The following is a 72,089-nucleotide window of genomic DNA, read 5'->3' as shown; positions in this document are numbered from 1 at the left end:
CTGTCTCAAATAATACACCAACGATTGAAAACTTGTTTCTATGTTGTACAAAAAATTATGTTTGCATTGATTGCACTCGCCATATACGTCAAAATAGTAGAACATGATTTAGAAAATCGTTCATATCATAGGGTAAATACCTTTGCTCACCTAGTTTTTGTAGCCTATCTTACGCAATTTTTCCTCAGCTTTCTGATGGTGATCTCAGAATTCAAAACTAGCGGTGCGCTAATGGTGAAAAATCGATTTTCCTAACAAAATTCAAGATGGCGGCCAAATTCAAAATGGCCGCCAAATTTTTTTCAAGTTTAAATGAAAGCTATATCCTTTCTCTATACGATGCCACTAAGTTTGCTATGTGTTCCAAGCGAAATATGAGACATATCCCGTGAAGAAATACTCAAGATTTATCATAAAATGGGCTTTTTCGCAAACTGTTCAGCTGGCTGGCGTACGAGGGGTCCACCAATTTGAGAAAACAGAAAGGACCACCCTTAAGTTTTATCGAAAACTAGCGATCAGTGACATAAAATTGGAATTCTAACGATGGGTGCCGATGGCGGCCTGGTTTCAGCGAGAATTGCTCCAACGATTCTTTCCAATAATTTTTCAACAGATTCCACCGGAGATTCATTCAAAAACTCCTCGAAGTATTTCTTCAGTATTTTTTTTTTCCAATACTTCCTTCAAGAATTACACAAAAAAAAACCTCCAGAGATTTATTTATGAATTCCTCCAGCGAAACTTCAGGAATTCCTAACCAGACTCTTTCAGGATTCTTTTCCTGCAATTCTATCAGGAATACGTCTAGACTTTTTAAGGAGATTGCTCAAGGAATCTCTCTCAAGGAATTACTACAGAAATTCAATCAAAAATCTTCCAGTCATTCTTCTAGTGATTTTCTTAAAAATTCCTCCCCAGATTCCTCCAGAAAATCCTTCAGCGATTTATCCAAACATTCTTCCAGGGCTTCAAGGGTTCTTACGTGGCTTGCTTGGGCACGTCAGGAGTTAATCATCAATATTAACCTCCTTTTCCCGAGCAGCCTAGATAGCCGCGTAGTGTCGGTAGCGGTTGTTTCAACTGGCTAAGAATTAACACTACGGACTGCCTGTTCCGGTGGTAAAAGTCCACCTCACAGGTGACCCCTAATTTATGGTGTGATGCGTACCGTGCCTAAGAATGAATGGTTAGGGGGGTCTAATAAAACCTAACCGCAAACGGAGCCTGTGGGGTACCAGGGCGCCCTCCACAGTATTGAGTCCTTCCTGTGCTACCCGGAGCAATGGTGCAGGTGACCTTGTGTTTCTCCGAGATAATCGGCTGCCCTTCTTCAGTCTCTATCCTGAGGCTTAATAAGGGTGGGATTATGAATATGTTGACATTTAATTTAAATTATCACCTATATGGATTCGCATTATGCGTTTTACACAGTGTATTCTGTGCTCTTTCGCCTTTGGCGACTTTAAATAGATACCGATCTGGTTTTTTCGTTGCTGGTCTTTTTCGTGCTGAGATTGCAAAAAGCTTAATCCTGCCTAGTTTGGGTAGTGGCTACGGTTAGGTTAGCTCAGATCAATCTTCAGCATAAAAGAACAGCAACGATCAATCTTTGCAGACTCATGCAAAATGGTGCAGCCCAAGTGGCGCTAGTTCAAGAACCCTACTTTCGTAGAGGGAACTTCTATCTAGGTAACCTTGTGGACCCAGTTTTTGCTACTTTTAGCAAGCTTGAAATGGCAAACTCGCGCTCCATGCCCCGCGCATGCGTGCTCGTTAATAAAGCAATCGTTGCTACACTCATTTCTGAGTTAACTACCAGAGATGTATATGCTGTCACAATCGATGTTTCTGTTGGTGGCCTCAACAGGAAATACGTCTATTGTTCGGTATATTTACCACATGATGAACCATCCCCAACGAATGACTTCAAACGAGTTGTCGTACACTGCGTAACAAAAGGCCTTCCGCTGATTGTGGGCAGTGATGCCAATGCTCATCACATCATCTGGGGCAGCTCGGATATCAATTTGAGAGGCTCCAGTCTGATGGAATACTTAAGTAGTACAGACCTTGGATTACTTAACATAGGCAATCGCCCAACCTTCATGGTTTCTAATAGAGAAGAAGTGTTAGACATAACGCTCTGCTCGAATAGAATCAGTCACGAGTTGACGAATTGGCATGTATCAGATGAGGAATCATTATCTGATCATCGCTACATCTTCTTTGAACATTCAAATGTAACTGCGCAGACTTTGCGTTTTAGGAATCCCCGGTCAACAAACTGGGAACTCTACATTGAATTGGTTGCGACCAAATTTCATGGATATTCTCCGTCCATTGAAAATCCAAGTGATCTGGATGATGCCGTTGATACTACAACATCCTACATTATGGAAGCTTTTGAAGAAGCATGTCCTCTGCGGTCTGTAAAGACTACAAGAGGGACCCCATGGTGGAATTCCGATCTGACTAGACTCAGGAAACAATGTAGAAGGAGTTGGAACAGACGCCGTTCAGCTGGATCAGAGTCGTTCAAGTCAGCTCGCAAGGCTTACAAGAAGGCTCTTCGTTCTGCTGAACGATCCGGCTGGAAAAACCTTTGTACAAATGTTTCCAGTTTGAGTGAAGCCAGTCGGTTGAACAAAATTCTTGCAAAATCTAAGGATTTCCAAGTGAACGAAATTCACTTACCTAATGGTGACTTTACTTCTTCCGATGAAGAAGTTTTAGAATGTTTATTCAATACACACTTCCCCGGATGTGTGGACATAGCATCTACGGATGAACCAAATGTCTTTTCATGTAGTTACGAGTCTCTGGCCTCGGCTCGCAGTATCGTAACTACTGAATCGATTCAATGGGCACTTAATAGTTTTGCTCCTTTCAAATCTCCAGGAGCGGATGGGATTTATCCTGTTCTGCTCCAAAAGGGATTTGAGTCTATCAAACATGTTTTGAAAAAGCTACTTGTAAGCAGTTTTGCTACCGGGTACATTCCCAAATCCTGGCGTGATATTACTGTAAAGTTTATCCCAAAAGGAGGACGTGCGTCGTATGAGGAAGCGAAGAGTTTTAGACCAATCAGTCTGACCTCTTTTCTTCTGAAATGTCTGGAACGCATTATCGATCATCACATCCGTGATGTTTATTTGGCAAACATGCCTCTTCATGTGAATCAACATGCTTACCAATCTGGAAAGTCCACTGTGACTCTTTTACACAAAGTTGTATACGATATCGAGAAAACATTCGCTCAGAAGCAATCGTGCTTGGGTGTTTTCTTGGATATTGAGGGTGCCTTTGATAACGTGTCTTTCGATGCCATATTGGAAGCCGCACGAAACCATGGGCTACCTACAATGATCACCAATTGGATTCATCAAATGCTCAAAAACCGACATCTCTTCTCGACATTGCGTCAAGCAGCGATTCGAAAATTGAGTGTTTGCGGATGCCCCCAAGGGGGAGTCTTGTCACCACTTTTGTGGAATCTCGTAGCAGATATGCTATTGAGGCAACTCAATAATTGCGGTTTTCCAACTTATGGATTTGCCGACGACTATCTAGCTCTGATAGTTGGTATGTGCATAAGCACCCTATTCGACCTGATGCAAAGTGCTCTTCAGGTAGTCGAGAGTTGGTGTCGCCAATATGGCCTTTCGGTTAACCCGAATAAAACATCTATTGTTCTTTTTACGGAAAGACGAAACCGCGATGGAATTCGACCTTTACGTCTTTTTGGCACTGAGATTAATGTGACTGATCAAGTAAAGTATGTCGGAGTCATTCTAGATTCCAAACTTTTATGGACAGCTCACATTGATTTCAGAGTCAAAAAAGCTTGTATGGCCTTCGGTCAATGCCGGCGAACCTTTGGTAAAACTTGGGGCCTCAAACCCAAATATATCAAATGGATTTACACAACAGTTGTTCGACCAATATTGGCATATGGATGTCTTGTGTGGTGGCAAAAGGGCGAAGTGAGAACAATCCAATCAAAATTGGGCCATCTCCAAAGGATGTGCTTGATGGTGATGTCTGGTGCGTTCTCTACAACTCCCACAGCAGCGCTCGAGGCCCTTTTCGACGTTGCGCCACTACACATATATCTTAAACAAGAAGCACTTTCTTGCTCTTACCGTTTATGGGTACTGGATCTACTGGAGAAAAATCCAGTGAATCGTAGATCTACACACACTTCGTTGTTTCCACTTTTGGTGAATTGGGACAAAATTGTCCTTGCTCCAAGTGATCTCACAATTGCTTCTAACTTTCCTTACAGGACATTTACCACACAATTCCCTTCACGGGAAGAGTGGACGTCTGGCTATTTGGAAAGAAGTATATCAAACAATATAGTATGTTACACTGATGGCTCCCTTCTTGAAGGTAGAGCTGGTGCAGGAGTATATTCTCGTGAGCTAAGGCTGAATCAGTTTTACTCACTTGGTAGAAACTGCACCGTTTTTCAGGCGGAAATATTTGCCCTTATGTGTGAAGTGCAATCAGCACTTCAACAGCGCGTAATGGGTAAAGTCATATACTTCTGTTCAGATAGTCAGGCTGCTATAAAAGCTCTCGCTTCGGCCAACTCAAGGTCGAAGCTTGTTATCGCATGTCGAACTCAAATTGAGGAACTGAATTCAGTTAACTCTGTAAACCTTGTATGGGTACCAGGCCATTCTTCCATCGCTGGAAATGAATTGGCTGATGAGCTAGCTCGCGATGGAGCATCGCATGACTTCATTGGCCCTGAGCCGGCTATTCCAATTTCGAAGTGCTGGGTGAAGCTTCAGATAAACTCTTGGGCGGCAACTCAGCACAAACAATATTGGAATAGTTTGGAGTCGTGTCGTCAAACAAAATTGTACATTACTGAGCCATCTCCAAGGGTGGCAAAGTATTTAACAAATCTGTCAAAGCAGAATTGCAGTCTCTTGGTCAGAGCGTTGACAGGCCACTGCCGACTCAACTATCACATGGCAAATATTCAGCGTGCTGACTCATTTGTGTGTGATAGTTGTGACTTCGATTATGGAACTTTGTATCACCTGATATGTAACTGTCCAGTTTTTTCGCAAATGCGATTCCAATTACTTGGTAAACACTTATTAAGTGACACTGAATTCAGAAGCCTGAATCTTCAGGACATTCTGTTATTCTTAACCCGCTGTGGTAATGAGCTATAGGCTCTCTACGCTCATGCGTTTTGCAGTGCCCTTTTTAGGGCGCTGTTCGAACCCATTGTGGTATGGAGCTACATGCTCTCATTTCGCCCACTCCTATTTCCTCCCATCTTTCCCTTCCCTTTCCTCTCCCATCGGGTAGATGATGAAATAGGCTCAAATATGGCGATGGCACAAATCTCCCAACTGGTGGGGAACGTGCCTTTGGAGCCGGCCTTCTGATACCTGTCCCAATTTTAGTGCCAAACGCTTAAGTTTTGGCCAAAAACGCATGTTTACTCGATTTTTCAATGTTTTTCGTTTGTTTAAGTCCAAAAAACATATTTTTATGTTTCTTCAGATTTTGGCACACCCCTTGACTTAAACTCAAATTTTGGGTGTATTTTGTTTTCCGTGTCCCTTCTGAAATGTCAAATAAGAACAACCCCAGTGTTAAAACTAAAAGTCCTGTGGTGTTTTTGTCGATTAAGCGAACGTCAAACATGATCGAAAGTGTCAAGATTCATTTATGGACCAAATTTTTAAATTATAGTTTAAATATGATGTAGCCGATATTTGAGCGGGAAAAAATGCTAAAGCAGTTGCAGTAACTAATTTTCGCGGTATGAATTCGCTATTGGAAGCTCAGTGAATATGCGTGGGCATCAATAGTAATTTTTGGATGCACTCAAAATTTATTTTGCTGAAAATCTACGGAAATACATGATGACATGTAATTTTTCTTCATGATTTGATTGTGCTGCAACAGTGCGTATATATGCGTGAAACTTCTTTTACTTAAAAAAAAACACAAATTAGGTTTTAAACATGATTACCAGTAATACATCTTAAAAGCAACAACATATAAGGATTTAAGCGAAGTATGCACTTCAACAGAAAAGTAATCGCCTATCTCGATGCGTGGGAAATTTCTTGCAAGAAATGCTCAAGAAAAACATTTTTCTTTGATCGCAGTACGCAGTTGAAAAGAAATGTCAATTCAAATGGAGCTCACTGTACGAAATTTCTTGACCATTTTTTGTGCAGAAATTTTTACTTTTCTTGAGCGGAACAGCATACTTAGCTTTAAGTAGAAATAGTTCAGTGTACATGTTTGTAATAAAATAGAAAGTTTAGATTACACTCAAAGTTTCTTCACAGAAAAAAAAACTAAGCAAAACTGTATTTTCTACAACTATTTGCCTGTCAATCCAAATTATAAGAGACGATATGTAGTTATTTTAAACATAAATTTTATTGTAGAAAACCATTGACCATGTTTGAGTGGAAACATTATTTATAGTTAACACCCTAAATTTGTTTAATCTTAACCCAGTGAACACAGTGGAAATGTTAACACAGTAAAACACAGTGAAAATCTTCAAACAAAATCTTTAGGCCAGCCATGTTGTATGCTGTACCAATATGGACTAGGGTGCCGGTGCCATTAGTGGACTACCTAAGCTATAAAAAATCATAACAAAATAACGATAAGCCTTAACAGAGATCTTTTGGTGTCAACAGAAAGATTTCATCCTCTACTGTAAAGAGTGATAAAACTATTTTTTAACATGAAATCTCTTGAGCCACTATTGGTACACGTGTTCCAGTAGTTGCGCTAGTGCTCCAGTAGTAGACGTTCGGGAATGATACATGGAATTTTAAACAAAATGGTAAATTTTTGCATAGGTTTAACATTTTTCCCTCGGAACAGCCACTAATATCTTTCGAATGAAGCATAAAGATCATCTCTTGGACTTTTCTTCATTTTTATAAATCCATTTTAAAAACTGTTTTCATCCGTTGATCCACTACTGGAACACGACGGCAACTATTGGTGCAAGGGAGCAATTTTTTTTGCATCAACTTAATTATTTATATGACTTTTTGATAAAATATAAAGCTGAAATTTGGCAAATCGACTAAACTAGAGGCGATCAATCCAGCAAAAATAGCACATGTCGTTCTTATCGGAAAATGTACGTTTGTTTCCATAGTTCAATCTACTGGTACATTACAACCATTGGTATCGGCACTCTAGTTGTTGTAATATCAGAAAGAAATCTCTGCAGCGGATTCAAAAAGAAATTTTAAAAATGATTCTGAAGCAATAATGCAATGATCTTACCAGCCACACAAAACAGATCTACCGTAAACGTACCATATTTGACGCGGGTCCAAACTTGACGCATTTTCTAATTAATGTTAGCATAAATTAATTCTAGATCAGACTAGCACTCAAAAATGTATTGCTTAATCTTTATTTACATGTTATTGAAGGATTCCAATCGAAAAAAGTTTATATTTGATTGATAATAGTTAAAAAATAAAATTTATTTGAAAATGCATCCGACAAGTGCGTCAATTTTTTCATTCCTTAGTGAATGTGCTAACTATTGTTGATCAATTTTCGTGAAATTATTGTGCTGTTTGACAGCAATATAATCAACAACAGTCAGTAATATTATTTTATTCATGAATTGACGTCGAAAGTTTTCTACTTTTAAGCTTTAAGACATATTGTTGTATGAAAATCTTGTGCGTCAAGTTAGGCACACAATGTTCCTAATTATTTGCTATTTTGTTCAGCATGTTTTGTTGAATCGAAAATAGGAAAATAAATATTTATGGTGCTTGCATTCAAAAAATCCGTCCGCAGAACAATCCGAGGCTTTATGTAATCGGATGTAAAGGGTCATCCATAGATTACGTCACGTTTTTAGGAAGAGGAGGAGGTTCAAGGAAACGCAACGATTCATACAAAATATTCGCACTTTTCATAAAATAAATGTGGCCAAGGTTGAGAGGGGTTGAAAATTGTACAATTTATCGCGGTTTATGGACGTCCCCTAATGTTTCAAGGAAGCTTCAATAAATGCGTCAGGAGGTGAGGTGTAGCTTCAATGATTTGTTTCGTATAATTTATACAATAGGGGGTGTGTCCATGAGATACGTGTCACAAAAACATACCATTTTCTACAAAAACCCCGCCCATTCGCCCTACTTCACACTTTTTATATGAAGCCTTCAAAAAACTTGTATGATTCGTCACATCTTGCAGAACACCTCCTTCCCCCTAATAACATGACGTACTTAATGTATGACCCATATATGGTTCTCGATCTATTTCGAGGCCCATACTGCCGTTGGTTCTACGCATATTTGTCCCGCGGTCCATAAGGGTGACATAGAACATGGGACAAGTAGGCGTAGTTCACGTGTTATAAGTAACGAAGATTATCAAACGGCCATTTTTGGAACCGATTGTTTTCGTTCTAGTTTTTGACCAATTTGTCCTTATTTTAGCAACTACCTTCCCCGTTCCAGCGCAACATAGTTTTCAAATCTTTCCCTTGTTTAATATCACGACGAAGATACATTAAACTAAACAATAATGCTTAACTATGGATTGAACTCAATCGCCGGTTTTACTTTCTACACTAACTAAACACATAGCTAAAGTGACTACCGGATGACGTCATTCAAAACTTTTTCCAAAGGTTCTAACTTTTATGTCCTCTCTAAAACGCTTTTTTTCAATTAATTGAACTATTGAATACTGAAACTGTTGTATATTTTAAACTTTAGCAATTATTTGTAAGTGCGTCAAATAAGGAACATAATGCGTCAAATTAGGCACATTGAAGAATTGATGCGTCAATTAAGGAACCTAATGTGTTCCACAAAAAGTCAATCAAACATGAAGAAAAAATCGTTTAATATTTTTTTACTGATTTTTCCCTAATTCTATAATAGTTGAGCTAGCATAGATTCAAATTTCAACAAAATCGGATAGATTTAGACGATTTGACAAGTGTTTGAATTTAGAATTTTCTTAACCGCGTCAAATATGGTATGTCCACGGTATTAAAGAAACTGTTTAGCAATTCAACAAAATCCTGCTAAAAATCAAGGAGTTTTCAAAAAAAAGTAATGTCCTCAACAGGCACACTCAATGCTCACGCATTTATTTTACAACAAGCTGATTTGTGGGCGCCTTGGCGCTTAAGACAGTAATAATTTATATATCATCTGATCTTCATGATCCTCTGTAGAAATACACCGAGTATCTAGCAAGGAGTCTACCAAGTATCCAAAAGTATACAAAAATCTTGCTGGCAAAGTACTTGATTAACCGTCTAACAATTTTCAGACTTGCCAAGGAATTCATATGGAAGCTCTATAATATATGCAAATTTTGTAACACATGCTAATGGGCTTTATTATTTAACTGTCGGAGGATCTTGTCATATTAGCGTCAAGAATCTTTCCAAAAAACTACGAAAAATCCCTACTTACAGTTGTATTTAAAAAATCTCCAGAAATCCTATTGGTAATTGCTGGATGTGGAGATGACCGGTTAATATATGCTTTGATCACACTTAGATGGACCTTTTGGACGGTAACAAATTAAAAGCGATTATAATAAATCTTCGAGCTGTTTAGTAGAATACCTATAAGTAGATGAAAAAACCGAATTTAGTACTATACCATTTAATTCCACTAGAGTTTCTATCCTTTGACAGATACGCGTATTTCGACCTCAACTGTAAGGCCGTCTTCAGTGTCGTGTACTAGACTCGACTTATTTTATTAATATTTCCGACGTTCCGACGATTTTTTTTATATTTCCGACGTTTCGACCCTTGGTTTGGTCCTTCATTAGGGAGATTATAGGGGTACCAATTTTATATCGTCGTCGATTGCGACAATAAGAACATAACTCTTTCTATATCAGAAACGTAGCTATTTCTCTATCCTAGCGCACAACATAAACTCAGATTAAGGGATATTTCGCACGTAAAAATAAAAAAAACGTCAGCTTCAGTATGGAATGTTGTAAGTACATAACATTTATTGTTCTCTTGAGTAAAAATGCGCCCACGCCTTCGCACTTGGCCCATGGCACATCGTAAGTATATAGTAGGAATTAAACGTACATACATATCTCTAAAAATAAAGTACCTTACCTACTCAGATCCAATTCAATGTCGTAGTTTTTTTTTGAGTAAAATACTGTTCGTAAAACGGTAGTCCTGTTGTTCCCCCCAAGTTATCAGAGACTACACTCATCACACACACGTTAGCGAAAAAATAAACAGATTAGGAATTTAGTTTCTCACGTTTTTACGCTTTCATCAGCCTTTGTTCGTTTTGAGAGTTAGGGTGACAATGAATCGAAGCCATAAGCTGAAACCTTGATCGCTGGGTCACCAACTCTTGAAAATTTTGAGGTATGGCTTCGATTCATCTTCACCTCAATGCATCTTAATCGTATGATATGGAATTTCGCTTAGCACAGCTGATGCTGATGCTGCTGCTGTTGTTGCTTGAAGCGCTTGTTGGCGCCATTGGGAAGTCCACTACCCATCATGGGTACCGCTGGGGAAGTGACCACCGAGTTGGGTCGCTTAAGGCCCACGATCAGCATGGATCGACGGTCGATCAGATTCCTTGAGCACAACCGATCGATCAGCAGCACGGCGCGGTCTTTTGGCAAGTCGAGATCACTGATCAGCGCCAGCAGATCGGAATCCGTCAGCAGATGGGGAGCCCCGTCGTTGTTGGTCACTGGACTGGTGGTACTACTGGATACCACATTATTGGCGGACATGCCGCCGCTATGACTAAAAGTAGTTGGGAATGCCTTCGGTTTGGCGGCCATCGAATTTTGCACTGCTGAGCATGGCGACCCATTCCGGCGGATGGGAGCGCCACTTGTCCTGCTCGATGGCACCGGAGGCGGTGGAAGCATTGCGTTGATTGTTTTACTCCGTTCCTCGGGTTCGTCATCGTCAATTTCTATGGTGATCGGTTCGTCTTTGAGAGTCATTTGCACTGGAATGGAGGAAAGATGGTGGAGTTAAGTTATGTAATTTCAATAAATGATTGTGGGTACCTCTGCTGAACGTCGTTAGAATCTAATGTATATTTCGTTTGTAACGAATTACAAGGTAAATTGAATAAAAGTGTGTTTTTATACAGAAGCAAATTGTTGCTTCTAGCGCAATCTAAATAAATAGTATCCATTTAAATAAATTTTTCGCTGGACCGTTTGCGCCGTTGGTAAATGTATAGAAGTTCGAAGAAGACTAACAGACTCAATCGACAAATCGTACTGCTGAACAATAAGGAATCGAATATTCATTGTCCGTTGACAACGTATTGTTCCCATTCAATTACGAGGCGTACGAGGCAAAACGAGTTATACACCTCAGAAATAACCTTTTCAAACGTGAAAAAAATATATGATCCATCGAATGATAAAATTCAAATTTTATGACATTGAAACGTTTCGTTAACTTAGATTCAGTATGTTTTCATTTTTGAACAATATTTTTCCAGATTCATGATTCCAAATATGAATTGAATATTAGCAGTTCCAACAAGTGACCTGGACTAGCAACTGTTTGTTTCGCAATTACGGATTACTTTCAAACAAAGTACACCCGATTCTGTTTTTGCACGGATTTTTTTTTTACACGGCCGTGCAAAAAAAGTTTCCATACATTTTTTTCCGCCAAAACCTTATTTTTGCATGAAACGTCGAGAACAGGTGTTACTTTTTTTACACGGTTTTTGAAATTTTGAACTGAAAACTTTTTTTGCACGGTACGCATCCCCCGTGCAAAAACAGAATTGGGTGTAGACTTATTTCCATTTCAAAACTTGACTTATCATTTTTAGGCAATATAGTTAAGGATAAAATACTAAAGATGTCATGAGTTTCGTGTAGAATGAAAAAAAGGTTAAGTTTAGATTAATCCCTAAAATCCCGGGACGATTCTTGAATTTTCAAATGGTCACAACTTGGAGATCAGTAGATCAACTAAGTTGAAATACATTCTGAAGTATATGCGATTAGTTGATCTTACAATCTTCGTGCGAGACACCCCCCCCTCGTTCTCTCCTTCTTGTCTGGGAAACGCAAAAATTGTGTATACAAGGATATTTCTTTGAATTCCAATTGTTTATCGCATTTTGCAGTATGTCTACTACTTGGAATAATCAGGGAATTTTATTCAATCTCGAAAAATACCTGGAGTTGTAAGGAAACTTCGGTCACATTCAGGAAAAGTAAATATATATAAAATTTGACATCATTTTAACATATTTTCATCAACATATTTGCAACATTTTTCGACTATTTTTGAAAATAAAATGTCCAAATCTCCATGGATTCTTCACAACTTTATTCAAGGTTCCACACCAGTTAACACTACTGCACTTATTAGAGTTGTTGATCTGATCATCCATACATAAATTTCTTTAAGAATTTTATCCGAATTTCTTCAAGAAGTCTTGTAGGACATCGTTCAGAGATTCGAATGTTTTTCTTCAGTTATCTTAGCAATTTATTAAGGAAATGCTAGGAAGAATTTCATCAAGAATCCAAGAGTTCTTTCAGAGATCATCGGAGAAGTTCATCAAGGCAGAACTTACACAACTTTCATCAAAGATCACTCTAGGATTTTCTTTCCACTCGGATTTTTTTTGCCATTTTTTCTCCGAAACATCTGACAAATTTAATTGCTATTTCCCTGGAGTAGACGCCGATCAGCACTACGCCGCCGATTTTGTGTTTTCACGCCGTTGAATAATTCGGCTCTCAAAATTTGGTAGTTTTATAAAAATAAAACTAAAAGATAATCTGTAACCGTGGATTCCTTATTTTATAGTTTAAAGGCTCCTCCCAAAACATCCCACCACATTAAACCCGCTTGCCAGTGGGTTCCCAATTCCCATTCCAAATCATAGGTTCACTGCCTCACTGGTGGGACCTTTTGCTGTCATTGCAGAGCCAAAGGCGTTATTTTAGTAACATACATTACGTTTTCTCGAAACTAGCGTCATTTATTTGCAGCGGTTAATTTAAAATTTAAAACATAAACCTAATAGTACGGCAAGTGTTAAAAAGTACGATAAACAGTTAAAAGTACGGTTAGTTACAAAAATGTAAAATGTGATTAAAACTATGATGTGTCTTTGTTATACAGCTAAAACAATAGAACCACCGAACAAAAGGTTCAATCCCTATTGTTGAAAAGGATTTCAAAAGAAAAGATAATTCTTTTGTTACTATTGTAATGGTATGGTGAAGAGTGGGAGAGACAGGTTAAAGGTGTGCTAATTTCCCGGAATAGGTCCACTTCTGGGCTTTTTCTTTTTGACCTTCGGGGTCCCAATCCGGAGGACTTCTTTTTGCGCATCCACAGAAATTTCCAAGGCCTCTTGGACCGGTCTAAACCGGACTTACTCCAATACCCGGACTCAAGCCACCGTCATCTGGAGGATTCTGGAATTGCGGACGGAAGATTTCCATTGAAGACCATTCCCCACCATCTCCATTTTGGGAATCCTACTTACTTACTTATGGGTCCTGGGCACCCATTCTGGTGCATAGGGCCGACGTGAAAGATTTCCATCCTTGGCGATTACCAGCTATCGCCTTGACCTGCGGCCAGGTCAAATTGCCGTCGACTTCTTTTATTTCTTTGTTGAGGCTGCGCCGCCATGATCCTCTGGGTCTGCCTCTGCTGCGATGTCCTGCTGGATTCCATTCCTGCGCTTGTTTGCAGATTTCGTTTCCGCCCCGACGTAGAGTGTGGCCGACCCACCCCCACTTTCGTTGTCGAATTTCGGTTTGTATCGGTTGCTGGTGGCACCGACGATGGAGGTCAGCATTAGAAATCCAGTTGTGTAGCCACCATGCCCGAATTATATACCGCAGGCATCTGTTGATGAACACCTGCAGCCGTTGAGTGTTCTCCGCTGATACACACCACGTTTCACTGGCGTATAACAGCACAGATTTGACATTGGAATTGAATATTCGAGTTTTGGTGCGTTGACTAATCTGACTGTTCTTCCAAATATTTCTTAAGCTCGCAAAAGCAGCCCTCGCCTTCTTGATCCGTGCACCTATGTCGATCTTGGTACCGCCGTCAGACGCCAGTTGGCTACCAAGATATTAGAAGTTTTCGACGTTCTCCACTGTTTGCCCGGCTACTGTGAAGCTGGAAGGGCCGGCCGTGTTTACATCCAACGATTTGGTCTTGTTGACATTGATGTTGAGATCTGCCGCTGAGGAGCGTTCGGCAAGATCGTCTAGCTTACTCTACATAATCTGCCGTTGAGCTAGTATAGCAATATCATCAGCCAAATCGAGATCATTTAAGTGCTCCATAGTAATAGGCTGCCACAGCAGCCCACGGTTTTGTTCACGGTCAATGGCGCCTAGGGGTCATGCACAAATGACGTCACGCTCCAAGGGGGGGGGGAGGGGGTCGAGACAAGCGTGACAAGCCTTACAAAATTTTCGGGGGACTCATACAAAAAGTGTGACAAAGGGGGGTGGAGGGGGTCAAAAAAGTTGAAATTTAGCGTGACATAATTTGTGTACCACCCCCTATCAGGATCTCGTCAATTACGATGAGGAACAGTAGTGGTGATAGTATACATCCTTGCCTCACTCCAGCTACAACCCGGATGGGTTCAGACAAGACCCCGTTGTGCAATACTCTGCACGTAAAGGCCTCGTACTGCGCTTCGATGAGGCCGATGATTTTCTCAGGAACACCCTTGCGTCTCAGGGCACCCCACATATTTTCGTGATTGATTCGGTCGAAAGCTTTTTCGTAGTCAATGAATATGGACTCTTGGAATTCATTGACTTGCAATATGGTCCACACAGGATCGTCCGGCACGGAATCCCGCTTGCTGTCGACGGAGAGTCGCATCGATCTTCTCCTGGATCCGGTTTAGGATCACTTTGCATAGAACTTTGAGAACAATACATAGCAACATGATGCCCCGCCAATTATCGCATACAGTGAGGTCACCCTTTTTGGGTACCTTCACTAACACGCCTTGCATCCAGTCTGCCGGAAAAGTCGCGGTGTCCCAGATATTGCGGAATAGTTGATGCAACAGTTGAGCGGATATTGCGGGGTCTGCTTTGAGCATCTCGGCTGATATGCGATCGAACCCAGTGATGGAGCTTCGGTGTTAACGCGACTAATACGCCGAACCCTAGGCGGATCAAGTTGAGGTGTTGGTGGCCGGATTTACACTTGGAAAAGTTGTTCGAAGTGCTCAAACCAGCGTTTTAGCTGGTCAGTGGGGTAGGTTGACAGTTGTCCAGTCGTGTCTTTCACGGGCATCGTCGTATTCATCTTTGCCCCGCTAAGGCGTCGTGAGATATCGTAGAGAAGACGAATGTCGCCGGTTGCTGCGGCTTTCTCACCTTCGTCAGCAAGGGAGTCCGCCCACGCTCGTTTGTCCCGCCTACATGAGCGCTTAACTTCCCTTTCTAGAGCCGAGTATCGTTGACGGGAAAGTGCCTTGGCTCCTCTGGTTTTCGCCCGCTCTATCGCGGCTTTGGCTTCTCTACGCTCCTCTATCTTCCTCCAGGTTTCATCGGTAATCCACTGTTTTCTCCGAGTGCGTAACTCACCCAGATTATTTTCGCTGGTAGTAATGAAGGCATTCTTGATGGCGGTCCATTGCTCTTCTACGCTGCCACCTTCCGAAATATTAGCAGCACGAGTCTCCAGTTCTTCGACGAAGGACCTTTTCACTGTGGCATCTTCCAGTCGGCGTGTGTTAAATCGACGTCCGACTCTTTCCTCCTGCCGACGAATCCGCGCAATGCGCAGACGCACATCGCCGATGAGGAGGTGATGGTCGGATGCGATGTCAGCGCTATGTTTATTCCGCACATCAAGAAGGCTCCGTTTCCACTTTCGGCTGATACAGATGTGGTCAATTTGATTTTCGGTAAAGCCGTCACGGGAGACCCACGTGACCTTGTGAACCGGACGATGGGGGAAGAGCGATCCCCCGATCACCATGTCGTTATTGCCACAAAACTCTGCCAACAGTTCTCTGTTTTCGCTCATTTCTCCGAGACCATGGCGTCCCATGACAGGCTCATAGCTCGAGTTGTCGGATCCGATCTTCGCATTGAAGTCGCCCATGTAGATCTTGATATCACCCTTCGGAATCTTATCCACGACAGCATTGAGTTGACTGTAAAAGTTCTCTTTGTCCTGCAATTCGGCAGCATCGGTTGGCGCATAACATTGGACATGGTAAGGTTTCGGACCCGTGTTCTAAATCTGGCGACGATTATTCTCTCATTTATAGGCTCCCACTTCATAAGCGCGGCGTAAGCTTGGGCGCTGAGCAAAAAACCAACCCCACGGTGCCGAGGAGCGTGTTCACCTCGCAGGCCAGAATATAGCAGAATCTGTCCCGATGGTATTCTGTGTTCTCCAAAGTTTGGCCAACGGACTTCGCTCAGTCCTAGGATCTCCAGCTTCATGCGACACGCCTCGTTGGCGAGTTGTGCCAGTTTACCCTGCTGGGCTAGGGTTAGTACGTTCCATGTTCCAATTCGTGTCCGTTGTTTCGCGCTAAAAGTCGTTGCCGTTAAATCAGTTCGTAATCTTTCTCTATCGGTTTCTTGAACATTTTTTTATGTTTCGGGGACAGTCGGTTGTTAGCCTAAGGTTCCCCCTGGATGCCCGACAAACGCCGTTTGAGCCGCACCTCCTTGGTGAACAGACGCTCGGTGGACGTACCTCCTCAATCTAGCTGAAGTCAGAAGGACTACAGGACCCAGGCTTCACTACCAGCTAAGCACGCAACTCTTAGCTGGCGGTCATTTGTCATCCGTCGACCCGTGGAAGCATGAGGTAGGAACTTGTGAGGACTCCGTCGACTCACCATTATGCAGTAATTTAAGCCGGATTGTGGATAGAGTTGGCCATCGCAGAGGTTCCCAACGCCTTTTCTGCATCAGCGTTCAGCCTTCGCCAAAAAAACCACCCCAGTCAAGCCACCGCCGTGAAAGCCACTCCTCCGATGAATGCAGGCCACCGCCTACCACCAAGCTAGCCACCGTACAGCAACAACAACCATTACTAAAAGCGCACGTACACCTTATAAATGATGTGTCTCTCTCTCTTTAGGGCCCAAAGGGACAACATAATTGTAGGCATGTAAGATAGAAACTTTGGTGGTTATTTTCTACTTGCAAACCCCGCATTGGTTTATATACACCCTTTTTGATATTTTTCTCGCTTTCCCGTGTCCAAAAAAAAGGCATTCACGCCTCGATCTGGGTGGTCCGCTGAAGAAATACGATTTTCATCTTGAATTCTACTGACTTTGGTTCAGAAAATAGTTGATTTCCTTCCCCTCGTACGGAACTTACAACTGGCGGTTAGAATCCAGCTCCTGCTGAAGGTGAGTGACCGGTTTCGTCAACGTAACGGTGCTATTAATAAAAAGCTATCCTATGCTCAGCATTTCCCAACCCACAAATCCCCTATTGAGCTGCCTAGGAGCTACAAATCCAATGCCGCTTAAGAATTGCTATTGTTACAGAAATTCATCAAGGAATTTATCTAAAAATTCCTCTACGAATTTCTCTAGTGACTTCAGGAATTTCTCTATCAACTAAATCTTGGAACTTTCCAGAGATTCTTCGGGGTTTTATCCTGTAATCCTGAATTCTGATTACTCTTTGAACTCTTTCAGAATTTCCGGTATGAATTCCTTCAGATATTACTTCAGAATGCCTAATTACTGATCTTGATTACTTTAGAAATACGAACAGAGGTTCCTTCAGTAACCACTCTACGTATCTCAAAATATGCTTCGATAAAAATCAATTAAATTTCTTCAAGTATTCTTACAAGACACTTTCAAGAAATCTTCATAGGAGTTCTATCATATATTCCTCAAATAATTGTTGCCCAGGAATTATTGCCAAATAAGTTTTTTCAAAGTTTAATTTGCCACAGAATTCAAACTTCATGTGTATAACAATACTTATCAACAAAGTTCATAATATTTTTGATGCTCAAAAGTTGTTTTTTGATGGTTTAGAAAAGTATCGTATTTTGCCATATAAGAGAAACGATGAATTTTGTATGGAGACTGTTAGTATGTTGAAAAAATCGATTTGACCGAAATTTAATTGTGCAATTTCAACCGAATTGTATCTGAAACGAAAGTTAAAGGCCTATTTTGCATGCTTGATGGAATAGATCATGAAAAATTTTGATATTTCCCCCTTTAAATTTCATGTGAACATTAATGAAACCAGTGTTTTAAACAACTTTGGCGACCTGTAGCAAAAAATTGTGACGTGCTGGAACATTTCTGGGAACGGCATCAGATTTAGCAGCCACAAATTTACTAGAGAAACATTAGATCCTTGAGACACGCAAGATGTCATTTTTGTTGAGCTGTGTAATTTCACAGATATTACGAAGATTCCTCTGTAAAAAAAACACGATATACGAATGCGAAAATGGCAACTTTGGCAAAGAAAGCTCTCAGTTAATAACTGTGGAAGTGCTCATGAGAACAATAAGCTGAGAAGCAGGCTCTGTCCCAGTGAGGGCGTTAATGTCAAGAAGAAGAATAAGAAGTAACCATTGCTAAATAAGTACATTCACCAAACACACCGCATGTTTTTCTAGCAAAAAAAAATGGAATAATTTAAAAAGGGTTCCGCAAGTTGAAATTATCACATTTTATAACAAAAAATATGTTTTGCACATTTTTAACGCTCTTTCTCGGCGGATGGATGATAGATTTCTAATCTTGTTATTGACTTAACTACTTTCATTGAATTAATAATATTAACAGAAAATAATAACAACAATTTGCTTATGAAGCAACATGATAACCAAGTCATTAACGGGTTCAGTTTTTCATTCCACTTCGAGTATCGGTTATTTTTCATAGTATGAATACTGTAATCTATATTTATATGCGTTATTGCTCGCGTAACAACTCAAAAGGGCCAATCCTCAGATCGTTGACTCTGAGAAAATTCGATTTGAATATTATTCACCACATTTTCAATTCCTATTTTTCAGTATTCAAATCAATCAATGTGATTTCTTGCTAGTTGAGTGACGATTTACTATTACTACACGTTAATAATCTATTTTGTTCTGAAAACTGACAAAAATGTGGAAAAAAAATATGAGTTTAAATGCTTGGCCCATTTTCGATTTTCATCAAGGCTTGGGCCTTTTTTATTGGCCAAAATAGAATTTTATTATCGTGCTTGGCCCAAGGATAGGCCTTTTCGGTTTTCAATGAATGAGCAAGAGAGAGTCATTGGCCTCTCACCATACTAAGGCCAATGACAGTTTACGAAATTTTCCGATTGTAGGCCCTCTTGATGGAGCTAGAACCAATCATTAGCCTTTTCGAGCGGGGGCCAATGAATGATTTGGAAAAAAGCGGTTATTGGCCGTTTTGAAAACCGAGTTTATAACGGTAAGTTTTATGATTATGTTGACAATGCTTGCATAGTTTGTGGGTGTTGGGAGATGCTATCGAATGGTATCAAAACCCGATTTGTTTAGAATTTGATCATTGTTACGCGAGATTGTTAGTATTGATATTGCTGTTTCTTATAGTACTATTATCAAAACATAACATCGGCGAAAATGTATTATGTTTGTTGGAAAAAAATGGTATGCTAATAGGAGTTCCAATCACTATAGATATTCCTCTTAGTGGTCCTTTAGAATAGTTTCCAGGATGCCCGAAGCAAATTCACAGATCTTATCACCTTTCACATGCAGAAGAAAATATCGCCTTATGATACCGCATGTAAATTTGTTCAAAATTGATCATGATGCCCTAGTTCATGAATTTCTCCACATTAATTCTTCCAAAACAGTAAAAACTCTTCTACGTCTTTCTCTAAAAGTTTTTCCAAGCGACCTTCATTTTTTTTCAACGGGAAGTTTATTTAAAAATCGTGTTTATGTTTTTTTTTTGGAGCTAAACCAGAGATTTATCTAAGAGCCACTCTAAGAACCCCTCTAACAATTTTTTGGTGATACTTCTTTAGCTAATACCCAGGAGTTCTTCCAGAAAATGCTCAATGCGTTTCTTAGGGATTTGTCCAAAAACTTCTCTTGGGATTCCGCAAGGATTTCCTTTAAGATGTTCTTAAGGTTCATCCCAGCACTTCTTCTTTCTTATAAGTATAAATAATAAAGCTCACAAGATTTTTTCTTGTATTTCTGAAGGAGTTCTCCCGAAGTTTTTTTCCAGAACATCTTCCAAGCAAGTATTTATTAGCACATATATTGCTACTATTTAGAAAAGGTTGATTCAGGATTGCTTTTAGAACTTCTTCAAATATTCGTGCATGAATTCTTCAAGGTTTTCAAGGTTCTTCAAAGATTATTCCAGATAAGCGAATACGTGGCAACAATTTTAATCGCTGTTTTATTTGACTTATTGTGATGGCGCATCAACTGTTTCATCGTTTTTATTGTAGTTTATATTTATGCGTTTTTTTTTCGTAATTTTCTCGATGTTTCAGGGCATAGGATATGGTTATGTCCGCGGTTACAAAGAAAAGCCATACCGAAGGTGTCTGGGTTCAATTACCTACCAGTTCAGGACCTTTCCGTACAATAGAAAATTTCCATACTACTTTGCTTGGACATAAAGTATCATCGTACCAGCCACACGAGACACGAATGTGCAAATGGCAACTTTGGCAAAAAAGCTCTCAGTTAACAACTGTGAAAGTGCTTGAGGATGCTTCAAATATAACGTTCATCGTTTTTCGAGATTTCTAGACCCTCCTTCCCTCCTTTGTAACACTTTTTACAATATCTAATACATGCTCTTAATATGAGAATAAATTTATATCTTTTCAGAAATGTTATTTTAAACCAATTCAAACAGAGAGTGTGGTGTTTGTCATGCATGTTTGAACTAAAAACAATTTCGTAGGTGATTTTTTTCTAAAAATTCCGTTATTTTATTAACAAAACCTAATCCCAGTTCTCTAGTACCATTATCCAATCAAGTTCCAAGTACAATTAATTATTCGTTTAGTTCATGCGTAAATTTGTCAACTTTTCGAAACAATAAAAATTCTATCATTATGGATGACACTACCGAAGATTCATGTCTCACATGAGTTCTGCAAAATATACTACCCATACTCGCATAACAGTCCCATATTCTATGGGATTTCCTATATAAATGGGACTGTTATGCGAGTATGGGCAGTATATGAGCAAGTGAAATGCTATTTTTACTAAAAATGGCATTCCTTAAAACGATTCCGTTGTCAAAACTTTCATATTTTTTCAATTTAGTAACAGTGGAATCAAATGGTATAGTACTAAATTAAAGTTTTCATTCACTTAACGAATTTCTATTAAGAGGGTAGAATTTTCTTAGGAAATTGCCTACCTTCAAGCGTATTCCGCGGTTCAAGGTGGTTCAAATTTTAAAATAACTCAATAAGTGAATGACTTGTCAGTGTTTGAACTTCATATTCGGATTCAGGGGTCATGATCTAAGTATAAGTAACAACATTTCCTATATTGCCGAACGTTGCTTACATGGGTGAAAAATTTTAAACTTGTCACATTTGAATTTTTAAATAAAAAAATTAAGAAACATTAAAAAAAACTTATCAATGTTACCCAGGATTACGATAGTAACTTTTGTATATAAAAAAAACAAAAACTGTGTGGAAGTACTCACCAATCGGACTGAAAGGGTCACTAAACGTTCGTTTCTCCACGGCCGGCGTCCTCCTGTTGATTCCAACCTGTGCCGGTGGGGTGGTATTGTGCACGGGGAAATGCCGGTTCGGCAAACTGTGTCGATTGGGTCGCACCGGAGTCTGGAGTACCATTCCCCGGTCCTGTGGTGGTGCTGGCAAGGGCATATGTTGTTGTGGCTGCTGGTTGAGCATGGCTTCGGTGCGTACTCGCACGCGTTGCTGCTGAAGATGCGGCGAGCTGCTGTGCGGTTTAACCGACGGTGGCTGGAAGTTCACGGTGAATTTGGGGAGTAAGGGCGGTACTAGGGGGACTGTTGGGATTTGCTGCTGGGGCTGTTGTTGGGGGTCCAGCTTGACCTTCTTGACGCTCACTGACCAGTTCTGCGCGGGTGGGGGCTTCAGGGAGTCATTGATATGCGATACTTTCTTTACAACAATTGGTGGGGATGCAGGGGACGAGAGTAAGGATGGATCAAGTTCGCACGGTACAGGTCGGATAGCCGATGGGATGCTGCCTGGATAGAGAGCCGTCTTCTTCTTGCCTTCTCCGACGATCTGCGTTAGGCAGTAGTAGCAGTCATCGGTATGATTACTTGGGGCCTTCCAGATCATCGGTACCGAGAATAACAACGGAGGCTTTGCGTACTGGCCATTCTTCCACCGCAGCAGACCCTGGTTGCAATCGTTGCACACCGATGCCGGGCCATGGACGTAATCCTCCTTCAGGGTGCGGGTGGTGAAGTATGCCTCGTACGCCTCCATGATTGGTTTGGTCATTATGGAGCGTTTGTGATGCGACGCAGTGTAGCTCCCGCAAACAAAGCAGAACAGGTTTTTTGGATTCACACAGGAGGATTTGATTGCGACGAACATTTTGCGGCTGTTGATCCTAATATACTATCAAATTCACTTACACCAGGTGCACTCTTTTCGTTTCCAGAACAAAGATCTACGCTAAGTTTCACTGAACAATTTCATTCCACTAAAACATTTGCTTAGAATTAGAAACCACTCTTCTTCTTCACAAAATGGTTTAGTATAAACGATATGCTATGCGTATTTCGGTCCTCTTACAACTAGCCACTCCACTCTTTCTCGGCCTTATCCCATTCTGTTCTGTGCATCAGGATGGATGGATAGATAGAAGAACAGAAGGGATGAAGATGGAAACGCTTATGTTATTCCCCGCGTTCTTTCTCGTTTGCGTTTTCATTCTCGCTCGTGTCCAGTTGGCTCTGCGTAGAATAGTGTATCCGACCTTACCACGGAATGGAACGGGTCAGGCCATACATTAGTAGTTGTGTACTCTAGTCAGTCATAAGAACCCTCATCCAGAATTTGCTTCGCCGAGAATAGGGGGAGGAAGAGGAAAAGGTTCTTTTTACCTGCCTGCAGAGCAAGACCATGACATTCATTTCTCTCTTCATTGCTGGTTGAGACGATGCGAGGATAGTGTTCCTAAACAGAACACACACTTCGAGCTACGCAAGCCGACGGGGATTCTGTAAGTATTTTATGCTACATGCAGCATACGCGCGAGAGAGAACGACGAACCCGCGATGAAGACTGTGCTACATGGTAGTGAATGGGCGGCGCTCTCACTCCATGAATGCGAAGTTGCGCTCACTCGCTGGATGGTACTAATATAACAGTTACGTGTAAAAGGCGCGAAATTTTCAAATCGCAGGCACGTGGTCGTTTGAAACCATAGAGCAGAGCCAAAACTAATAAAAAACGACCCACGCTTTCCAAGTCCTGGTGCACCTGGTTAATTCACCTAGCTCGCTGCGCCCCACGCCTTTTTGTTTCGACCGGATTCGAAGCGAACACCATTTTTACAGCTTTGGGCACCTTCAGGATACTGGGTTCACCGTATTTTTTAGCGAGCTCGTGGTTCATCACTTCACTGCCACATACCATTCTCTTGTACGCCGCCAACGATCGTCCTAAGCTCCCGGCTTCCGAAAACCCCAAGAGCTTGCAAGTCTTCCACGAGCATAGTTACGGACATTTCATGTCCGTAGAGGACTACCGCTTCCTAAGCGTACCATGTCGCGCTCAATTCCACCCTTGTTTTCGACCACCACCACCAGTCCGAGTTTTGCTTCATCGTGTTTCTGACAGGTGAAAAAATCTGCCACCGTTTCATTTTTTTCTTTCAATACTATCCTTGTCATCTGCAAAGCAGACAAATTGTACGGATCTCGTAAAAATCGTACATTAATTATTAAGCTCTGCTCTCCGCATGACAGCTTCTAGCGCGATATTGAATAGTAGACACGAAAGTTCATCACCCTGTCGTAGTCCCTGGCGGGTTTCTAACGAACTGGAGTGTTCGCCCGAGATCTTCACGCAGTTTGCACATAGTTCATCGCCTTCGCTTTTTTTTTTACTTATTCATTTATTTCTCAGGCTCAAGCGACCTTCGCTGTCTTGACCGTCTTTGCCAGTGTCCTCTGCGCCATTCAGGTTTTCATCGTAGTATCGTGGTCGGACCGTACCATTCTCTTATTCGACGGACCGACCGACACACGTTGTAAACAGACCCGGCATTGAATTGAGGCTGGTTTTGTTGTTGCGGAATTAGTTGCAGTGGAATTAGATGTTGGGGAATGGTTTGTTGTGGAAGGTTTTGTTGTGGAATGTCCTGTGCAAAAACATTCCTTGATGCGAGTTAAAATGTCCCCTCGGAGGGAAAGATCCATCGGTGGTAGAACAATCCTCTCGCTTGATGAAATCTGTTACCCCTGTTGTTGTAATTTCCACGGAAATTATTAAAATTTCCGCGATATCTCTGCGAACTATGAACATTTCCTCTGTAGTTCTGGAAATGTCCACGTCCACTTGAACCGGTGTTCGGATTTCTATATTGATTTTGTGGGTTAGCACTAACTGAAAACATTTGTGCATACGAGCTGGTGGGTTTGTCGTTTTCCATAACCTTCTGTACCGCATCTGTAATTTTGGTGAAAGTCCCAGCTCGCAGAATAATTTTGGTTTCATTCGCCCTTGTGCCATCTACCAGAGCTTCAACTCCTTTCTTGGTAGCCATAGTGTTGGCTGTAGCTACCGGGATTTGTTCTCTGACGTAGGCTGCTTTGAGTTGGGTCGTTAGTTTTTCTACTTCGTTGCAAAAGGATTCGGCTGAATCTTTTTGCTTCAATGCCTTCATTTTGGCAATAATATTATCCGAGCTTACTTTTGATTCGCAGTGCTGTTTTACTGCATCTAAAATGCCTGGTAAGTCATTGGCTTCTGTAATCACCTGACGAGCAACGCCCTTCAGTCGAGACTTGACGAATCTTATTACAGTAACTTGAGCTGCTGCTTGCTGATCGGCGGTAGCTCCGGTAAATTCATTAACGACTGTGTCGTTGAAAAGGTTTACTGCATCGAGGAATGACTCGAGATTTTCTGGTGCACCGTCGTACACTTGTACGAGGGTGGTGCCCAGTTTAATATCGACTATGTATTAGGAGAATTATTTCATTATATTTTTGTCTTGTCCCTCGTATATAAAAGGCAAATTCTGTTTGACGGAATAATTCTTCGTTGTACGCTAGAATATTATTTATATCGTTATATATTATTTTCGCTCTGTTTTCTTTCGTCAATAAAAAATTCCTGGAGTAGTTCCTGTTTGGTGCCTTTGCAAAATTTGTGAAGATTGTATTCAATTCAGCTAATTTCAAGTCTAATTCAAGCTGAACGGATTCTAAATCCATTAAACTAATTCATTAAAGTATGAGCGTATTTTGGTAAGAACTTCTGAATATATGAACGGCTAATAAACTAACCTTGTAGGATACTATAACTTCATAACGACGGAGGCGCTCTCCTCAACGCCTGTTGTTTTCGCTGCTGAGTAGTCTCGTTCGGTTTTTAATAGATGATAGCCAGGACCCTTCCTCCTAGCCGTTGGTTATAGGCACCCAGGTGAGTTTGGATACCTTTTGGTGTAAAGATGATTATGTTTCCCGTGATGCTTGGGAGCACCATTGATGCCAATTTTAACAAGTCTTTGGCTTCACCGGTACACGTTCTACTGGAGCAATGTCTGTTATGAATTTGTTTACTTCGATTGTGAACGCGTGGGCTTCACTTCTCAACACTGCAATAATGTTTTCAATTTCCAATCTTCTTATGAACTGTTCTGTTGCTTTTGCACGAGCATGTATGACCACTACATTTTTGAACAGAATACCCTGCTGCAATATTTCTATCACTCTGTATAGTTCCTCTGTCGCGTTCATTGTGTTTCATATTTTATTTTTCATGTTTCACTTTTGGTTTTTAATCTGTCCGATGACTATTTGTTTACTTGAACGTGTCTCAGGTTGTCCTGAAATAGCATTCGCGCACGATCAAATGCTTTTCGTTGCCACTTTTTCTTAAGCACTTTATGCAGTAGATATAGGACTTGTTTAGTGTTAAGTCCTAGTATTAGCCACAATTTGATCTCGTGGGCGGTGTGATTTAGATAATTGTTCTCAAGGTGTTCAACTATGTTAATATTATTGCTTCCTTCTTGCACTGTTTTTGACTGGGGTTTTCCCATTTTAACTTTTTTTCAGCTAGCGATTTCTTGTCACTTTTCCACTTTTGTTTCGCTAGTCTGCTGGATTCAATCACTGTAAGCGGTCGCCATATCGTGGTTGGACCGTACCGTTCTCTTATTCGACGGACCGACCGACACACGTTGTAAACAGACCCAGCATAGACACGTAACAGCAACACAAGAACCAAGGAAAGCGAAGCATCGGTGGTGTCAACTAATGGTCACGAAGACCGGAGATCACCGTGCTTCCAAAGCGTTTTGGTATTATGGTGTTCTAGGCTGGATACAGCTTCGGATCATAATCAAAGCACATGGTTCTAGGTTCAATCAAGACTGTTCTTTATTCATAATTGTCACGACTTAAATAGGTAATAATTGCTGATATAAACAATTTCAGTTCGATGATTGATTTCTTCAATCGATACATGAGCAAGAGAGACAAAAGGTAGACACCCGGGAACGACGGTCTTTAATTTGGCTATTCTGCATATATTTAGGTGGCGTTGTAATTTGAGCTATTTAATTTCATTGCACCGCGGTTGAACTGTGGCGCACTGCATATGGCAGTAAGTGATGGTCAGCAAAACAAATGTATCACTCGGAATTTCTTGACCACAACTACTGCCGTTTGGAGTGCGCTTTTATCGTGACTCATGTTGTTATGATTTATGAGCTAATGAAACAAGGGAGGTCCACTACAGTAGTGCGATCTCATCAAGGCTGCTCGTCAAGATGGTCCCATCCTTACCCTGCACATTTCAGCTCGTAGCCATTTCAGGGTGCGTGAACTTCCGCGTTTCTTGAGAACGGTACATCTTTTATTTATTTATTTCATGTCGTCAATCAGAAGTAGGCCATTTTGTTACAATTTTACACTTAATATTAGGGTGCCGGTACCAATGGTTGTAATGTACCAGTAGATTGGACTATGGAATAAAACGTACATTTTTTGATAAAAACGACATGTGCTATTTTTGGTGGATAGATCGCCTCTAGTTTAGTCGATTTGCCAAATTTCAGCTTTTTATTTCATCAAAAAGTCATATACATAATTAAGTTTACGCAAAAAATTTGCTCTCTTGCATCAATAGTTGCCGTCGTGTTCCAGTAGTGGATCAACGGATGGAAGCAGTTTTCAAAATGGATGTATAAAAATGAAGAAAAGTCCCAGAGATGTTCTTAATGCTTCATTCGAAAGATATTAGTTGCTGTTCGAAGGGAAAAATGTTAAACCGGTGTGAAAATTTGCCTTTTTGTTTAAAATTCCTTGTATAATTCCCAAACGTCTACTACTGGAGCACTAGCGCAACTACTGGAACACGTGTACCAATAGTGGCTCAAGCGATTTTATGTTAAAAAATTAGTTTTATCACTCTTTTTATATTTTTCCCATATAGTAGAGGTTGAAATCTTTCTGTTGACGCCAAAAGGTCTCTGCTAAGGCTTTTCGTTATTTTGTTATGATTTTTTATAGCTTAGGTAGTCCACTAATGGCACCGGAACCCTATATAATTTGAAAACGTTATTTTCTTAATCTTGTTCGAATTTTGATATGACATAAATTTTTGTTTTAGTTCCGATTTCGTCATAGTAAAGTCAATGGTTTTGCAATGTTTATTGTAAACAGACATTATTTGATTTAAAGGCTCAAATTTGGCATAATTTGTGCGGTGATGGTTTGTATAAAAAATACTACGACTTCGCAGTTGTCTTGAAGGAGCATAAAAATTTAATTTTGATAAAAGTGCCATCGAGTCAATACGATGCGAAACTATATCGTTTACGAATGAGACCATTGCAAATTCACGACGTTTCTTCAATGTTTGAATATTAATGAGCATGCATCGTGCTTCATAAGATGGTAGAGGTAACCTTGTCCAACCTAATTTTCGAAGTGCGAACAACAGAAATTGTTTTTGAACTGATTCTATACGATTTTCATGGGTTGATGAAAATGGTGACCAAACTATGCTACAGTATTCTAAAATTGAACGCACATAGGTTATGTATAATGTTTTTATAGTGTATGGATCGTGAAAATTATAGCTAAATCGTTTTATAAAGGCTAACATCTTGTTTGCCTTGTTGATAATTGTATTATAGTGATCTATAAAAGTAACTTTGGAATCTAAAATCACTCCTAAATCTCTTATTCTAACGCATTTTTCTACTAGTTGATTCCCTAGGTAGACTTTTGTGTTAGGTATACTACGCTTTCTGCTAAAGGATATAGAATTACACTTTTTCACGATCAATTGAAGAAGGCTTTTATTGCACCATTTGTAAAACATATCAATTTCATTTTGAAAAGTATGTATATCTTCATCGTTTACTATTTCAAGAAACAGTTTCATGTCATCAGCATATATGAGAGCTTCCACTTTTTTCAGAATGAAGGAAATGTCGTTAACGTATAAAATAAAGAATAATGGCCCTAAATGAGACCCTTGAGGAACTCCCGATGTAACTTTAATTGGAATAGATTTTACCCCTTTGTATCTAACTATTTGTTGACGATTAGTAAGATAAGACTCTACCCATTTAAGAAGGTCCGGTTGAATTCCAATTTTTTCAAACTTAAAAAGCAACATTGGTAAGTCAATGCGATCGAAAGCTTTACTGAAATCTGTATAGAGAGCTTCCACGTGATTACCATTATCCATGGCTGTCAAAGAATAATGAATGAACTCCAGCAAGTTTGTGCATGTTGAGCGTCTCTTAAAAAAAACCATGCTGAGTATGAGTTATTCTGTTTTTAACCATATCTAATAAAATTTTATTTATTATTGCCTCAAAAATCTTTGGAATACAAGAGATAATGGCTATCCCACGATAATTACGTATGTCAGATTTTTTGCCACTTTTAAAGATCGGCACTAAAAATGAGCTTTTCCATGTTTCAGGGAAACTACCTGATTGCAGAGACATATTGTAGAGCCAAAATAGCGGAGATGCAAGTTCGATTGATAACATTTTCAAAAATACAGGTGGAATCCCGTCAGGTCCAGCACCTTTGGAGACATCTAGACTTTATAGTGCATCGTCTTGAAAAAATGTTGCAAACAGATTGCAGCTTTCTTCAGGGTTCACACCAATTTTATCATCAAGGTGCATTTCAGATGGAAAGTTGTTAGATTTGGTTTTCGTTTTAACGTAATCAAAGAAATTTTTAGGACATGATTTCAATTCACGCTCAGTTCGTTCATTATACTCTTCAAATGCGGTATCAATGGCAAGATTTAATTGATCGCAAATATTTAAATAGTTAATTAAATTTGCATCATTTTTACATTTTTTGTATATGTTATGTGCCTTTTGCTTACGATTCTTTAAATTTTTGATTTCTCTACTAAACCATATAGGATACTTTGAGTTATGATTCCTTCTTCTTTTTGTTAAGGGTATATCGTCGTGTATTATGTCGTTTAAAATTTTGTAAAACATTTTAACGGCAGATTCAACATTTTCTTCGTTTCTTAACACATTTTGCCAACTTACTTGATTGATTTTCTGTCTTATATTGTCATAATTTGCTGAACGATAACCATGAACTTCAGTTGTTTTTCTGCTCTCGTCGCATTCAGACGCAGTAGCTCCGGTATATGGAATTCTGATGAATACCACGCGGTAGCATTTTTTCTTGCCTTTTGTTAAGCGATAGTGCGCTTTGTATTGAGTTCGGTATCGTATACGCTCGTCATTTCTGTGCCGTTTCAAAACAGCAGAAACAGCAATCAGCCAGCGATATGATTGAAAACACAGTAAAATTTCGATTCCCTTTGTCGGCACCGCGACCAACGTGGATCGAAATTGCTGAGTTCCTGAAGCGTTTGGAACCCAATGTAATGGAGATGGAGACCGTTTATAAGATGGGGGAGGATAGAAGCCTGTGCATAAAATTCAGGACAGCAAGTGCAATGGAACAAGCACTGCGGCGCAATGCGGAAACCGTCAAATTCAGCTACACCAATGGAAGAACCGTTGACATTCATATGTCTCGCGCTGGAACCAATGTTCGATACGTGCGGGTTTTCGATATCCCACCGGAGGTATCCGACGAGGATCTTTTGATGGTTCTAGGAGCGTATGGAAAAATTGAGAAAGTTATCCGTGAAAAATTCCCACCGAACCTAGGCCTGGACCATATGTTCAATGGTGTTCGAGGCATGTATATGGACGTAGATAAGGATATTCCCCCAACGGTGGATGTTCTTCAGTGGAAAGGAAAGGTCTACTATGAAGAACTGAAAAACAAGTGTTTTCTGTGTCAACAGGAGGGCCACCGGAGGAACGCTTGTCCACAAAATGTAGCACGGATCCGAAATTTGAATGGAGAGCGAGCTGGAAAACCACCAAACAGCTATGCCGCAGCTGTTATCCAGGGTAGTGACGTGTTGGTGGAACAGGAGGTTATCGAAGTTGTGGATGAGGAAGTCATAGAAGAAGTGCAAATGGAAGCTGTTCCAACTGAAGTCGAAAGTAACGAAGGCCAGGAAAAATCAAAAGTGACGGAAAATGTTATTTATAAAAGTGAGCATGAAAGAACTTTGGCTGAAAATTGGGCGAAGTATGAAGCGGAAAAGCGAAAGCGGCAGGAAGAATATAGGAAGAACGAAAAATCAATGCAGCGGCGGTATCAAGAAAGTTTGAGGATGCGTGAAAGAGAACAAAAGGAACACTGGGAGAAATGTGAAGCGGAGAGGAAAAGCCGACAGGAGAAATATAAACAGGATCAAACACAAAATCTTCAAACACTTCCGGTGGAAAACCAGTTGCAATCTCCACCCAAGAAGAACCCGCGAAAACAGTAATATTTTAATTAGCAAATAATTTATTTTATTTGTATGATTATTCAGAATTCGGCTCCGTTATGCCTAAGGGCGCTTGAGCCTTCTAAATAAAGGAATAAGTAAAAAAAAACCATGAACTTCTTCAAAGTCGCAATCTTTAGGTCTGTTATTTCCATGCACGAATAAAGAAAACTCAATAGCTGTATGAAAAAGTTCGTTTTTCCATAAGGGACTCAATGATTCTACCACACAGAAATCTTCATCAGTATTCGTCATTAAGAGATCTAAATAACAGTTCTGCTGATTTTTAACGTGGTTAATATGGTTTAGACCTAGACTTGCCGATGTATCACATATAAATTGCAAAGCCTAATTTTCTCCAAATATTGGCAGCAGAATGCTCTCGTTGTCGACGTCTGGGAAGAAATCAATATCACGTTGATTGAAATCTCCATATATATATGCACTTTTGTTTCGGGAGGAAATCCGCCAATAACATGTTCAACAATATTGTAAAATTTCTCATAAACTATTTTACGAGCGTTTTTCGGCGGAAAATACACAGACACAAACACATGCGTTTCGCCTGCTATGTGTACTTTCACCTATACAGGCTCGAACTCTTTAAATTTAGTGGTTTCTATGATTTCTGCACTAAACAATGTAGAAACAGCAATTAGGACTCCTCCTCCTGACTTCTTCTCAGACGTTTGACAGTCACGATCATTCCTAAAAACATCATAATTATTTCCAAAAACTTCTTCACTATTCACAGTTTCATCCCAGCTAGTTTCTGTTGCCAAAATAACTGTGTAAGGACATGTTAAAATTCTACTATGGATTTCTTTCATCTTAGAAGCGCTTTTCATACGGTTAAAGTTTTGGCAATAAACCAAAACTTCTGTACCTAACTGTGAAGAAGTTTTAAAAGTAGTAGAACAATCTGATTTACTTAGATTAGTTACCTCTTCATCTTGCAATTCGGTACTTGTTAAATTTGAAGATATATTTAGATCTAACACGTCATTGTTGTTTTCTTCATCTAGGGAGAGCGTCAGTTTCGTTGAAAACACGAGTACCTAGTACATCCACACGATTTGCATGATGCAGTTGATGTTGAAGGACAGCTCGGCTCCATCCAGTTTGTTGGTTCATATTTTAGCATTCCAACTCTTCCAGGCCGAAATAGGCTGGTTTGTTGTTTCCGCTTCAGTCTGCGTCGTTCCACGTTTATGCAGCATAGCAGCCCGCGCTGTATTCTTCCTTCCAAAAAAATCCTCTACCGGTGGGATTCAAACCCATGCTCCTTAGCTTGTTGAAAAACTGCTTGTTTACCGCTACGGCTATATGGGTCTCCTAAACATAAAATTATCATACTCGAATACCATTCCCGTTTCGGCCATAATAGGGGAACTTACGTATTCTCGGCAGCTTAAGCCGATGCCGTGCTTCTTTTGTAATTTTCTCGGACATCAGCAGATAAATTCCGTGTTTGTCTATTTACATTTATGCGTTGCTCAATCCTCTATCGATTCACACCGACAAACTTGTCAAAATGCTTTTGGAAACGTTTTGACAACGCTGCGAACATCCCTTGACAGTGTGACTATTGTCGGCAGCCTCATTCTCTTCGGCAACTTTCCCATAACAACTGCTGGTGAATCTCTTCGGCAGCTCCAAATCAGTCGCATTTTGAAGCGTTCTCATTTGAATTGATGACATCTCCGGCGATATCGTTTGGTAAGTCTCGCAAATCTCGCCAGCGGGAAGCGGGCAGAACAAATAGTCATCTGAATGTTTCCACTAATGTGTTTTGATAGAAAAATACTGTGTATTTGGCGTTTGAAATTTGGTTGCCGATAATAGTCGAATGGTGCCGAAGCCGTAAGTCTCCCTACATGTAATAAAAAATCTATAAGTAAAACGTGTTGAAAAGCTAGTCCGCTAAGATCACGCAGATCCTAGAGGCTAGCCCGTCCACATCCGATTACATATCATAAAAATACAATACAGTACATGTATCCTTCAACTAGACAGCTACTGACTGATACCTCAATCAGCAGCTGCAAAACTCTTTATTCAACCCAGGTATACATTTACAATTTAACATCTTACACAAATACCATACCGCTCTCAACGAATCTTCTATACTTTTACCTACGACGACGCATGCTTCTCAACCGACGATTCTTCTACCTGAGGTGCGACATTATCTTAATTCAAACAAAACCGACATTTTATCGCTTACGAATTGTAACTTTTGACAGTAATCGCAATTTTGGGACCAGTTCAAGTGGGGCTCGAGTAAATCCTTCAAGAAAACCTTCAGAGATTTCTTCAAGAATTTTTCTCGAAATATCTCCAGAGACTCTTCCAGGAATTCTTTCGAAAATACTTCCACGGAATTTACTAGAAAAAAAACTCCAAGCTTATCTCTACTCTAATCCTTACAGCGATTCCACTAGGGCTTTTGCCAGAGATTCCTCCAGGAAGAACTTTTGTTCGCCATGAGACATTTTAGACTGGTTCTGATAGGGCTTCAGGAATACTACAGCCATTCGTCCAGGAATTTGACAAGGGATTCCTGCAAGAAAATATCTAGAGATTTTGCAAGAAGTTCCTGCAGGAATTTCTCCAGTGATTCCTCCAGGATCTGTTTCAGGATTTTTTTTCAGTGATTTTTCAAGGCATTTCCTCTGGTATTCCTTCAGAGATTCCTATAAAAATTTTCCAGAGACTTCTCCAAGGATTCCTTCAGGAAAATCTCTACAAGGGTTCATGCAGAAATATCTTCAAGGCTTTCTTCAGGAGTTACTCTAGGACAATCTCCTATAAAGGATTACAGGGTGATTACTAATTCCTGTCAGTAAAGTAAATGATCGTAGATAAAAGATGTATGTATGAATTTTAATTTCCAGTGTACATCCTGTTTTGCATATCTATAAAGTTTGTTTTGACAAAGTAAAGATTAAATCTTTTTTCATTTACCTTAGTTTTTAGCCATATGTGTTGTTTTAAAGGCATTGCACCTGGCACGCACGTTTTCCACATATTTGTGTTTTTGAATAAACTCCGCTGGAAAAATTGCCTGATTGAAACAGCATGTTACCACAATCTTTAAGACTAAAGCTAAGTATGCTGTTTCGCTCAAGAAAAGTAAAGAAATTATTTGACTGAAAGGGTCAAGAAATTTCCTACAGAGAGCCCCCTTTGAAGTGACATTTCTTCTCAACTGCGTACTGCGATCAGAAAAAAGTGATTTTCTTGACCATTTCTTGGGAGAAATTTTCCACGCATCGAGATAGGCGATTCCTTTTCTTGTCAGTAGCAAACCGGCCTTAACTAGGAAATAGCATAAGACTGATTATGGAAAATTTTAGCGAAAAAAATATGTCTTTTTTGGTTAAAATATATGCTTTTGAATAACGTTCGTGTTAACTGTAATGCTTCTGAAACCACGCATGTGGCTGGAAATTGAGGTAAAAAAATAATATGTTATCTATGTATAGCGAAGATAAATGTTCTAGATGTCCAAAACTGGATATGCACTGGTAATTAAAATTCATACAACCATATTTTTTCTATGATTACTTATTTTACTGACAGGATATAGTAATCACCCTGTACTTAAGATATTTAAAGGATTAATTCAGAATTTCCTTCGAGGATTCCTCTACATACATATATACTTGGGGATATAGTAGTCCTCTCGAGATACGTCCAGGAATTATTCCGGAGATTTGTTCCGGGATACCTCCGCGGATCGTTCCAGAGATTCAACCAATCATTCTTTCAGGGATTCCATCAGGACTTCTACAACTTACGAATACTTCAAGAATTTCCCCAGGAATTCTCCAAAAATTATAATTAGGAAAATCGCTACATGACTTACTCCAAGAATTTGTCCACATAATCCTTTAAGGGTTCCCTAGTAATTTCTCCAGGGACTCGTTCTGGGTCTCCAAAAATTCCTCCGGGGGATTTCATCAGACATTATTCTAAGAACATCTCATTTTTAACATTAGGAAAATCTCTACCAAAATTCCTCCAGTAATAAATCTACATTGATTGCTTTTGGAAAAACTCTTCATGGATTCCTCCAAGGATTATTCCAGGGATTTATGTAGGGATTCCGGGGCCCAGATAGCCGTAGCGGTAAACGCGCAGCTATTCAGCAAGACCAAGCTGAGGGTCGTGGGTTCGAATCCCACCGGTCGAGGATCTTTTCGGGTTGGAAATTTTCTCGACTTCCCAGGGCATAGAGCAGGCCTGCCCAACCTTTTTGAGCCGCGGGACAAATCGCAGATACAATTTTTCGTGGCGGGCCATATGCGCAAATGTTGACATGCAATCTGAAAAAATATCAGCAAATAAAGCAAATATCTTTTGTAGAAAAAAATGCTGCTAAGCATCCTGCTGGATATAGTGAAAGTCCCTTTAAAAATCATGCAAAAATATTGCTCAGATTATGTTGATGAATGAACCTCATAATTTTAAGATTCTGTGAAAATTATAAGGTCATCCTACCAAGCATTTTATTTTAAGATCACGAATCGAAATGTGTGAATTTACTGATAAAGTTTTTGCGAAACCATGGAAAAATTAAATAAACATTCTTTCCAGGATTTTATAAGAATTGCGCCAAGGATTTCTTCAGAATCTCGCCAAATGTTCATTTATAAATCCTACCTTAAATTTCTGAGACAATTTAGATTTCTAAAAAAAATCTGCTATAAAAAAATAGAATTCTATTACAAATTCTTCTGAGACTCTGTCAAATTCTGTGCTGAATTCGATATAAGTCCCAGAAAAAAAGTGCCAGTGGAATTCTGTTAAATATTCGGTGAGAATCCTGCCGTTAAAGTCGTGTCAAGAATTCTTTGAGAATCCTGGCAACGATTTCGTCAAAAACATGTCTATTTTTTAATCAGTTAGCTTTAGTAGGTGCTGGCTTCAAACTGGTAATTTTGTAATTTGTTCTTTTTTTTTTGTTAGTAATAACTTGTAAGTTTACAATTTTTGTCAAGACAAGGAAACAGTTGGTAGAATAGTCAACGGGCCCAGTATGAGAAGAATTTCCAAACCCTTCGCGGGCCGCACAAAATGAGGTCGCTGGCCGGATGCGGCCCGCGGGCCGTACGTTGGGCAGCACTGGCATAGAGTATCTTCGTACCTGCCACACGATATACGCATGCAAAAATGGTCATTGGCACAATAAGTTCTCAGTTAATAACTGTGGAAGTGCTCATAAGAGCACTAAGCTGAGAAGGAGGCTTTGTCCCAGTGGGGACGTAATGCCAGAAAGAAAAAAGGAAGAAGAAAATGTAGGGATTCCACCAAGAAATTTCTAGTGATTCTTCCTGGGATGCCTCGAAGGATTATATAGGGATCCCTCCAGAGATCCCATCAGGAGTCCTGCAGTAATTAGCTTGGATAATATTTCAGAGATTTCTACCGGAGTTTTACCAGGGACTAATCCAGGAATGTATCTAGAAAAATCTCTACAGGAATTCTTGCAGAGATCTCCAGTTTTTTTTTCATGAATTTCTGCTGAAAAATCTCATCGTGGTTTCCTCTAGAAATTGTTCCAGGGATGGATGAGCATTTTAATGAAATACGCTTTTTGTCTACCAGTTATTTATTATGAAAAAGTCGTTGAAAAAATAACGACTGCGTAATCGAAAAGCATACTTGATGTTCCAGGGATGTTTTCAATAATTCTCCCATAGATTTTCTCGGGATTCTTTAAGAAATTTAACCGGCCATTCCTCTTGATTTTTTTGAGACTTTTCTCGAGGGATTGGTCCATGAATCCCTCCAGGAGCTTATTCAGCGATTTCTCAAAAAACTTCATCAGGAAAGGAGTTCCTGGAGGAATCTCTATAAAAAAAATCTCGGAAGAAACTCGGGAGGAATTCTTACTTTTTTTGATAAAATGCCTGAAGGAATTCATGATGAATCTCTGTAGGAATTTCTAGAGAAATTCTTTAAGGAATCTATCGGATCTATTGGAGGCCCAGAACAAATCTGTGGAGAATTTTCAGGGGAATTCCCGGAGGAATACCAGGAAAATCCTTAAAATAACTCATAGAGCATAGAGTATCTTCATATCTGTCACACGATACACCCATGCAAAAATTGTCAATCAGCTAAGGAAGCTCTCAGTACATAACTGTAGAAGTTCTTATACGAATACTAAGCTGAGAAGTAGACTCTATCTTATGTTTGGTATTCGGCTTGGTGTCTATTTAGATCTGGATGAAAAATCATGACTTTTGAGCTGTCGCAAGATGGAACTATATGATAGTCCGAAAAAGTCCACATCACATCCTACCGGAAACGGTTCCGGAGTACTCCGATCAAATCTAAATGTTGGTGTCTTCTTGATGCTCTTGTAAATCGAATACACGCATATGAACTTCTGAATATATGTGCCAGTTCCTGAAACAGGTCCCGGGTTCCCTTGGGCCCTTGTACACCGAATGGTTCACAAAAAATGTCCGGAGTTCCATTCTAGGGCTCCATATCTTTCATATATAGCTGAAAGAATGGAAATATGTTCTCAAAGGGATTTTTGGGAGCGTTTCAAAATCATGGGTCATTTTTTACCCTCAATGCATGTTTTTTTTTTTTGTAGCGCCGCTCTTAGATGTCGCTGGAAGCTTCTTTCAGTACGATTCAGACGTTATCATAAGTTAGGAAAAGTCAGAAAATTTCAGATTTTTATCTCTTTTCTCTACAAAGTTACAGCTATTGCCGTACCGATCGGCCGAAAATGACCCCATTGTACAAGGAAGGTGAAGGTGAAGATGAACTAAACCAAATTTCAACCCCAAAAGAGCACAAACTCAAAGGACCGGACAACTGTTCATGTTGGAACCCTGATGAATTGGTCACCAGCTGCGAGTAACCAATCGCTCAAGCGTTCAGTACGAGTGGCCGCATGAATTTAAAACGTTAATTCACATATTCAGTAAAATACACACATTATTTTCACCAGTTACCCCGCGGTGCTTAGGTAGTTTTTTTCACTCATTGATTTTCTTCGAAACCTTGTCAAATAATATAGAAAATTGATGATATCTGACTTATTACTGCAGTGAAGCTGCTTTGTACTTATTAAGCGTAATTATTTTATTCTATTAATTAAGTGAAACATTTATATCAAGACCGGAATTGTCAGAGTGAATTTCTTTACAGTACTACAACACCACAGGTAAATATCACCTAGTCATTTAACGGCATTTTGTTTTATTACTTAAGTGGATGCTAGTGATCTCCCTTTGCTCCTATCCGCAACCCGTGACTCGGAAAACCTAGCAGAAAATTACAAACTATCAATGACATTCTCATTACAATCCACATTGCACCTTCAAAGGTCTGAATGTTCTCAAAACTCTCTCTCAGTTGGTAATCTTCTCACCAGCTTGAAATTATATTTCCACGCACAGTATTGACGACTTCGATGAATGATTGTTGTATTATGCAGTAGTTTGACCAGAATTATTCGATCAGAAGGTAAAAATTTTGATTCTTATAATAAAATCTTTGCCATTGTATTGAAAAGCATTGAACTTCTAATCAACACCATAATGTACAGCGATCAAATATCTAAAATGATCGCTCCCTCAAAAATATAAACCCAAGACCAGGAAACAATTCGTTCACCATTATTATGCAATTTTTTTAACCCTCTCTTTCCCATGGTAGCTCCAGAGCTCCACTAGTTTTCGACGAACTGGAGACAACCCGAATTAGATGAATACTTAGTAATAGTTACTAGAATATGTTCATATACTCATCACATTAATCCTAAAGTAAACTAACTGTTTCAATATTAAAACTATTGATAAACAATCAATTTACTATTGAAAAACAACCAAAAACTTTTTTACCGAATTCGAAAAATTAAGACCATTTGCAACATTGTTTGTTCAAGTACTTTTGATAAAAACGCTTTTTTCGTAAAGAAATAGTCGATCAAAGTCGTGGGAAAGAGAGGGTTAAATTGTTGTGTAATGATTCATTACGCTACTTGCGTAATTCCTTCTGACACTTTCGTCGGAATCGTAAGCAACTCATTTCAGTAGCATAATGATTCATTTATTTAGTTAATATCTTAACAGATAACACTGAATCAACAATTTCACGCCATAGCACAGCCACAGCATAATGACTTATTACTTTTTTCATTTCGAAACTGTTTTTGAGTGGCGTAATGAATCATTTCATAACAGTTCGAAAGGCTTTCTCAACTTTCATTGACTAGTTCAATATCCATACATTTTAAATCTATTTTATTATCTTTTTTTTCATGTTTTCATATTTAATCACCTTACAGTTCCAGACTCTCTGACCAATAGTCACTACTATACCTAGAGCTAATGCGCATCCTAAGTAAGAATAGAGTGTGGTTCCTAAATAGAAATAATCAATGACGCTTTGGCGTCGAATTCGGAAAAGAGATCTTCCAACGATATCTCCCCATTATATCCACGACAGTCTACCAAAGCATCAATGTGTTCAGAACAGGTTCACCTCCCCTTCTGCTCGATGATTGGATAATATGTGTTCGAATTATGCTAAAGTACTATATCATTGAACGAGTTTGTTTAAAAGGAAAACTGTAGGTAGTCGGGGAGAAAAATACGCATTGAGGTGAAGTAAAACTTAAAATTTTTGTAAGTAGAGTTCAACAAAGGGGTGGGATTGTTATTTAATGATCCAATAAATATAAACAGGATAGATTAGACAGAAAGACAAGGACTTCTCTACTTGACCAACCATATTGTTTCTCTTCCTCAGCTAGATCTTGCTTAAGTTTTACTGTTTTGATAAAAAAAGATAACTTCCCTTACGGTAAATATTCGTATTTTAAGAAAGATTAGAATTTTTCAATCTGGTTGTATGCAATCATTTATAACGGATGGCCCTCTGTCGCCCATGTAAGATTGGCGTTCCATTTTGCTGGCCGATTCCAGCCGGGTAATGGAAATGAGGGCAGAGCTAGAGAGTGTACAAGTCAATAGTTGATCGACCTCCGCGGGTTGTTTGCTTGTGTGTGTTGTGTTTTATGTTATTTTGATGGATATCTGATCTGCTGCTAGCAATTGGGAATGGGCGCGTTACGGATGGACATTCTCGCTCATTTGATATTCTACGGATCAAAAATTGCTGTCTAACGCAAATGGCGCATGCAGCAGTCTAACTGTAGAGATCGTCATCTCCGTTGTCGGCTGGATTGCTCGTCGGTTGACTTGATCCCTGTCCCTGTGAGCTGGAACCACTCTGACCGCCTGGGAATCTGTTGACCGGGAAAACAATCGTTAATCGTAACATTGAGTAAATCGAGGCATAGTGGAATTTACCTGAAGTTGCTTCCAAATCCACGGGACTGCTGTAGCGTTTGCGCAAACATTTCGTACTTGCGAATATCGTTATCGGACACCGACCGACGGGCAAACTTCATTGCCTCTTCGAAGTGCGCCCGGGTGATGTTCGGCACTGGATCATCCTCGTCCATCTGTTGAAAGAAACAAACAAAAATATAGAATAAATTATATTACAGATGAATAAGCAGATATTCCGTATAGTTTTAGAAACTTCAAGACCTTCTCAATCTTCCATAAATGATATATACACCCCAACCTCTTTTTACGACCGTTATCGGGGGTCGTAAAAAAATCGGTCGTAAAAAAAATCAGGGTTATTATTATGTTTTTGAAAAATGCAACGTCTAGATGCGGAAATACTGATTCGACATATTCGGCAAAGTTGAAGCATGGTTTGAGAACTTTCTAAAATGGTCGTTCAAGTTTTCATATTTTGGTAATAGATGGCAACACTGATCGATTGTTATCAAAAGAGCCAATTTTATGGGGGTGTGATATGCAAATACCAAAAAATTTAAAGATAACGATACCGAATGTTCACCAAAGTTGAAGGAAGTGTTGCGTGCCATACAGTCGGCCGAATCACAAATGTTCATGTGGCTGGCAACACTGTTTAGGAAGAATAAAGTAAAGATCAAAACCATCAAACTTGAGCGGAACAGAAAAATATATTGCTTAGCAACATAGCAATACTCTTCATCTGTAATCCAGTTTTTCATGAAGGGTTCAAATTTTTTTTCGTAGCTGGCAACACTGCTTAAGTGAAATTGCGCCACCAGGCAGTTGCGGATATCTCAGGATCCTGACCACTTAGAAAGATGGCGTCTTCGGCAAAGTTGTTCAGTAGCTCAAGGACTATCATTATTCTAGCCAAGAGATTCGAAATTTGGCCATCAGGCGGCGCTAGTGAGCATAGAATTTTTGTTTTCCGGATAGCTCAGGATCCTGACCACTTAGAGGGATGGCGTCTTCGGAAAAGTTGTTCAGTAGCTCAAGCGCTATCATTATAAAGGTTATGAGATTCAGAATTTTGCCACCAGGCGGCGTTAGTGAGCATAGAATTTTTGTTTTGCGGATAGCTCAGGATCCTGACCACTTAGAGACATGGCGTCTTCGGCAAAGTTGTTCAGTAGCTCAAGCGCTATCATTATAAAAGTTATGAGATTCGAAATTTTGCCACCAGGCGACGCTAGTGAGCATAGAATTTTTGTTTTGCGGATAGCTCAGAATCCTGGCCACTTAGAAAGATGGCGTCTTCGGCAAAGTTGTTCAGTAGCTCAAGGACTATCATTATTCTAGCCAAGAGATTCGAGATTTTGCCACCAGACGGCGCTAGTTTTTCAGTAGCTCAAGCGCATTTATTTATGTAGCCATGTTTGGCTACAATCTTTATTCAAACTTGATAAAAATTTCCTTTTTTTTGTATCAAATAGTTAAGGAAGTTGAGATTTGTTTGTACATAATCCACGTTAAATTAACTCAATCATTTTAAATATATTTTTGCGATTCTTTCATGTATTCAAATGAATAAAGAACAATCGGAATAAATAATATACCTAATGGATCTTTAGAATAAAATATTGCTTGAAATTGGATTTCAAGTTTAAAAAATTATCCTAACTAATTGTCAATTATTGGCTTATTACCCTACACGGCAAAGCGAATCTATTCAAATCTGAGTTGTTTCAACGCAAAACCGTTGGTTGGTTGGTTGGTTTGACTTTATTAACGAGATTTTTAGCCCTAGGCTAGTTCATCTCGGGACCAACGGCTTTACTTCCCTTCCGAAGGAAGTCGTCACTATAACTTTTTACGTCATAAGTGACTATGTCGTGGATGGGATTCGATCCCAGGTCCTCGGCGTGAGAGGCAAAACCGTATTTGCGTCCAATAACCCAAATTTGGTTAAATTTTCAAGGCCTCCATTAGGTACTTTGCCTTTGAAGCCATAAGAAAAATTTACTCAAATTTGATTTGATTCAACGCAAGATTGAGTTCATTCAATCCAAGCTTGAGAATAATGCATTTACCCCAATTTGGCTTATTGGGCCAAACTACCCTCATGGAGTAGACGCAGCTCTCTCTCTATTTTTGACAACATTGGTGGGGAAGAGAGAAAATACCGAGAGATTTTGGGTTGAGAGAATAATCGATATAATTAATTTAGGGGAAACTCAAAAGTTAGGTAAACTGTTTTTTTTTTCGTGTAATAATCTAACTTTAGGTTGGTAAAGCATTCAACGCGCCAGATATGAGAAAAGTCTTGATTATTGTATTGTAATAATTCCTTAAATATATTCTGACATGAAATCATAAATCAAGCGTGTTCTAAATAAAGGCGCAAGTCGCATGTCCAATTTTCTTCATCGATTCTCTCTTCTGTGAATAAAGGCAACAAGATGCAAGTTTGTCAGCCTTTTTTCACCTTAGGACGCAAGATTGCATCGCTGCTTAGCGTCCTGAAATGAAAACAATGCAAACAAACCCGCATCTTGTTAGCTTTATTCAACGAAGAGAGGATCGATGAAGAGAAATCGATCATGCGACTTACGCTCTTCTTCTAGAACACGCTTGAAATGAGATATCAAAAATTTTATGGATATTTTACTTAAGAGTCACTCGAAAAATGTTTAAAAGGACTGCGAAATGGAAAGAGTGTGATGAAAGATGGTACAAATCTCACTTCTCATTTTTTCTACAGGCGAAATATATTACAAATAGATTGGAACTAAGTCAAGGGAACTTCTTGAAAATTTAAAATCCGTGAACTGCCGTGAATCGCAAGTCAGTCCCATCTTTAAAAAGTAGACATTTAGAAAATGGGGTGTGAAGTTTCCAAACTCGTTTTCCATACGAATATTCAAAAAATTCCAGAGGACTGGAAGGTGTTCAAATCCTAATGAAACTTTCACAATTTGGTTTTCACTACGATATCTTTCTGAGAAAAATGTATATAAAAAAATCAGAATCAGATTCATTTTTGTGTTACACAATGCGGAAATCTGTAGTGGGACGGGTTGGTGGTCTAATGGCTACCGCTTCTGCTTCATATGCAGAAGGTCATGGGTTCAATCGCAGGCCCGTCCCTTTCCTCGTACTTTGTTTTTGTATATTTCACTTGCTTCTATCTTCCATTCTTCTCAATCTATCACACTTACACCCTATCCGTTCATAGCAAAACGCTAGAACCAGAGACGGACAAGAAACCGTTTCCCTACGCTTTCACTCAATTATCATTATCATTATAGCATGCCTTTCCTTACGCCTGATACATAGGCAGTTTGCTAACCAAAGAGCAAACCTCTCTGCCATGCCTTTCCCCCAACCCCTCCCGCATGAACTGGCGTAGATGCAGTGGAATATACGGTCTACGTGGGAGCCAGTTCAATGCATTATCAATTCCTCCCCCTTCCCTCATTGGTCTGTATTCTGACGTGGCAGGCGCCATTCTTGCTTAAAAATAGAAGACCACCGGCACTTATACACTGAGGGTGTCTGTTAGTCCCAAGCAGTCATTCGGTTGGTTCCTAGTGTAAGTGCAGCTGATCTGGCGATACTGCCCAAGTAACCACGAAGCTGTATATGAATACTTTATGTTTGCTCTATAGTGTGCTATCAGATTTTGTTTTAAAGTAACATAACCTTTAAGAGCTTTATAAAGCATAATTAAAGTGGGAAAGGGCCCCACAACAACCAAATTAATGCAATACTCGGTAAAGCAGTTTTAATGCACAAACCCTACTAAAGCATTTATGTTTGTATATTTAGGGTTCATGATGTATATTAGCTTAAAATAATGTATGTTTAGGGCTTGCGTTAAAAATAAACAAAACAATGAATCCATTGACTACCTTTGGATTTCTTTACCATACCAATGATTTTTTTGTTGGAATCAGGATTCAAATCCACAACTAGGATGATGGATGTACTGGATGCCTGGCGCGTTGGTGTCCTGTGCTAAAGCTGCTGATGTGATAAGGTAAGATAAAAGTTCCTTATTAACGAAGCCACTGTGTGTGTTAACATTACTATTCGCCCAGTTATTACGAATAGAAAGAATTCTCTTCGGCGATTGATTTCCTTTCCTCACCAAATGAAACATCAATAGAAAGAATCACCATTCTTTCTCGTAGAAGAAATAACAGAACGTAACTCACTAAACAAAGCCCTAGCGCATTAAACAGATTTCAGGGGAGAGAAATTGATCGACATTTCCTCTCGCTCTTTATGAATAAAAGAGTCTCATAGATAAAATACAACAATTTTGAATGAATACATATATCCATAGATCATGAAATGGGGGTTCGAGATGAAAGAAAGTCATTTCATTATTCTTCCATATCCCACAAAACGTAATGAGCGAGTGCGAACGTGCTCGTTCGTCTTACTTATTTATTACAGATTCGAGTGCGTTTAATGAGGTTATGTAATCTTGTATGACAGCATAACTGTATATTCACTCTAAACGCTTAGCATAATGCTATATTAAAATAATGCTACAAAGCATTTACAATGTTAATCAAATGCATCATTGCTTGACAGTTATTGAATAAATGCATGATAACATTATCAATGCAAAAAATGTTGACTTTCGACCAAATTAATGCAATAGTATAATGCTTGTGGTTACTTGGGTGGAGTAGCAACCACGGGCGGCCAATCAAGCTCAAGCTCAAGCTACACAATGCGGAAATCTGTAGTGGCACTGGTTTGCTGTTACTTTTCATTATGAGACAATTTGACTTGCTGTTTTTTTCCTACTTTTTCCGAACAAATCTATTTATCTCATTAGGGCAGCTGACAGAGCATTTATCTTCCAATGCTGAAAACTGAACTCAACTCCATTTTGACGAAAATGCAGATGGGACTGACTTGCGATTCACGGAAATGAACATCGAAGTGAGCACATTGAATTTTTTTAGGACGTTTAGAATTAATTTCGAATTATTATTTCACATTACTGAACTCTTGATATTTATTGTAAAACTCCTGAAGCGAATTCTTTGGATTATTTTTTGTTGGATTTCCAGGGAAATTCCAGAAGGAATTAGTACAATTTTATTCATAATGTAGATCAAAATCTTTTCCTGTATTTTTATCGACAAAAATTTGTCCAAATTCAGCTTAAGATCATTTTCTAAATTTTGTCGAGATTTTCACAAATCTTCCAAAAAAGAAAATTTTACATAGAGCAAAGTGGGGCAAAAGTTCGAGTGGGGCAAGAGTTTCTTTTTAAGCTTTCTCAATTTAAAACAAAACTTATAAATGCTATATGGTGGTTCGAATGCTATTGAAGTAAGAGACTTTCACTACAAATATAATTAAAATCGATTGAGATTTGGAAAAGTTATGGGTGTTTGTTTTTTTTCGACGTGAACATTGTAATTTCTGGTCAACCTTTCGTTGCATGAAACCAAATAAAGATAAAAGCTTTTTTAATATTTTATGTAAGGGAATTTCTAGGCCTATCATAAGGATGCTTTGATTTGTATTAGTTTTTGCATAATTGCTTGGACACAATTTTTGGCCCATAGTGGGGCAAAATTTCGAATCAGGGTGGCAAAAGTTCGACCCATGTATAAACTCATGGAAAAATTTGCAAATTGCCTAAAATCCATATATTATCTTCAAATTCAGCGAAATTTGCCTGATCGTGTGAAAAATGGAACCAAAATTTTACACTTTTACTTAGTTTAGCGAAAAACTGCTGTATATTACAATTAATTCTGTTTTGAGCAATTTTGTGATGAAAATTCAGTGTGTATTTTTTAGCAAATATGAGTTTACGGCAGGTATAAACTATACCTGTCATAAAAATATCAATATTTTGTGTTTTAGCCAGCGAACTTTTGCCCCACCGGTAGGGCCATTAGACCACCAACCCCGTCAACTCTTGAAAGATCAGGTTGTGTTCAAAAGGGAAAATCATCTATGGCAATTTTAGCAGTTATAATGTCAAAAATTTCCGAAGGACAGAAGGAAAAATTATCAATGAAAATTTTAGTACATACTATTGAAATGAAAATGATAGTACAGTCAACTCTCCCTTACTTGATATTTCCCCTAACTGCTAACCACTACACGCACAAAAAAAATGTGCGGTAAAAATTACCATTTTAGGGGGTTAACTTAAGCGCTCGCACCGGAAATTTTCAGCAGACCAGAAATGCGCTCGATTTTACCATGTCTGTAGTCGAAATCAGATTGATAAATTATTTCTGTCAAATGTGCCAACAATGTGGACATCCCACCACACTGTAAACATAGTAAATTGATCTGAAATTCCATGGTAGTTTCAAGAATGGGCGTAGTCAGCTAAAATAGTAATTTTTACAACGTAATTAGAAAGAACAACCTATGATCAAAAGAAAGGATAACCGGAGATGGAAATGTTAGCAATTATAATGCCAAAAACATAGCAGCGTTGTCAGATCTCCAAATTGCGATAATAGGAAATTGGGTACCGTAAAGTGCCCTAATTCAGCGCAGTGCCTAATTCCGCGCATTTCATACAAAATTATTTATATAAGGAAATACACATTAATATTTCAACAACTTTTAATGCTATTCGAGGCTACTTTGATTTAGCATAAGTTTGAATCACAAATAAAAGCAAATAAGGCATTTTTTCGCGGCATAAAAAAATAATCAGTGAAGGCCCGTCGGAGTAGACGTCATTTTTCTAATTTTCTTAGCGTCCGTGCTAAGACTGGAGGACAACAACAAAAGCGATTTCTTAATCAAAATATTTTATTTTTTATGCAATATTCCATGGAACTACTTGCTACAGATATGTTTCATGGTGCTTCTATGAAATCTTATCAAATATTACCATAATTATTGAGTTTTATTCAAAAAAGTATTGCGCGGAATTAGGCCACGTCTTTTTTCATACTGCCCTAATTCCGCGCACTGTTCTTCGCATAACAACAGAAAAGTAAAACATGCTATATTCGTCTTCACATCTGTCTATTTCTCTGAAAAGTAACTTTATGCATACATACGTTTCATGCACAAGCGGAATATCGGGAAATCCCACTTAGGCAGCGTCCATAAATGACGTAGCATCTTTTGACCAATTTTTGACACCCCCTCCCCCTTCGTAGCCATTTTTTCCATACTTTGTTCGTAACAAAATCGTAGATTTCCCCCTCCCCCTAAAATGCTACGTCATTTATGGACGGTCCCTTACAGAGAAAAATATCACGTGGTTTATGCACAGCCCCAAAAAAATAGTCTATACATCTGTGCGCACAAAATTGACTTAGCATAATGAATTACACATAACATTGCCAATGTACACTTGTTTATGATTCTTATTTATATTATACAATCCATATAGAATTATTGGAAAAACAACATACGTCGTAATTTGTAGAAGACCCCACAAATTACGACACATTCTCGGGAAATGATTCACGGAAACGATACGATCCCTACATAATTTACGAAGCCTCCATACAAAAAGTATGATAATACGGAGGAGAGGGATTGAAAATGGCCATATTTTGTGTGACGTAATTTATGGATGACCCTTAGGTTCTTCTGAGGTTTCTTTTTTGCTTAAACAAATTAAGTTTCAGTTACCCGTGGTATTAGTGGATACCATTAATTGATTTGCTTAAAATTTATTGATTCCAAGCAATAATGCGAACTAGTCCTTGTATTGTATGAACAGTGCGGAATACAAATACAGGGTGGCCACCAAATATCCATTTTGAAATTCCCGCTTTTTTCCCGGTTTTCCCAATATAATTTTTAAAATTTTCCCGGTTTTTAAATGGGTGTCCCAAACGTAAAAAAAATACATTGAGGTCGTGTTTTGAGTTGAAGATACTAAAAAAGTTTACTGTTTTCAAACTTTCTAACGGTATTTCAGGTGATTTTTCAGTCCAAAAGAAAATATAATATAAAATGAATATAATTCGTTGTAGATTCGCTTGATTTTTTTTGGCACTCATAACATTTTCATGGAATGAAAAATTGCTGAAAAATGTTGAAAGTCGATTATCTCAAAACTAGGTTTTTGTTACTTACACCTCTTTGCTTCTCATTTGTGCCAATAGAACGGTTTCTATTTGTTTATTCTTTTTCACTCACTTTGACAGGAGTTTGTGCAATATGTGCATCTCACTACCCCAATTGAGAATATTTCAGTTCCTGATCTTTCCATTTCCATGTTGAACTGTTCGCCGTATCGAACACCCCTATTGAGAATCATGGTGTGCAACCTAAATGTCAACGGACAGTTTAAGATCTTCTGGCATGACGAAAAATATTGAATGTGTACAAGATTGTTGTAGAATAATTGTTTGCATTTCCATAAATTACTTGATCTATAGCCTGCCCAACCTTTTTGGCTCTTTTTTACATTACGAGTCGCCTCTGCATAAATGGTTGTTGCGTTCGCAATAAAAGTCCGATTTGAGAAATTTGTATCTCAAATGAAAGCTTGGTAAATCAAACTCCTCGTTACGGATGCAGTTAAGTCAAAAAATTGGTGCGGTCCGCGGGCCGGACTGTTTTTTTGTCTTTGTCTGCAGCACTAGCAAAGAGTTTAATATAATTTTGAATTTGTATACATGGATCAATTTAAATGTGATTTTTAGTATTTTAGAAATAAACTTGAGAGATGTTGTTCAAAAAAAAAATGTTTGTTGGGATGTATCTCACCTTACTTATTCAACTCTTAGTCGATATGATAACTAATGTCACATTCAAAACTCTTATGGAAATTTATTGATTAATTAAGGTGAAACAGTTTGGAATCAACTTCTAAGATTGCACTAAAACTTCAAAGGCACAAATCTCGCGAAGAAAGCATCCCACAACAGTGCACTTTCTATTTTGGATTTGTGCACTAGCAGAAAGCTTAAAATAAGAAGATCAGGAACGTTTGCCAACTATTTCTCCAGTTTTGTGCCTTTGAAAACGTGAGTAGGGGGAGAAGTCGGCCATTGTGCCGGCCATCTTTGGATTCCGAGATGTTTCACCTTAATCAGTGACTAAAGAAAACATTGAATCCAATATGTTTGAGTTTAAACCGTCTGCAAGAAATTTTCAAACTCTGATTTAAAACTTTGAGTTAGACAATTTAAAGAAGATTTCAAGCCCTGGTACCGTAAACGTACCATATTTGACGCGGGTCCAAACTTGACGCATTTTCTAATTAATGTTAGCATAAATTAATTCTAGATCAGACTAGCACTCAAAAATGTATTGCTTAATCTTTATTTACATGTTATTGAAGGATTCCAATCGAAAAAAGTTTATATTTGATTGATAATAGTTAAAAAATAAAATTTATTTGAAAATGCATCCGACAAGTGCGTCAATTTTTTCATTCCTTAGTGAATGTGCTAACTATTGTTGATCAATTTTCGTGAAATTATTGTGCTGTTTGACAGCAATATAATCAACAACAGTCAGTAATATTATTTTATTCATGAATTGACGTCGAAAGTTTTCTACTTTTAAGCTTTAAGACATATTGTTGTATGAAAATCTTGTGCGTCAAGTTAGGCACACAATGTTCCTAATTATTTGCTATTTTGTTCAGCATGTTTTGTTGAATCGAAAATAGGAAAATAAATATTTATGGTGCTTGCATTCAAAAAATCCGTCCGCAGAACAATCCGAGGCTTTATGTAATCGGATGTAAAGGGTCATCCATAGATTACGTCACGTTTTTAGGAAGAGGAGGAGGTTCAAGGAAACGCAACGATTCATACAAAATATTCGCACTTTTCATAAAATAAATGTGGCCAAGGTTGAGAGGGGTTGAAAATTGTACAATTTATCGCGGTTTATGGACGTCCCCTAATGTTTCAAGGAAGCTTCAATAAATGCGTCAGGAGGTGAGGTGTAGCTTCAATGATTTGTTTCGTATAATTTATACAATAGGGGGTGTGTCCATGAGATACGTGTCACAAAAACATACCATTTTCTACAAAAACCCCGCCCATTCGCCCTACTTCACACTTTTTATATGAAGCCTTCAAAAAACTTGTATGATTCGTCACATCTTGCAGAACACCTCCTTCCCCCTAATAACATGACGTACTTAATGTATGACCCATATATGGTTCTCGATCTATTTCGAGGCCCATACTGCCGTTGGTTCTACGCATATTTGTCCCGCGGTCCATAAGGGTGACATAGAACATGGGACAAGTAGGCGTAGTTCACGTGTTATAAGTAACGAAGATTATCAAACGGCCATTTTTGGAACCGATTGTTTTCGTTCTAGTTTTTGACCAATTTGTCCTTATTTTAGCAACTACCTTCCCCGTTCCAGCGCAACATAGTTTTCAAATCTTTCCCTTGTTTAATATCACGACGAAGATACATTAAACTAAACAATAATGCTTAACTATGGATTGAACTCAATCGCCGGTTTTACTTTCTACACTAACTAAACACATAGCTAAAGTGACTACCGGATGACGTCATTCAAAACTTTTTCCAAAGGTTCTAACTTTTATGTCCTCTCTAAAACGCTTTTTTTCAATTAATTGAACTATTGAATACTGAAACTGTTGTATATTTTAAACTTTAGCAATTATTTGTAAGTGCGTCAAATAAGGAACATAATGCGTCAAATTAGGCACATTGAAGAATTGATGCGTCAATTAAGGAACCTAATGTGTTCCACAAAAAGTCAATCAAACATGAAGAAAAAATCGTTTAATATTTTTTACTGATTTTTCCCTAATTCTATAATAGTTGAGCTAGCATAGATTCAAATTTCAACAAAATCGGATAGATTTAGACGATTTGACAAGTGTTTGAATTTAGAATTTTCTTAACCGCGTCAAATATGGTATGTCCACGGTAACAGAGGAAAATAAATCATAGAATATTCTTCGAAACATTGATAGTCAACGTGAAAAGTGAATCATTTATAAGAAGTATAGTGTTGATTTAATTTCTTGATTTCTACAAGAAATTAAATCATTATTATTTGGAAATTGTTATTTCAATTATTTTTACAGTTGCTAATGGCAAATCATCGACCATAACAACTTTCTACACCTTATTTTTGGTGGTTTGTAGATTTAGAGCTTGAAGCTGTTCGTTCAAAATGATTTTCCCGGTGACCATCTCAAATTCCCGGTTTTTCCCGTCTTTTTCCCGATGGATTCAAATTCCCGTCTTTTTCCCGCTTTTCCCGGCTCGGTGGCCACCCTGCAAATAGGGGTAGTCGGGGCGGTTTCGCCAATGGGGTGAATGATTTACATTGGCATGGGGGTTTTTCAGAGGCCTCCCTTAGCAGAGTGATTAGAGTCCGCGGCTACAAAGCAAAGCCATGCTGAAGGTGTCTGGGTTCGATTCCCGTTAATGCCAAGAAGAAGATGGGGGTTTTCTCGAGAGAATTGTCTAAAACTATGCAATAAGAAACATATTTAAGCCAAATATGAGCTCAGTAGATTTCGAAAGAGTATTTCATTTCTAAACTTTCCAGTTCAGTGAATAAAATATTTAAATTGTTAGATTCTATGAGATAATTTCACAACATAAAATAGGGTGCTCATATCATCCCATCGACAAAAAAATCGACGAAAAACTCATTCGTGATTTTTTTAAGACAACGGAAATCGTGCATATCTAGTGTATTGATCTAAAAATTGCAATACTAACGACTTTTCTTAAGATGGCCAAATTACCCCACTTTCCCCTAGACGAAATTCACACGTACCAATGCCACGGTATTGGTTATCTTTATTTCATGTGATAGACAAAAAAAATAAGAAAAAAACTGAACGTAAACTAAAAAGATACGGTTCATACAAAACTCTACGTTTTCTCATACAAAAAGTGTTACGGAAGGGGAGGGGGTTGAAAATTTTCAATTTTAAGTGTTACGTAACGAATGGATGCAGCCCCTCATCAAAATTAATGTTAATTTGATTGTTTCATGAGTGCGCGGAATTAGGCATTCTTCTGCGCGGAATATAGAAAAGCGTTTAAAAAATGCGCGGAATTAGGCAATTTCAACGAGGTAACTATTTCAAAAAATTCACGAATGTAAATTATGAATACAGTCTAGTTTATATTTTTCCCATAATCTAGAATAGATTTGCTAGCGATCCACCCATAAAGCTTTTTTATTGATGCAATACTCTTTTTCAAGTAATCATTTGAATCGTTTTATTCCTTAACTGCGCTGAATTACGGCACTTTACGGTAGTACCTATCCTCAAAAACTTGCTCAACTCAGTTTTCGATAATCATGCCAAACGATCGTTATGCTAAATTATTATATGCCTAACTGTTTTATGCCAAATGGCCTACTTCGGCCGTTGTGACTAGTCGATATCTTTATCTCTCAAACAAAACATAAAAACATGATGTAATCGTTATGTCACGGCCCCACATAATTGTCTATTTGGATGATAATCGAACAGTGTTGCCATCTAGAGCCAGAACATGAAAAAGTGAATTGTCAATGGCCATTTTGGAGAGCTCTCCAACTATATTTCAACTTTGACAAATATCTAGGATATCTAATTTCTATTCCTCCTATGAGCCATTTTACGAAGTTGATCAATTGATCGACATTGGTAAACATTGGCTTTGCAAGACTCTCTTGAGCCCAATTCAACTCGATTTCGCTTACCAATACCACTATCAGGAAAAGCTAACCCCAATCTTTCTGATAGTGGTGTTAGTTTGCGTGGGCGGGCTAAAAAGGGCTCAACAGCAACGTTTCTAAAAAAAGGCTCAAGACCTCTTAGGCCCTTTTCAAATGTTTGTCCAGAAATATACATTGATCTAGCACCTCAGAATCACGAGATAATATTCATTTTAGGTGATTTCATACTTATGATGGGTAGTGTATATAATGAAACATGTAGAGCATGGGATAAACATGCAAATAGGAGCAACCAGTCGTGAAAAGAGAAAGAAGTGTACTTACATCCATCGCCGAGCTCTGTCCTTCGGTGCGCTCCCGCTCCCGACGAATTTCGGCTTCAATTGCCTGACGGATGGCCAACTTGCAGGCACGTTGGCAAATTTCAGTCAAATCGGCACCGGAGAATCCCTGAGTCACCTTGGCCACGTACGTCAAGTCAACATCGCCGGCCACCGGGCTCTTGCGCAAGTTTGCCTTCAGGATAGCCTCACGGGACTTGTCGTCCGGCAGCGGAATGTAGATCAACTGATCGAGACGACCCGGACGCAAGATGGCCGGATCGATAATGTCCGGACGATTGGTGGCACCGATGATAAAGACGTTCTTCTTGGCACCCATACCGTCCATTTCAGTCAAAATTTGATTGATGACACGATCAGCGGCACCACCAGCATCTCCCACGTTGCCACCTCGCGATTTGGCGATACTGTCCAACTCATCGAAGAACAACACGCAAGGTGAAGCCGAACGAGCCTTGTCGAAGATGTCACGAACGTTGGCCTCGGACTCACCGAACCACATGGTCAACAGTTCGGGTCCCTTAACCGAGATGAAATTAGCCTGGCACTCGTTGGCAATGGCCTTGGCCAGCAGGGTTTTACCGCAACCGGGTGGTCCGTAGAAAAGCACACCACGCGACGGTTGCATACCAAACTTCAAGAACTTGTCTGGATGCTCCACCGGATATTGAACCAATTCTTGCAGCTCACGCTTGACATTCTCCAGACCTCCGATATCGTGCCAGGTGGTGTTCGGAACTTCGACGACAGTTTCACGCAAAGCAGACGGGCTCGATTTGGTCATAGCGTAACGGAAGTTCTCCATCGAAACGGCCAACGAGTTCAACACTTCAGCGTCGATCTGGTCATCCTCCAAATCGATCAAGTCCATCTTTTCACGAATCTGCTGCAGAGCGGCTTCCGAGCACAGGGATGCCAAATCAGCACCAACATGACCGTGCGATTCGGCGGCAATCTGTTCCAGATCTACGTCATCAGCCAATTTCATGTTTTTGGAGTGAATTCTCAGCACTTCCAGTCGTCCGGTGGCGTCCGGAATTCCGATGTCAATTTCACGATCGAAACGTCCGAAACGACGCAATGCAGGGTCAATCGAGTTGGGCCGATTAGTGGCCGCCATCACAATCACATGAGAACTCTTCTTCATACCATCCATAAGCGTCAACAGCTGCGACACGATACGACGTTCCACCTCACCGTGGGTCTTCTCACGTTTTGGTGCAATGGCATCCAATTCGTCGATGAAGATGATAGCCGGAGATTTCTTTTCAGCTTCCTCAAAGGCCTTACGCAGATTGGATTCCGATTCTCCGGCCAATTTGGACATAATTTCCGGACCGTTGATCAGGAAGAAGAAAGCGCCCGTTTCGTTGGCAACGGCACGAGCGATCAAGGTCTTACCTGTTCCGGGTGGACCGTACATAAGAATACCTCTTGGAGGTTTCACACCGATCGCCTTGAACAGCGAAGGATGTCTCAACGGAAGCTCAACCATTTCCTTGATTTGGGCCAACTGCTTGCGGCAGCCACCGATATCATCGTAACCGACCGCATTCAGCGCTTCCTCTTCCTCTTCGCGCTTGATCGGATCACCCTCACAGTGGATAACCGTTTCCGGGGCCACAATACAGTATGGCGACGGATCAGCTCCGACCACCTTGAACTCAACGGCACGCATTCCTCCGCGCACGATAAACGTGTCATCGCTGTGGATGGGCCGGTAAGCTTCCAGGAAGTACGGACGCAGATACACATCGAACAGATTACCGGTCAGACCCTCAACGGTGTCGTCGATGGGCAAGATGTGCACTCGCTTGCCATACTTGACATCCGGGCAAGACTGAATGGACACGACGTCCCCCAAGCGCACACGCAGATTATTGCGCACCACGCGGTTCATGCGGATCTTCTCGTCCGGGCAGTTGTCGTCGGACAAGACGATGCAAACCGTTTCCTTGCGGCGTTTGCCCTTCAGCAGGACGGTGTCTCCACGGAACAGCTGCAATTCGTCCATCTTCGCCTGTTGGTAAAAAAGACAAGACATTGTGAAGTTAGATTAGTAATTTGCAAGTCTAGATTCTTGTTTTGTTCGTTTTTAGGTGCATTAAAAATATTTGAATGATTGAGATAGTAGTGTGTGGTCTTTCGATTCCATTGCATAGGGTGAACGATGAAATCAAGGCCAATCGTGTTTGGTTCGCGTTGTGCGAGTGCGAAAAGATGTTCGCATCGATAAAAATCCACATGTTTGATCTGTGTGTTTAAAATTATGGAGCGATCCACGAACGTCCATATCAATTTGTTGTGATTTGCTTGCAAACTTCGTGTGTGTTACAAATTTAATTCTTTAGTTTTGTTTTATGGACTGATTTTTCTAGTTTTCAGCTTTGAATAAAATGGAATATACTAATCATGGGCTTCCCAATGTATGCATTTGCGGCACTCATTTGTTTGTGAAAAAATCATTGAACTGAACTTGCGACAAGCAGAGGTGCCTCGAATCCATATTTTGGGGCGCTATGTGGTTTTCTTGTTTTGCAAATCTGTAAGTGAAACACACGACCTTGACGTATGGATTTTTTTCAGTGCGTGTTCAGCAGTCGAGGACGGATCGCCAACTGATGAGCTTGTTTCATGTTTATAACACATTTTCATCCTGTGAACGTTACGTTTATGTAATTTTCAATCAAACTTTGGATGATTCGTCAATACAAGTGTCGACATAAACCCTTTTTCCTGTTAGTTTTAATATACATATACCATAAAGTGCCTTAATTCCGCGCATTTCATACAAAATTATTTATATATGGTAATACACATTAATATTGCACCAACTTTTATTGCCATTTGGTGCTACTTTGATTTAGAATAAGTTTGAATCACAAAGAAAAGCAAATAAAGCATTTTTTCGCGGTGTAAAAAATAATCAGTGGAGGCGCGTCTAAGTAGACGCCATTTTTCTAATTTCCTTAGCGCCCGTGCTAAGACTGTAGGGCACAAACAAACGCGATTTCTTTATTGAAAATGTTTTATTTTTTCTGCAATATTCTATGGAACTACTTGCTACAGATATGTTTCATGATGCTTCTATGAAATCTTATCAAATATTGGCATAATTATTGAGATTTATCCCAAACAGTTCCTTAGCCTCTTGCCCAGCAACTCCTATCCCTACCTCCTCGCGGTACTGGCCGGGGTACGAGTAACCTTAGGGAAGATCTTTGGTCGTATGCTGACAGGGAAAGAGGGGTTTGCTTTTGCTTTTGCTTCTGCAAACCTTGAGCGTCTGTACTCCATGTTAGGAGCGTCTGTTCCCCATGTCAGGGACGGCTGATCATCGTCCGAGTCCCAGAAAAAGACTCTAAGCTAAACTGTGCACAATGGTCCTCCGAACATTTCGGGGGAATGGTCCTCCGGAAATCTAGGGGGTTGGTGTCAGGCCCTGCAAGCCAGCCGTAAAAGAATCAAGCAACGAATAATCAACGAGTGAATACGAACCGGGACAATCGGCGAAGACCACAGCGACGTAAAGGGACTAGCGATTGGAAGCTCGGTATGTGGAACTGTAAATCTCTCAACTTCATCGGGAGCACACGCATACTCGCCGACCTGCTGAAGGACCGCGGATTCGGCATCGTAGCGTTGCAGGAAGTGTGTTGGAAGGGATCAATAATGGTGCGAACGTTTAGAGGTTACCATTCCATCTACCAGAGCTGCGGCAATACACATGAGCTGGGAATAGCTTTTATAGTGATGGGTGATATGCAGAGGCGCGTGATCGGGTGGTGGCCGATCAATGAGAGAATGTGCAAGTTGAGGATCAAAGGCCGGTTCTTCAACTTCAGCATAATAAACGTGCACAGCCCTCACTCCGGAAGCACTGATAATGATAAAGACCATTTTTACGCGCAGCTCGAACGCGAGTACGACAGCTGCCCAAGCCACGACGTCAAAATCATCATAGGAGATCTAAATGCTCAGGTTGGCCAGGAGGAGGAATTCAGACCGACGATTGGAAAGTTGACGAACGAAAACGGCCTACGACTAATTGATTTTGCCGCCTCCAAGAATATGGCCATTCGTAGCATCTACTTCTACAGAATCGCAAATCCACCACGTTCTGATTGATGGTCGGCACTTCTCCGACATTATCGACGTCAGGACCTATCGTGGCGCTAACATCGACTCTGACCACTATCTGGTGATGGTCATACTGCGTCCAAAACTCTCCGTCGTTAACAACGTACAGTACCGACGGCCGCCCCGGTATGACCTAGAGCGGCTCAAGCAACCGGATGTCGCAGCGGCATACGCGTAGCAACTCGAGGCTGCATTACCGGAAGAGGGTGAGCTGGACGAAGCCCCTTTTGAGGACTGCTGGACAACAGTAAAAGCAGTCAACAACGATGCAGCTGAGAGCAACGTCGGGTACGTGAGACGGAGTCGACGGAACGATTGGTTCGACGAGGAGTGCCAGGAGGTTTTAAAGGAGAGGAATGCAGCGCGGGCGGTCATGCTGCAGCAAGGTACCCGGCAGAACGTGGAACGCTAAAAACGGAAACGGCAACAGCAGATCCGCCTCTTTCAGGAGAAAAAACGCCGCCTGGAGGAGACGGAGTGCGAGGAGATGGAACAGCTGTGCCGGTCTCAGGAAACGCGTAGGTTTTATCAGAAGCTCAACGCATCCCGCAACGGCTTCGTGCCGCGAGCCGAGATGTGCAGGGATAAGGATGGGAGCATTCTGACGGACGAGCGTTAGATGATCGAAAGGTGGAAGCAGCACTTCGACGAGCACCTGAATGGTGCTGAGAGCACAGGCAATGAAGGACGGGACAACGGAGGAAATGCCTTCGCCAGTACTGCGGAAGATGGAAATCAAACAGCCCCCACTTTGAGGGAGGTTAAGGATGCCATTCATCAGCTCAAGAACAATAAAGCTGCTGGTAAGGATGGTATCGGAGCTGAACTCATAGAGATGGGTCAGGAAAGGCTGGCCATTTGTCTGCACCGGCTGATAGGCATAATCTGGGAAACAGAACAGCTACCGGAGGAGTGGAAGGAAGGGGTAATCTGCCCCATCTACAAGAAAGGCGACAAGTTAGATTGTGAGAACTTTCGAGCGATCACCATTCTAAATGCGGCCTACAAAGTATTATCCCAGATCATCTTCCGTCGTCTGTCACCTGTAGTAAACGAGTTCGTGGGAAGTTATCAAGCCGGCTTCGTTGACGGCCGATCGACAACGGACCAGATCTTTACTGTACGGCAAATCCTCCAAAAATGTCGTGAGTACCAGGTCTCAACGCACCATTTGTTCATCGATTTCAAGGCGGCATACGATAGTATCGACCGCGTAGAGCTATGGAAAACCATGGACGAGAACAGCTTTCCCGGGAAGCTCACGACGATGGAAGGTGTGTAAAATTGTGTGAAGGTTTCAGGCGAACACTCCAGTTCGTTTGGATCCCACCGGGGACTACGACAAGGTGATGGACTTTCGTGCATGTTGTTCAATATTGCGCTAGAAGGTGTTATGCGGAGAGCCGGGCTTAACAGCAGGGGTACGATTTTTACGAGATCCAGTCAATTTGTTTGCTTCGCGGATGATATGGACATCGTCGGCCGAACATTTGAAAAGGTGGCAGACCTGTACACCCGCCTGAAACGCGAGGCAGCAAAAGTTGGACTAGTGGTGAATGCGGTCAAGACAAAGTACATGCTAGCTGGTGGGGCCGAGCGCGACAGGGCTCGCCTAGGTAGCAGTGTTACGATAGACGGGAATACGTTCGAGGTGGTCGACGAGTTCGTCTACCTTGGATCCTTGCTGACGGCTGACAATAACGTTAGCCGTGAAATACGGAGGCGCACCATCAGTGGAAGTCGGGCCTACTATGGCCTCCAGAAGAAGCTGCGGTCAAAAAAGATTCACGCCCGCACCAAATGTACCATGTACAAAACGCTCATAAGGCCGGTAGTTCTCTACGGGCATGAAACGTGGACAATGCTCGAGGAGGACCTGCAAGCACTTGGAGTCTTCGAACGTCGGGTGCTTAGGACGATCTTCGGCGGTGTGCAGGAGAACGGTGTGTGGCGGCGAAGGATGAACCACGATCTCGCCCAACTCTACGGCGAAACTCAGTATCCAGAAGGTGGCTAAAGCTGGAAGGATACGATGGGCAGGGCATGTTGCAAGAATGCCGGAAAGCAACCCTGCAAAGATGGTATTCGCTTCGGATCCGGTTGGTACAAGAAGGCGTGGAGCGCAGCGAGCTAGGTGGGCGGATCAAGTGCGCATCGATTTGGCGAGCGTGGGGCAGAACCCTGGATGGAGAGATGCGGCCACGAACCGAACATTGTGGCGTGAAATTGTTGATTCAGTGTTATCTGTGTAGATGTTAACTAAATAAATGAATGCATGCAAGTTTGTCAGTTTGTATGGCAATTTATTTGCCTAATTTGCCACAAAATTCAAACTTTATGTGTATAACAATACTTATCAACAAAGTTTATACTACTTTCGATGCGGAAAAGTTAGTTTTCGGTGCTTTGAAAAAGTATGGTATTTTCCCATATAAGAGAAACGAAGAATTTAGTATGGAGACAACAAGCATGTTGAAAAATTCGGTTTAATCTAAATTTAATCGGAAAGTTTCAACCAAATGTTATCTAAAATGAGTGTTTAAATCCTATTTTGCATGTTTGGTGGATCGGACCACAAACAAATTTGTTAAATTATACTTTAAATTGTATGTAAACATCAATAAAACCAGTGTTTAATGCAACTTTGGCGACCTGTAGCTAAAAATTGTGACGTGCTGGAACATTTCTAAGAATGGCATCAGATTCAGCAATCCCTAATCTACACATAAAACATATTTTTACGATTTTTGAGATTTTGTCACACTGTTTGGTTTAAACTTAAATTTGGGGTATATTTTGTTTTCCGTATCGCTTTTGAAATGTCAGATAGGAACAACCCCACCCCATAGGCCTTTTCATGTGACAGATCCGTCTATGCATTTGTTTACATCGATGGAGGACCGGTGCTAACACGGGCCTGTCATTTTCATAGAAGAAATGTCAAAGTGCTTCCCGATCAGCTGATTTGAGACGTCATTTGAATAGGCCTATTAAACATTTCAAGACTAACAATTCAAAAGGCCTCATCTCCAAAAAGTAAACAATGAGAAAAATGCAATCTTGTTTTGTCAAACAATAAATCAAATTTAAATTATGAATTTAGGCATTGTATGTTATTTTATCGTCCAGAAAGTCGATGGATAAACTGATTTACAGCTATGAATATTCATTACTATCATTTTAGCAAAAAATCCTGCTAAAAAACGAGTCAAAGGAAATGAGGCTTTTATTTCACCAAAAGCTGTGCACCCCTTTTCATTTGTGCCCATAAACGCCGACCGACGCTGATGAGACCTGCGAGTTGACGCCTTTGTTTACTCTAGAATGTGTTGAGGCCTTCTAGTTGTGGCTTGTTTTTTCATCATCTTCAGATGTGGCCTTTTGAAAATCATTCAAAATTGATGATGAAATAAGAAAATTGAAGTGTAGAAGAATGTTAAGTGGTGAAGTTAAGTACATGGAGATCCCTACAGCAGGAGAAGATTCGTGCGGTCGATTAAATATGTGATTGATTGAACCCTTCCTCATCCATGAACATTATGTATGTGCTACGCGAGTTTGTCGTCGAGAAAATGTATGGAAATATTGATTCAATTGAAATTATATTGCAATTGAACGTTATTTTTCATGCAATTGAAACCAAATCGTGTTTTTGTTGATAAGTTGTGAAGTACAGACAGGCTGACACAGGTATTATTAGGTAGTATGATACAAAATACATCAGTCTACAGGAACCCGACGGAAAACTTGATAATGTTCGCCGTTTAGACAACCACTGTATAAAATAATACAAGGAGCAGTCGCTCCGTAGTATAACCTGCATCTACTTAGTGAATTCAAAAGGTTTTTCGCAATCTACATTGCAATTTTGATGTTTGTTTAACAGGCCTCAACTCGGTTTCCGTCAGATATAGAAATAAGGCCTTTTTTAGAAAAAGCCGCATTTGCGATGAATATCCTGGTTAGCGGAAAATGAGATGGGACCTTTTAGAGAAATGTTATTTTTTCAACTTTTATGCATATTTTTAAATGACTATTGTATGTTTTAGTAAGAATAGGCTCTTATACACTAAAATCAGCAGAAAACCGATTTGTTTACATTTTGGACTTGAGGCCTTTTCAATTGTTGGTCTTGATTTGACAGTTCAACAGCCGACCAAATTGGTTGAAAATCGGTCGATTGTTGCACCGACGCTTATGGAAGGTAAACACAGGGATCCGATTTAATAGGGTGGGCCGACGCAATCCTACTAAATAGGTGGATAAATCGGTATTTTAAGTAAAATTCAAGCAAGTTGACCTACTAAACATCAGATTTCCTCGGTCACCTGATTTAATCTAGCGATTAGTCAGTTGATTGCTGTGTTAAACTTCCATAAGCGTCGGTGCAACAATTTTGAGCTATTATTTTGAGCGATTTCACCTGGTGCTTAATTTTTTAGCCGGTATTGTGAAAATTTTCAAATTTAGTGATAATTAAACTGAGTATTTTTGTAGTTCACAGCCAAAATTTCATGCCGATTGCTCATATGGAAAGAAAGTTATAGCATGCCAAAGCTGAGCATTTTGTATGAAAATCGGCTACAGTTAAACCTCCATAAGTCGATGTTCCATGACTCAATATCGACTCATGGAACCATACTAGGAACAAAATTTCTTGGTTACTATGATGGTCCCGTGAAACAGCTTTCCAAAAGATTTCTGTTCCATGACTCGATATTTCCATGAGTCAATGGTCCCTTCAATGTCGATTCATGGAGGTTTCACTGTATTATTCTGAACACAACTGTATCTGTAGGGCAATTTGGCCACGTCAGGCCCATTATGACTAAGTTATGAACTGATAAGATTTCATCAGTTATATTAGATGAGAAAAAAAATCAGTACAGTACCTCACGTTTTCTATACATTTTTGAGATAGTTTTTAATACTTGATGTTCTTCAGTTTAAAAAATAACAGATAATTAATTTATTGGTGGCGTAAAACTAAGATCAAACTTTTCCATGGTCCATTCAAAGTTGCATGTGCATAAGAAAAACAACTAGTTTAAAAAATAGAAAGTTGCAATACAAGTGTTTTGTTTTTTCATACAAGCTGTATGGAAGCAAACATAAAGCATGCCAATATTCTAAAAATTATATTCTTTTCTGTTGAACGTATAAATCACCTAAAAACACTGTTGGAAATCTCAATCATCCTTACCTGGGACAGCGAAATGACCGAGTTGTCATCGTTGCCGGCTTCGTCCACGATCAAACGGTTCGGGCGCTCCTTCCGCTTCAGAATCGCGGTCGCCAAATCCTCACTGCAAACAGAAAAACATGAAACGAGAAATGAGACGATGAAAGGCCAATTACAAAAGGAGGTAAACAAGGTTGGAAGAGTGCAAAATGCAACACAACATAAAATGTTCAAAGTCATTAGCCTTTTGACGTTATGCTGCAGCATTTTCCTTTGTTTGACAGGGAGGACAAGAAAATCTCCGTCTCACCAATACGAAAAGGGGGTAGGAAAATTTTCAGGTTAGATTTCACCAGTAATACTTTTTCGCAGATTTTCATTGATGAATAAGATATTTAAACTTGCTTAACAATGTTTACGCTAATGCCTTCCGGGGTTTATCTCTTCTTTATGTAATTCATGCAGAATGTTCGATATTTTGTTGTTTCAGGTAAATATTGGTCGGCATAAAAACAAAATGGTAAGCGACAGCAGACGTCGAATGATTTGGAACATTCTAGATAAAAATCAATAATTACTCCAAGATTTCGTCAAGCATTTCATCACTATCTTGTGAAATCATAATTTCAAATCGTCTTCCTGAAACTTCATCAACTTCCTCGTCATCAGCAGTTCGCCACTTCTGATTCAGACGAGTCCGCTTTGGACACATCATGACAAGCGAAAATTGAAGCAAATGGAGCCATCATTGGTCGAGAAAAAGGAAATCATCACCTCATCACGGAATCGGTACTCACTTCTTTCCTTCGGCCATGGTATCCGGAACTAGATCGCTACTTCGAGTATCACTTGACGAATCTGAACTTGATCCTGTTCAACTGCTAAATCAATCGTCACAATGGAATTTTCTTTTCGTTTCCGCTGATGAGCTTTCTTTTCTTCACCCGTCGAAAAACTTGCTGATGAGAAAAACCGACCGAACAAACGATGACTCTTCCAACTAGTCTGAAACTCAACTGACGGACGACGAAGACGAAGCTCGAGTTTGCAGGTGACAAGACGGCGGCTTTTTTCGTCGAGATTTTGCGATGACAGCGCGATTTAGTGGGCTCTTGCGGGGAGAGCGGGGGTGACGGTCGCAAGCCGGTGGGTTGTCGCGAGTGTGTTATCGATGTTGCAACGAGGGGCTGAAGCGATGAGTTTTTACTTGCGGATGAAGGGAGTGACACCACACTGAGAACAGCGTTGCGGTTGAAAATACCTGAGAGAGACTCGCGAAGAGGAAAAATATCAACGTCATATGCAGCCCAGATTCCCCTCTCACGAAACGTCAAATGCAGCCCACCGTTTTTATGGCTGAAAAAGTGAAAAGTATTGTGTTCAAAGTAAACTGTTATTAAAATCCTCAGTCGGCGGAGCAGTTTTTTTTCCAAAGTTGCTGATAAATCTAAGCAGAAGATGAATTATTTCTAATGTCTGCTACGTTTGCTGGCATGGAATTTCACACAAACGGCTATTTATGATTCGATGTGATGCAAACTCAATCATTTTTTGCTGAGAGATTCATGTGTGGATTTGAACAGCATGCGCATAATTGGTATAAACACAAAGTGGAATAAGAAAAAAAACTCAGCAATCACAGAAAAAGAAGACCGTCTCCGCGAGTCTCGTCTCAGGAAAATACTATATCGGAGGGTTAAATTAAATACACAACGCCACTTGGTTTGTGCAGACTAAATTCGCATTTATTTAGAATATTTTGTGCATTCAATTTTACCATGGCACCATTTGTATAGTAAAAATTACTATATCATGGTTAAAAACTTGCAGCAGACCAGAATCGAACCGAGGATCTGGCGATTGTCAAGCGCGAACGCTAGCCGCTCGGCTATCGACGCGGTTAGATTAAGAAGGAACAAAACGTAAACAAAAAGCGTTCATGATAGCTCAATCGTGGTTGGAATAGTAAATTTAAAAACACGTTCATGGTTCTCATTACTGCAACGCTTGTTTCAGTGCAGTGACACAAAGAGAGACACGCTGGAGCACCAAACTGCAAAGCGCTCGCCAGTCCAGCGTCGCGATGATTGAGCGATATTCAGCGATTAGGGCTTATTCACCAATTTCATAACGCTGAAGAGGGTTGGTGGGTGTCTTCATAATGTTACGGCTCATACAACATTTCTCGCGTAACAATTCTAAAGGGCCAATGATCAAATTGTAAACAAATCGGGTTTTGATACCATTCGATAGCACCTCCCAACACCCACAAACTATGCAAACATTGTCAACATAATCATAAAACTTACCGTTATAAACTCGGTTTTCAAAACGGCCAATAACCGCTTTTTTCCAAATCATTCATTGGCCCCCGCTCGAATAGGCCAATGATTGGTTCTCGCTCCATCAAGAAGGCCTACAATCGGAAAATTTCGCAAACTGTCATTGGCCTTAGCATGGTGAGAGGCCAATGACTCTCTCTTGCTCATTCATTGAAAACCGAAAAGGCCTAGCCTTGGGCCAAGCACGCTTATAAAATTCTATTTTGGCCAATAAAAAAGGCCCATGCCTTGTTGAAAATCAAAAATTGGCCAAGCATTTAAACTCATCATTTTTTCCGCATTTTTGTCAGTTTTCAGAATAAAATCGATTATTAGTGTGTAGTAATAGTAAATCGTCACTCAACTAGCAAGAAATCACATTGATTGATTTGAATACTGAGAAATAGGAATTGAAAATGTGGTGAATAATGTTCAAATTGAATTTTCTCAGAGTCAACGATCTGAGGATTGGCCCTTTAGAAATGTTACGCGAGATTTGTAGAATATACATACAAAAAGCGTTACGAGGGGTGGGTGGATATCAAAAATGGTCATTTTCGGCGTTATGAAATAAATGAATGAACCCTTACCTCAACCGTGTGCTGGAATACGGGCGTATGTCGCAAGATCGATTTCTTTCAGGGGGGGTATACGCAACGAGGTGCGCCTACTGTTCATGTTTTGTGGGTTTGGCTCACAACGCTGCTAGACATCCCGCTGTTTGAGTGTTGAAATGCATCAGCATCTGCTGCCTGGCATGGCCCGCGTTTCGACCTGTGCTGTTTAGGTCGGCCCGCGTGAGAGATGATGTTGTTTGGGCCGGCCCGCCCGAAAGATGATTGTTAGGCGAGCTTTGTTTGTAGTTGACAGCCGTACACCCACCCTGATTTTTTTTCATCGATCCTCTCTTCTGTGAAAAAAGGTGACAAGATGCAAGTTTGTGAATGAAGGTGACAAGATGCAAGTTTGTTAGCATTTTTTCGCTTCAGACCGCTTGATAGCGATGCAATCTTGCGACCTGAAGTGAAAAAATGCTGACAAACTTGCATTTTGTCACTTTTATTCACAGAAGAGAGGATCGACGAAGAGAAATCGATCATGCGACTTACGCCCTTATTCAAGAAAACGCTTGATTTGTAAATCCACTGGTGCACAGCCAATTCAGATTACCGACCCCAGTAAAATTTTACTGCGGGTTTTGGAACTACGGTTTTTCCGGTAATTTTTATACTGCTTCGCGACTAAAAATGGGTGAACCAACGTGCGAAGTTCCATTTTTGACCAACTTCTCCGTGTCGCGAGTCACTTCGCTATAGTGCGCATCTATGCCCTCCGCCGTGTGCATTATGCGCACTATTGAGAATAGAGTTGCGACGCGGCGAAGTTGGTCAAAAATCAAACTTCGCACCTTGGTTAAACCATTTTCTAACGCGAAGCAGTATACGATTACCGAAAAAACCCAGTAAACCAAAATATGTTTTGATTGATGGGAATTACTGACTTAGTCAGTAAAATCCAGAGCGTTTTTACTGACTCTCCAGTTTCCCATGCTTCATGCTTTGCTTCTCCGGATACCGTTTTTTTTTCAGAAATCAATACAAATTAAAACCCAATCAACATCGACATGGATTTTTCGTGAGAATAAACATCTACAGTATGCTCATATCTCAGTGGAAGTAATCAAAAAATGTGTGACAAAATCATTATTTGGTTGGTTTGCATACAAAAGGCTAACTCAATGATGCAGTTGAATTTACCTCTTGTATGGAAACCAACCGAATTTACCAACGTAAGCAGTTAAATCGTGCTGAGCCTTTTTGGTTGCTTTATAAATGGTTGAGTTTCTCACTAAATTTCGACTAGGGTAACCAATATATTTTGGACCCCCTGGGTCATTTTCCTGGAAATTTCCCAGTTTAAGTGGAAAGACCAACTCAATTCGCATGCCATTTGGAAAGATAGGACTATTCCGCACTTGCATCAACCGTTTGTACATAGAAAATGTGTATTTTATCTGAAAGTAATTCAATTTAATCGGTTCATCCATGCAACCGTTACAACACGTTACACACGTAAATTGAAGCCGTCAGAAATTTTTCAAATGTAAACAAATACTTTTTTCAAGTTTCTGAACTAAAAGCGTAGAATTTCTTCGGTTTTCCATTGTCAATCGATTGATTAGACTATGGGCAAGCATATTATTCAACCAGTGCCGTGGGCTTTGACGCCATACGATAAAAAATGCCGGGGGTCCACATTATATATACTGCTTCGCGACTAAAAATGGGTGAACCACCGTGCGAAGTTTGATTTTTGACCAACTTCGCCGCGTCGCAACTCGATTCTCAATAGTGCGCATAATGCACACTGCGGAGGGCATAGATGCGCACTATAGCGAAGCGACTCGCGACGCGGTGAAGTTGGTCAAAAATCGAACTTCGCATGGTGGTTCATCCATTTTTAGTCGCGAAGCAGTATACTTTGAGCAGGTCCGTCACACTCGGGCTCAGATTGGGTACCACTTCTAATACTGCATTTGGTCCCTCGGTAGTGCAAAAGGTACCCAAGTTTGACAGATCGCAGTACACTTTGAACGGCATTCTAGATTACCCTATGAGCCATAAAATTTTGAGCAACTGCAAGGGACATGGGGGTCTTTAATTTGTCTTTGCTTTGAGGGTCCAAAATTAACGAAAATATAATTTTCACGAACTGCACCAAGTCCAAGCATAGCAAAGTGGGTGAAAATTCTATTTTCATCTAGATTTTGACTTTTTGGACGTTTCATATTCTATTACAAAACAGACGTTGAAAAAACTGATAAAATTTATTTGGTAATTAGAATTCAATTGATAACAATAAATAACATTCAAGTAATAACATTCAATTAATACGAGAACTGCACTAACCGTGACAAAACCTTGAATTACTGTCAGTAGACAAAATCTCCTGGAAATTAAAAATTCATCATCTCTGTAAAAAGAAATAAAGATACAATTCGTTTGCATTAAGGTGAAGATAAATCGAAGCCAAAGTTCAAATTTTCAAGAGCACGGATCTGGAGAACCAAACATCCATTTGAGCTGAAAACCTAATCGATTGGTCACCACCAGCTGGTAACCAATCGATTAAGTTTTCAGCTTAAACGGATGCTTGGTTCACCAGATCCGTGCTCTTGAAAATTTGAAATTTGGCTTCGATTCATCTTCACCTTAACGGCAAACTTAATCATTAAAATTCATTAAAGCTGTCATATTTGCACATTTGGTGACTGAAGCGTGTAGCTTAAAAATAGGGTCCTAAATGTTTAATGAAATCGTGATTTTATTTAACAACACGAAAAAACATGCTACTGCAACTACTTTAGCAATTTTTCCCGCTCAAATAACGGCTTTATCATATTTAAACTTCAATTTAAAAATTGGGTCTATAAATGAACCTTGACACTTAAGATCATGTTTGACGTTCGTTTAGTCGACAAAAACACCACAGGGGTTTTGGTTTTTGCACTGGGGTTGTTCCTATCTGACATTTCGAAAGGGACACAAAATACACCCAAAAATTTGAGTTTAACCCCTCTACCGGCAGCTTCATTTTTTACCGTCAAAAAAATATTCAAATCGCGATAACTTTTTTGTTTCTCGATATTTTTGCACCATTTTTTCACAAGTTCTCAAAAAACTCTTCTAGTTTAAGAATCCATGTCGATATCGATCATTAGTGATCTGGTTTTGAAGATATTCAGATGTTCCTTGAAGGACCGACATTCTCCATATAAAATGTCTTTGGCGGCCATTTTGTTTTACTTCAATTTATCAAAAAAATAAAATATGAATTGTATAATACTAGTTAATAAGGAGCTACTCTGAAAAAAAAAATCATTCAAATCGGTATTATTGGAGTTATCTAGATATTACGATACGATGTTTTTTGAAGTTTTCAAGATCTTTATTAGGCCAGCGTGGTACGCGACACATAAATGCTCATTACTCAAAAACGGCTGCACCAAATTGCTTCATGATTTCACAACATACTGTAAACATTTCTGCGAAAGTCCAGTGGTGAAAAAAATGCGCAATATATTGTGCGATAGTGATTAGTGAATGATGTGGATTTTTTTTTTGTCGGTAGCGATCTTCCCGATCAACCAGTGTAACAATGAACACGATAGATCTTTGTCTTACGATGGCGATCGCCGACGGCTCAAAACGAATCGATATCGATTGCTAACGACAAACACTGACTGGTTGATCGGGTTAATCTGCCCTAAGCTCCTTCCCAGCATTTGCTTTTATAAGCCTCTATTGCGTTCATCACACAGACGTTCCTAAGCAATGTTGCTCAAATGGTCACTGTGTACTAGACCTGTTCATATTTAAAAAAATGTCTGGAAATCTACCGGTCAAACAGTATTCGGAATTATCATGCTAAGAACAATGTCTGGTCAAATTTTCAGCTCATTTGATAAAGATTTTAGTATGCTTCAAGTTAAAAATGTGTTTTTGGGCTTTTTTCAAGGTTTGAAAAATCATAACTAGCATGTGGAAAATCAAAACCACTTGCTATTACCACTATTTGAAAACTAATTCTATTCTGTTAAAGTTTGTCGAACACGCTAACAAGATTAAATTGAGTTTTAACATTGTTTGATCCAAATTTGTACTCCGCTGTACCCAGAAATTACAGTTTTCTCAATATACATGGTATATGAAACATGCATTGGTATTATTTTTCCAGGCCCTAGTCAACGGGAATCAAACATAATACATTTATGAATTCATTGATCATCAACAGATTACATGTTGCTAAAGGCAATAAATTACAATAAATGCCCAAAGATCGAGCACCGCATCGCAACCTGGTGATAATTAAATCATGCATGACACATGTACCGGAAACGAATGAATTGAACAAGTTAGCATTGCTTTTTTTCCGAGTGATGATTGTTTTGATCGCATTTCACTGATCATTTAGAACGATTTGAAAACAATCATCATCATCGACTAAGAAAAGGCAGTGCTAACGTGTTCATTTTTTGTATTCATTGAAGCTCACTGTGGTGCTCTTGGCTCACCCACAGTGGATTTACAAATGTGCTTCATAATTACCTATTTTTTACAATTTATTTTCGTAAGATAAATGGTTACTTTGAACGGGATTGACTTTTAGAAATGCATTGTCATCATGTCTGGAAATTAAAAATCCGAAATTTTCATGCAGGCATGCTGTTCAGCGAAAACAATTCCCGAAAAAAGAGATTTTCAAGAACCTCGAGATACAAACCTCAACCAAACTATGTTAAAACTTGCTCCAATCATAAAATTGTGTTCGGCAAAAGTTCGTAGAATTGGATAAACTAGAAGTATTTCCGATAAATTTTGATGCTTCGTTCTGTAGTTATGATTTTTTAAAGCTTTAAAATAGTCCAAAAACACATAATTGATTTGAAGCACAACTAAATTTATTCTAAATTGAGTGAAACTTTGGCCAGAAGTTCATTTCGCAATGAAAAATCAAAGTATTGGTTGACTGGGGAGTTTCCAGACATTTTTGAAAATATGAATAGGTCTACTGTGTACCCTAGCAGCAATCAGCCCTTACCGTAGTTTTGCAGTCTAGTACTTTAGACTACTATCAAACTATGATAAGGCCTGAAATGCTACTAGAGTGGTTAAAGTGAAGAACGAAATAGTTTTATTAAAAGGTCCTCATTCCCCATTTCATTTCATCACTCACTATCGTCAGTTTTATTTTTGACACTATCACGTATTTAACCGATTATCACTCATCAACTTTCGTAATACACTTCAGATATACTTTCCATTATATCACTTTTCACATCACACCATTTTCATATAAATTCATTGTTATTAGCATTTACCATCTGTCAGCATTACTAAGTAATTAAAAGATATTCAATTTAAATGTTTCATCATTTTTGTTGCTGTAGAGTCATTACTATTCAAACTACAATTTAGCACTATCAACAAAGTTACAGTAAAACAAAATCACTTCGACACATTTTTCTGCACTCGCTGTCATTATTAACACTTTTATCATGCATGTTTGAAAAACTAGGCAATAATGTTTATATTCAGAGAAATGATTGCAAAATGTATTATGGCCTTTATTAAATTAGTGGAGTTCACATCATTATACATCATCATTATTATATTTCTAACAAAACTATCAGAATCACTTCCAATTTCATTTTCAAATTTTCATCGCCATAGACTTTATTATACACACACCATTAGCACCAACACAATCACTAAATTTAATAACAACAAGTGTTACGCGCAGTTCCACCAAACACCCATTCTTATGTTGCATTATAAAACGATTGATCACACGTTAGCTTCGAAACTTAACAATCATTACTGATAAGTACAAGGGATGCTACAGCTCGTGGTAAACGAACTGAACCATCAACAACCAGCACTGGTTTATAAGTAACTAATGAGCCCTGGCGGTCCCTACGTTCCACATTGGTCCCAAAGCCATACCTAGGAAGACAAAAATGATTGCACCTAAACCGTCAATTTTAGATATATGGTGTCTTCGGCAAAGTTTCTCCATATTTTTCAGACATTTTTTTTAGAGATGTGAAATTAGGGTGGCCCACATGGTTTACGAGATCAGCACATAAACTTTTTTGCTGACGCATTTAGGACTACACAATGTTTTAGAACAACCGATTTGGAGCAACTTTGCCGAAGAACCCAAATTTCTATCTCTTATGGTTCGCGAGTTATGATTTTTTTAACAAAAAAAGTTAGGGCGGTGCTGAAAAATCAGTTTTTTCTTTATAACTTTTTACACGATAATTTCTCACAAAAACTTTGTTCCAAGCACTTTTGGAACTTTTGATTGCGCAACTTTTTGCCGAAGAAACTACTGTTCTATCTCTTATGGTTACAGAGTTATCAGAAATTTTCTTCGAAAAAATGGTTGTTTTCAAATGCCGATATCTCCGAAAGGCGCAAACGCATTTTCAATCTTTTGTCGGCATTACAAAGATTA

At 39.6% G+C, this 72,089-nt stretch overlaps 2 protein-coding genes across 2 annotated transcripts; both read right to left on the bottom strand.

Annotated features, from left to right (window-relative positions):
* Positions 1-9,994: 9,994 nt before the first annotated feature.
* Positions 9,995-22,887, bottom strand: LOC5573544. The gene is made up of 2 exons (XM_001654629.2): positions 21,726-22,887; positions 9,995-11,009 (listed from the first exon to the last, which is right to left on the bottom strand). The coding sequence occupies exons 1-2, from the start codon at positions 22,618-22,620 to the stop codon at positions 10,465-10,467; spliced, it is 1,440 nt and encodes a 479-aa protein (XP_001654679.1). The 5' UTR covers positions 22,621-22,887; the 3' UTR covers positions 9,995-10,464.
* A 16,538-nt stretch (positions 22,888-39,425) lies between these two features.
* On the bottom strand, positions 39,426-63,790 carry LOC5573545 (transitional endoplasmic reticulum ATPase TER94). Its single transcript, XM_001654630.2, has 5 exons — positions 63,543-63,790; positions 62,767-62,869; positions 53,407-55,443; positions 40,464-40,618; positions 39,426-40,399 (listed from the first exon to the last, which is right to left on the bottom strand). Exons 1-5 carry the CDS (start codon positions 63,557-63,559, stop codon positions 40,300-40,302), a joined length of 2,412 nt encoding a protein of 803 aa, XP_001654680.1. The 5' UTR covers positions 63,560-63,790; the 3' UTR covers positions 39,426-40,299.
* Between the last annotated feature and the right edge of the window lie 8,299 nt (positions 63,791-72,089).

Source organism: Aedes aegypti, chromosome 2 (genome assembly GCF_002204515.2).
Source record: "Aedes aegypti strain LVP_AGWG chromosome 2, AaegL5.0 Primary Assembly, whole genome shotgun sequence".
NCBI lineage: Eukaryota > Metazoa > Arthropoda > Insecta > Diptera > Culicidae > Aedes > Aedes aegypti.
This window is presented reverse-complemented; position numbering and strand designations above follow the sequence as displayed.

Coding starts and splice junctions, on each gene's coding strand:
- LOC5573544 (XM_001654629.2), bottom strand. CDS start 22,620: ATGTTCGTCGCAATCAAATCCTCCTGTGTGAATCCAAAAAACCTGTTC. Junction 11,010..21,725: donor TGACCCTTTCAGTCCGATTG/GTGAGTACTTCC, acceptor CCTCCATTCCAG/TGCAAATGACTCTCAAAGAC.
- LOC5573545 (XM_001654630.2), bottom strand. Junction 55,444..62,766: donor CGGTCATTTCGCTGTCCCAG/GTAAGGATGATT, acceptor TTTTACCAACAG/GCGAAGATGGACGAATTGCA. Junction 40,400..40,463: donor GGATTTGGAAGCAACTTCAG/GTAAATTCCACT, acceptor CCCGGTCAACAG/ATTCCCAGGCGGTCAGAGTG.